The 65636-nt window shown below is 40.0% G+C and overlaps 2 protein-coding genes and 2 pseudogenes across 3 annotated transcripts; 2 read left to right on the plus strand and 2 right to left on the minus strand.

The window, feature by feature from the left end:
- Window positions 1-13136: 13136 nt before the first annotated feature.
- ZW10 (zw10 kinetochore protein) lies at window positions 13137-53443 on the minus strand. Of its 2 annotated transcripts, XM_021671147.2 has the most exons (16): window positions 53297-53443; window positions 48332-48466; window positions 41986-42087; window positions 41654-41731; window positions 41349-41508; window positions 39696-39848; window positions 38804-38995; window positions 29969-30132; window positions 29180-29362; window positions 24956-25194; window positions 22555-22626; window positions 20068-20237; window positions 19085-19215; window positions 18396-18527; window positions 17450-17652; window positions 13137-13481 (listed from the first exon to the last, which is right to left on the minus strand). In XM_021671147.2, exons 1-16 carry the CDS (start codon window positions 53399-53401, stop codon window positions 13361-13363), a joined length of 2340 nt encoding a protein of 779 aa, XP_021526822.1. In that variant the 5' UTR covers window positions 53402-53443; the 3' UTR covers window positions 13137-13360. The 2 variants fall into 2 exon arrangements, with proteins under 2 accessions (XP_021526822.1, XP_021526823.1); XM_021671148.2 differs by lacking the exon at window positions 13137-13481 and having other exon boundaries at window positions 17518-17603.
- LOC110568341 (small ribosomal subunit protein uS14-like) lies at window positions 32623-34057 on the minus strand (annotated as a pseudogene).
- Window positions 49155-49383, plus strand: LOC135274614 (cytochrome c oxidase subunit 7A-related protein, mitochondrial-like; annotated as a pseudogene).
- A 3894-nt stretch (window positions 53444-57337) lies between the features above and the next one.
- On the plus strand, window positions 57338-58026 carry CLDN25 (claudin 25). Its single transcript, XM_012470662.2, is given in 2 exon segments — window positions 57338-57698; window positions 57701-58026. Coding segments are annotated over 2 exon segments (687 nt in total).
- Window positions 58027-65636: the final 7610 nt, after the last annotated feature.

The following is a 65636-nucleotide window of genomic DNA, read 5'->3' on the forward strand; positions in this document are numbered from 1 at the left end:
TGGGTGGAACAACTAGATAGAAAGTCAATAAGGAAATAAAAGACTTGAAGGATGCTATAAACCAACTAGACCTAATAGACATCTATAATAAAATACTCCATGCAACAACACTAGAATATACTTTCTTCTTGAGCACATATAAAATATTCTTCATTAATGACCATATTGTATGACATAAAACAAGTATAAATAAAATAATTAAAATTATGCAAAGTATGTTCTCTGACCACAAGTCTTGCTACTTGCTATTGGTCTGTTCAGAGTTTCTATTTCTTCCTAATTTAATCTAGGAAGGTTGTATATTTCCAGGAATTTATCCACCTCTTCTAGATTTTCTGGTTTGCGTGTGTAAAGGTGTTCATAGTAGCCTTGAACAATCTTTTGTATTTCCGTGGTATCAGTTGTAATATCTCCTATTTTGTTTCTGATTGACCTTATTTAGATCTTCTCTCTTCTTTTCTTGGTTAATCTCACTAATGGTCTATCAATTCTGTTTATCTTTTCAAAGAACCAGGTTTTTGTTTCATTTATCTATCTTTTGTATTTTTTTATTTCAATTTTATTTAGTTCTGCACTGATCTTTATCCAATTAAATCAAGATGGAAATTAAAAAATTCTTTGAACTGAACAATAATCATGACACAACCTATCAAAACCTCTCAAATACAGCAAAAACAGTGCTAAGAAGAAAGTCCATAGCATTAAATGCCTACATCAAAAAGTTTGAAAGAGTACAAATAGACAATCTAAGGTCACACCTCAAGGTACTAGAGAAACAAGAACAAATCAAACTCAAACCCAGCAGAAGAAAATAAATAACAAAGATCAGTGCAGAACTAAATAAAATTGAAATAAAAAAATACAAAAGATAGATAAATGAAACAAAAACCTGGTTCTTTGAAAAGATAAACGGTTATTTTACTCCAGCAGTCGGTCAATATATATTTATTGAGAACATACTATGTGCCAGGCACTGTGCAACACTGAAGTCACATTGGTGAGCAGAGACATTCATGAAACAAAGGACCATATAAATGCAAATTTGTGACTTTGATAGAGTGCTATGGAAGACAGATACAAAGGCAAATTTTCTGTGTCAGGAGAGGGTGGTGCTTCCAAGGGACTGGAAGAAGCAGAGCAGGACAGCAAAGAGGAGATGGTGGAGCAGAGCCTGGGGCAATGAATTGGTCAGAATAACCAGGGCCTTTAGTCCCAAAGTAAAGATCAGTCTTTGTCCCCAGAGCAATGGCAACCATTTTTAATAAGCAACCTAAAGACATAATCAGCTCACCACCATCCTGTAAGACCCAGGTTAAATGTCCCTCTACCTTCCCCAGTGCCTGAGGTGACCCACGCACTGTATAGCCCCCTCTGAAAGCATGCACCATGTCATGAGATGTGGTGAGTGTTAACTGTGTTTGGCTCAGTCAGTGGCAAGTTCTCAAGAATAGACATCCTGTCCTCTTCATCTTTGTAACCTCAACTGCACACAGTGCCTGCCATGTGGCAAGTGTTCTGTAAAGTTTTGTTGAATCAATCAACATGTGCAGATGCCAATTGGTTTTAAATTTCCTCCCCTCTCCCTTCCTGCGCTTTCAAGAAAGTTCCATCACCAACCCCGTACCCCATTGCCAACAATCTCCCTGTCTCCCTTCTCTCCCCAACACCCACCCATCCCCCCATGTAGCTACCAAGTTTTCTTCCTAAACAGGTCAGAGCAGGCCACTCTACTCCTTACATAAGCCTTCACTGATTTCCCCATTGCTGGCAAGATCAAATTCAACTTCTTCAGGCTAATTATCCAGTGCATTCATGACCCAGTCCCAAACTTATCTTCTTGGCCTCATGTTTCATTGCATTCTTTCTTCCCTGTACTCAATGTTCCAAACTACAAAAAAGCTCCAGAAAATTCCTCAAGTCGAACACCCACTCCCACCTCCATGCCTTTGCTTAGGCTGTGCTCTCAGTCTAGAATGGCCTTCCCTCATGTTTCCCTAATTAGAAAATTACTGGTACTTCAAGATACAGCTCAAACACCAACCCATCCCAAAACCTCTCCTCTTATGCCCCAAATCCAGAATTAGTGGCTTCTGTTTGTATAGGTATCTTTATTCCTAGCACTTTCCTAGGTGTGTAAATGGTACATCATAGTTCTCAAATTAAAAAACAAACAAAAAAAAGCCCCATTCTGTCCCTGCACTGCAGTCTCTGCACCAGCCACCATGGCAGCAACAAAGAGTGGGAGAAATGGGAAAGCAGCTTTCTCCTCCCACGTGGGAGCGTGCATTCCCAGGAGAAAAGGGATCACAAGGCTTCCCTTGTTACAATATTCAGACAAAAAATGACCCAAGTTGTATTCTAGGAAATTATTTCTAAGCCTACAAAGAACCATCCATTGTTTCTAGACCATTTTTCTAGCTCAGAGATAAAATATGAAGTTTATAATTTACATACTATAAATTAAAATGCCCCACCACCACCATTGCTCATTTTGTAAAGCAGTTTTTTACTTTGTTTAAAAACCATTTACTCTGGGAGCCTTTCATGTTTATATTTAAAGACTTAAGCTTATAAAATACTCAGCTGAAAATGGACTATGAGAACAAATCCCCACAGTCAATGGTGTCAATATCAAACACACAAGACATTTTTCATCTGCTTTAATTAAGACAAAAAGGAGTAGCAAAAAAAATATTAATCATGCGGTTGATTAAAAAAAAATTCCTAAACATCTGCTCTTGGTAAATAATAGCTATCTAATACTTTAAATCAATGTCTAATGACTAGCGTAAGTGTAAACCCTTTGTGATTCACATAAAATAAGTCACTCCATGCGTAATCTTCTTTGATACCCCCCTTTTCACCCACTGGTCTTTTCTTTATTCTCCAAGACTGGCTTTCATCAATCATCCCAAGTCTTCTATGCCTGTTTGCATACCGTGCAGGCTGGACCTTGTAAAAAGTGCTTTGCGCTCCTGGAATTCAGTCTGACTCAGACACATACATGCAGAACAGACAACAAAATGATCACAGTCCTATGGTAAATATAATACAAGCAAAATCAGTTTTCTTTGGTTTTTCATCAGCTTGTGTTAGGGACAGCTCCATTGAGGTTTACTCTGTCTTCACGACCTTCCTGAGAGGTAAGTAAGTCAGGGATGTCTATGTCCATTTGATTAGTGACCACACTGAGGGCAGAGAGGCTAAATGGTTTATCCAAGTTGCCACTGGTCAGTAGGTGACAGCCAAAAATGAAATCTAGTTCTTCTGAATGCACACCTAGAGCTCTCTCCCCTCCTATCGGAAGAACAGTGAAAGATTGATAAAGTCAATGCTCCTGGGACTGAGAGGTGAGTTTAGGACTGGGTTTTAGAAGCAGGAGGCAGGGAGAGGTTGAAGGAACCCTGACAGCTTGGATGGGTGAGATGGAAGCAGCTGACAAATCTAGTGTACAGGCCATGGTTTGTAGTGAAGGAAATTTTCAGGACTCTTTTAAATTATGAGAGAGCTGAGTTGATACATGGCAAGATGAGGAAAGGGGATTGAAGCTGCAGGGCCTTGACTTTTATTCTATTTTTCACTTAAATTTCAAAAGACACATCCAGGACAGAAAATCCTAAATGCCCCTTCGGCTTCCCTGTTTTCCTGCCAGAACAGGAGCAAAGTTCCTAGGGCCTGGAGCTGCATCAGCAATGCCTGGAATCAACAATGAATTCTGCCAGTCCCGTCTCTGTTCTCTGCCCGTCTGTGAATCACAGTTACAAGGCAGCTGCCACAGTAACTTGGCTAATTAAATTAGAGCCCACTGAACGCTTTATTGACCTGACGCTCATTCCAGTGAGCAGGCCCACTTTGAAGGTGACTATATTCAAGGCTGTTAGTTCACAGATTAAACAACATGGACAAAAACAATAAGGGGCCATGGGAAAAGTCTTTTCAATGTAAACACAGTGTCTAAAGCACAGCAGCCGGGGTGTGTGACCTATAGGAGATTTATTTGGTATTATGGGTTGAATTGTGCCCCCTCAAAATTCATATGTCAACGTTCTCAATCCACTATTTCAGAATGTGACCTTATTTGGAGGTAGGGACTTTACAGAGGTAACCAAGTTTTAAAAAAAGTCGGGCCGGGCACGGTGGCTCACACCTGTAATCCCAGCACTTTGGGAGGCCAAGGCGGGTGGATCACGAGGTCAAGAGATCGAGATCATCCTGGTCAACATGGTGAAACCCCGTCTCTACTAAAAATACAAAAAATTAGCTGGGCACGGTGGCACGTGCCTGTAATCCCAGCTACTCAGGAGGCTGAGATAGGAGAATTGCCTGAACCCAGGAGGCAGAGGTTGCGGTGAGCCGAGATTGAGCCATTGTACTCCAGCCTGGGTAACAAGAGTGAAACTCCATCTCAAAAAAAAAAAAAAAAGTCATGGGGATGGGCCCAAATCCAATGTGACTGGTATTCTCATAACAAGGGGAAATCTGGACACAGAAACACAGGGGGAAGGCCACATGAACAGACACACAGAGAAGAGGAACACTGGCAGAGGGAGTATAGCTCAGTGGTAGAGCATTTGACTGCAGAGAAGCAGAGCCTTCCCTTTGAGCCCTCACAAGGAACCCACCCTTCAGAGACCTTGTTTTCAACTTGTAGCCTCCAGAACTGTAAGACAATACATTTCTGCTGTTTATGCCACCCACATTATGGTATTTTGTTATAGCAGCCTAGCGAACCAACATCTGGAGATATACAAGAGGCAGAAAAAGCCTTGGATAAGGAGGACTTTTTGTGAGAACGATGAAAACAGCATTAGTTCTAGAAGCAAATAAACCAGGGTTGAGACCCTGACCTTGCTATTATCCACAATGTGTCCTCAGTCAAGAAACCTAACCTTTCTGTGCCTTGATTTCTCATCTGTAAAATAGGATAACATTTTCCTCAAAGGTTTGTTCTGTTCTTAGAATTAAATGTGAAAACCTACAGTCTTTGGCTTATGTAGATCCAGGTCCCACACGGCCCCTCACAACCAGGCACGGTCACCATTGTAAATTCTGACCACCTACCGAATACTGACAATAATGAGTATGAGTCACATTCGTAAAATAACTACAAACGCACACTGGCCTGAGGCTGCCATGCCCTCTAGCGGATCTGCACATGTTATGATGAATGCTTCCATTCTCCGTTCTTTCTGCTCCACTTAATGTATCACTTGCTGTCTCTCTGACTGGAGACTTCAGTTTTATGCTCAGAAGTCCCTCTTCTCCATTCTCCTGCCAAACTTGGGCCAGGAGGGGATGGTCCACTCAGCAGCCCTCAGGGACTGCCTCTCACCACCTCATTCTCATGCTCACTCTTGTAAACAGCCATATAGACTTTGAGACAAAAACTGCACTTCTGTCTTTTTGCACTGCCTGGTTTTAAAAAAAATGTTACTTAAACCCTCCTATCTGCACTAAAAAAATAATAATCCTAATAAAACCAAATGGAAATACCTCCAGTGACAATAAAGCCCTATTTATCCAGAATTGTGGGAAATTGACTACTTTGGTTAACTGCCCACTCCACTTAAAATTTTGTTACCCTATCGAAACTGAAGCCTAACTTTTAAAGAATTAGAATGTAAATCAAATACACTGAATGCCAAGAGTGCCAGGATGGCTGGAGCTTTCCTTGGTTCTTTAACAGTCTTGCAGAATTTGACAGTGTTTGGGGGATACTGTCAGGGCCTCAATTATTGCTGAAGTGTTCTAATAAGAACTGGAGGTGATTTGTACCTACTGGTGGTATGAATTCTTTTTTTTTTTTTTAAAGCAGGTTTTTAAATAGATATGTAAATACAAATATCCATACAGCCAAGGGAAGTTCTCCTGGGACCCAAAATCAAATCATTAGGTTGGAGCACTCATGGGTTACTTTCAAGGATACCCCAGCTCACACCAGAGAACCTCATACTTTTCTCTTTATTCAGGCTGCATGGCCACACATTGTATGGAGCTGACCTCAAATCAGTCCATATTTATTAAGTTTCTTTGCCCAGCTCTACAAAAAGAGAAGCATTACATGCTATTCCTGTCTTCCGAGGAGCTCCAATTTAGCTGGAGAACTGCCTATGTTATTAAATTCTACATTGTGTGCGCTGAGCTTGAAGTGCTGAACAGAGTTGACTTTTATGATCCCTACCCTGTGCTGCATGTTTTACATAGATTACCACACTTAATCAGCTCATATTCTGAGTCATATTATTATCCTCACTTTACAAATGAAGATTCTCAGTCTTGACGGAGAATATGTAACTGGCCAAAGGTCACAGAGCTAAGTAAATGTCAACTTAGGTATGAAAACCCAGTCAGCACAACCCTACAGCCCACTTCACCCCCTTAACACTGCCTCTTTCACCTGTCTTCTTATCTAAGTCCTGTAGAGCAGGTGGCCACAGCAATAATCCTACAAAGGATCAGAACAAGCTCCTTTGTGCCTTTTTTCCCCTTCCTTTTTTGATCCCCACATATTCCGCCCACAGCTCCTACCAGTCTCTCCCAAGATTAGATTTTTTAAAAACAGAGAACTAAGAATAAGGGCTTCTCAGGAGCCCTTTTCTTATATTCTGAAGCAAACTTCACTGTAAATTTAAAAAGAAGGTGATTGCTATCTTTGCTACATTGGAAGAATAACATTGTCTCTCAATGATACCATAACTTTGTCTTTATTTTAAAAAAGAAAAAAAATGCTGTTATATAGGTCTGCTTCTCCTCCTAAATGAACTATTCTTTCCTTCTTACTGCTTTGCTGGCAGAAATTAGTAAAAAGCCAAATAAAAAACAAAAAATTAAGAATCTATTGAGTTCTCAGGAATCCCAAGTTAATTTCTCACAAGTTGACAAAGTGAACATTAAACAACCAGGCACTTGGGGTGATTAGAAACAAAACAAAACAAAAAGAATCAGAACTAATACTGCCATATGCAGGTACAGCAGCACCACCCAGCCAGCTAGAAGAGGTGGCTGATATTTTTCTAAAATGAACAAAAAATTGACATGAAGACATAGAGGGTTTCAATTCTCCACAAGTCAGCTAGAGGCCCCACTCTGCTAAAAATCAGAATGTCCAATGTGATTTTTAATTGCTTTGCTAATAACCACCTTTCAGAAAATCAAAGAAGGAATTTTTTATACAAACTATCAGTTAGCAAACAATCGCATATTTCACAATAGGTGAATAAGAAATGTGGCTCAGGCATAGGTCCTGGCTTTAGAAAACCGTATTTCAAGGAGCACAGAAAAATCCCAAGAATAAGCTCATGGTCATAGACTTTAAAAGAAAGATATCATACTATGGATGAAGAGGGGAGTGAGGAGGGAGGTTTTCAAATGGAAAATATGACCATAAAATAAAATACGATGATACAATAAAAAGCAGGAGTATAGCTGCAGATGGAAACTAGAAATGAATTCTATAACATTCCATGACAATATAAACAAGCAACAAACAGTCCCTTCATAAGCAAAACCACTAAGAATAGCCTGAACATGGAAAAATAATGACAAGAAAATCAAAGGCCAGAAAAGCATTATTTCAAGGAATTTGGGGAGAAGGGGGTATAGTCAGTGAAAAAAAAAGAAACAAGAAAGAGATTATGCCTGAAGTTGATGACTTGATGTTAAAAAAAAAAAAAAAAGTATGACAGAGGGTACAGTGGCTCCCTGGCTCACTGCCTGTTATCCCAGCACTTTGAGAGGCTGAGGTGGGAAGATTGCTTGAAGCTAGGACTTCAAGACAAGCTGGGCAACAAAGTAAGACCACAGCTCTACAAAAAAAAAAGTGTTAAATTAAATAAAAATTTTTTAATGACAGAAAGCTGAGGGCTGAAACAGTATTTTGCTTTTACATTCTCTACTGAGAATTACCTTCAACTTGAAAAGGATAGAACAAATGTAGTTGAAGTCTAAAATAAGGGAAAAGATAGGAAAAGAAAACATAGGTTTTCAGTGAGTCTGTAATACCAGACCCAGAGGAATTATATCCCATGGGACTTACAAATAAAAGAAACTGCAAATGCAATAACAAAACGTAGTCCTTGAGATGAGCAAATTCTCTAATTTTCAAAAAGGTGGCAAAAGATCTACTGTTAATTTTACAAATGATCCTAGAGCAGATTACTACATAAATAGTTGGTGAGCAAAAGTTCTAATTTTTTTAGTTGTAAGCAATAATGTAGATACAGATATGGCAAACTAGACTGTGTTTAGGAACATAACTTAGTATTGAAATTAAATGAAATTTATAACAGTAAATGACACACTTAATGTTATATACAATTTTATCATACTGCATAGTAATCAAGCATAAATGGAACCCTTCGTGCAAACAGAAATGATTAATATTCTTTTAAAGCATCATTTCTAAAGCAGGGAATGGGAAATGAGAAAACAGAAGCCAGCCAGTGGCTGCTCCACTACCCACCATTCCACTCAGATCTTAAGGAAGAGGTAGCTCTACCTTAAACCAAGCCAGTCCCAGAATCCAGCCGCCATCAAGTCTTAGGACTCAGTAGATGAAGCTGGGTAATGATGGCTTCTGGGATTCTCTTTGAAAGTAACCCCAGATAAGGTGGTTCTAAGAGTTTAAGGGATACACTCTGATGAAACAAATCAGTAAGAGGAAAGCCACCCGTGCAGATTTTGAACACCCAGAAGCTATGGGATTGGGTTAGCTGGAGCAAGTGGCTGAGACAGAGGAAAGAAGCAGACAAAGGGAAGTGGAGACATGAGTCAGCTGTCAGCTGCTTGGGGGTGTCTGTTATTTAATACTGAATGCTCAGGTAATGGGAGTGGAGTGGAGATACTAGGATGAGTCTGAGTGGAGAAGTGAGGTTGGGAGCAAGAGGAGGGAGGAGACAGCTCCTGGAGCAAAGGCAAGGGGAAATAACAAGAGCTGAAAGAAGGATGTCACAAGAGAAAACTTCAAAAGAAACAAAATTCAGACTATGGAATGAGTCCTGAGTTTCAAATGCACTGCTTGACCTTTGCTTCAACAATGCACTGTGCTTGTGGGTTCAGGGGAAGGAAGGGAGGACGGGCATGACAAAGCATGACTGGTCACATGATAACTGTTGAAGCTGAGTAATGGGTACACGAGTTGACCATACTATTTTACTTTTATGTTTCCATATTTTAGTTTTTTGTTTTGTTTTGTTTTGTTTTTCTAAGCTACTAACGGTTTACCATTTAACTCGGAGGAAAAAAAGAAACATTCTTATACTGGTCTGTAAAACCCAACACAATCTCGGCTTCTCTTCCCTTTACTTCTCTAGCATCCTCGCCACCTACCTGCTCCCTCACTCTCTGCTATCCCTTCAGCTCACCAGACATGCTCCTCTCACCCCAGCCTTTGCAAGAGTTGGTCTCTCTCCCTAGCATTGTCTCCCCCCAGACATCCACACAGCTTACTCACCTTCTTAAGGAGATGCACTCTGCCCTGCCTACAGAGAACTGCAGCTCGCCCCTCTACCCCACCTTCTCTGGAACTCCTAACCCTCATCACCCTATGTTTATTTTCTTCAAACATATATCTAACTTACTTCATATTTATTATCTTTCTTTCATCACTGGAATTTAAATTACCAGGGGGACAGGAAATTTTTGTTTTGGGTTTTTTTTTTTTTGGTTGTAGTTCAGTGACTAGAATGATGCCTGGCACCCAATAAATGTAAGTAGAATGAATGTAGAAAGTTTAAGAACTACTTAGAAGCCTGTGGCAAGGGAGAGTGTAGGTGCCTTTGGCCTTGTCTTCTCAATAGCTGGAGAAGCTAAGACCCAACATTCCCGCCCTATTCTCCTGAGCTATACAAAAAAACTAGGGCACCCAATTTCTGAAGAGGAGTGAAAAACTTATACATAGCTCATCAGAATTATTGCCCTCCCCAGCTCCTAGGCAGAGATTTCATAACTTGGTTTTGAGACATCTAAGGCTATTTCCAGCTTTAGCTTGTGATGTCACAAAATTCTTAACCAAGCTCTTCATGACAAAGTAAGGAATTTCTGTATAAGCTACACAATAATTGGAAAACTTCTCAAAACCAGGGCTTTGTAGTTTATAGGAAATTTTAGGCTTTGGCAAAATGCATATTTTTAAAAGACAGTTATCACATAACAAATGTTCAAAATCAGTTTTATGATTAGGAAGAACGTGGACATCAAAAGCCAATTTAGGACTACCTGGTGCCACGGCTTTTGTACATGAGACAATTTCCAATAGGTTTATCCCTCCCTGCATTGACAGCTATGTCCCACGGCTAAGAAGTTACTCCTACACATCTCTACCAACTAGCTATGGAGCTGAACAAATTACTTCCTTGAGCTGGTTTTCTTACGATCACGAAAATATCCTGGTCTGTGTGTGTGTGCACGCATATGTCCTCACATATTTGTGTGTACCACTCTATTTCAGAAGACAGACAAAATCTTGGGAAATCAGATAAACAATAAAATAAAACCCACCCCAAAAAAGCTGGGAATCACTGCCTTAAGTGACAGCATAAGTATTTGCAAGCATGAGAAAGGGATTATCCAAAACTCCTTTAACAGTGTTATTAATGAAAGAAAATACTATTTGATCCACTCACAAGTGATTGCTGAGCAATGTGCTGCAGCATATAGTACAGATGCTGTTCAGAGTATGGATGACCTTTCCAGAGCTGACCAAGGTCATAATACAAGCTCAGGGTAAAAATGGTCAGCTTCACTGGCTTGCATTTCTACAGATAAGGTCTAGAGGCCTCGTGAGGCTCCCAGGCGAGGAAAGAGTGCCATCTGGAGGATCTCCATTTCAGAGAGAAATGCATTTGCAAAACTGACCATAAAACAGGTCAGGATCCACATAGAAATAGGAACCATTATCAAATAATTGCATGGATTTAGGCTGTTTGCAGACTTGCCTTTTTAATAAAAACTTTCCTTTGGGAAACCTTTCCTGAATTTCATCACTCAGTCATTTGTATAGTTCTAGCTGCTCTTTAGGAAAGGGGTTTCTTCTACTTGGCCAATAGATCTACTGAGTGAATCCTCGTACAGCTCCCCTCCTCCCACAATCTACACGCTTTTCCTAAACAAAGAAGGTTCGATTCCCAGGTGGGACAGGTACCCTCAAGATCCCAAGGAACTCTCAGGTTCCCCATCAGAACAGTTGCCATGCCAACCTTCACATGCTCCACCAGATGATTTTTCCCTAACCAGAATGAACATGCACTTAATCATCAGTTATCAATTGCCTTGACCAGGGAAGAGGATAGAGTCTGCCTACTCTATGTGCCATATTACTTTTAATGGCAAAAATTGCAATTACTTTGGCACCAACCTAATATATTCATTAGGTGAAACCGTCCCAAGGGACTGAATCTACATAGGCTAAGAAGAGCTGCAATGCAGTTTTGTGTTACTATGAAAAAAGGAGTGAAAATCATGCTTCTCAGTTACAAGAGATCCTACCTTCAAATTGCTGTACCTGTCAAGCAACAGGAATAGCGTCTATGAAGAAAAGAAATCGGCTGTTCTGTGTAATAGCCCTGTGATGCATTTATTTCAGTTCTACCCTTAGTTCCCCATTCTCTCAATTGCTGAGAAAAGTAATGCTACCTGAAATTACATGAATTTTCAAAACGGTTATTTTCTTCACCTGTGAAAACGGGCCCTTCCTCCTCTTAGAAAGCCAACTTCTTTGTTCTCCAAAAAAAACAAAGCTGATTCAGGCAATTCTTTTCTGCGTTCTCATAGTAGGACACGCGGAATGTAGATAAATAGCTTGTTGTTAACCACAGCTGAATTCTTTTACAAAAAGAAAACCAGTCTTCTTTCTTAATAGTTCTTGTATGACCCTTAAATAGGAAAAAGAAAGACTAGGCAACCAGAATGACATGATTAAAGGGGCCAAGCCAGAACTAAGAAAAAGGGTAAGGGCAGGAGGAAAAACAGTTTGTTCCACGTCTGCAAGGAATTGGAGGACCATCTTATCTGCAAGGCTGAAGACTAAGGAAGCACACCCACTGGACTAGCTATTTATTTATTTGTTTGTTTGGGTTGGGGGAGAGAGAGTCTCACTCTGTTGCCCAGGCCGGAGTACAGTGGTGCAGTCTCGGCTCACTGCAACCTCCACCTCTCGGGTTCAAGCAATTCTCCTGCCTGAGCCTCCCGAGTGGCTGGGACTACAAGTATCCACCACCATGCCCGCTAATTTTTATATTTTTAGTAGAGATGGGATTTCACTATGCTGGCCAGGTTTGTATTAGCAACTTTCTTCAGACAGTACCTGCCTCAAAAGAACCTAAAGGTCATGCTTCTTACCCTCTTTTCAGGACAGGAGACTATATTTTAGTATGAAGAGATAAAATTCAAAGTCCTAGACAGGTCCAGGATAATCTTAACATAACACATTCCTCCAATGGCTGCAAGGAGTTAAAAACACAAAAAGCTGAGTTGAAGGATTACCTATGTCCACCAAATAAAGGATTAGGATATAGAGACCAGAGTTAGCATGTCATGGCACATACATTCCAAAGAAACATTGGCAATTTAAAACCTCTGCCAATTGACAAGATAAACAGTGTCGAGAAGGCAGGAAAGTCCAAGAACATAAAATTTAGTTGAAATAGCAAAAAGTGCCAAAAATATATGCTTAAAAAAAGTCCTAGGATCCTAAGAATTCTGAGAAATTATCAGGTAGTGTTATGATGAAGATGACCAGTCAGTAAAGTCTTGTGTGACGTCAGGTCATATACTTCAATAAAAAGAATGGCATAGAACGTAAGACATCTTGGTCTCTTTTGTCAAAGCTCCCATGTTATTAAAGACACCCTTAACTGTAAAAAGCATTCACTATTGGAAAGAAATATTACAGGAAGTCTCCTTAATTCCTGCAAGGACAAATATGGTGCCCCACTCCTCCCTTCCCCTCCACTCACACCCTCAAAATAGCTCCCATTTGCTCAGAAATTCTCTACCCTGACTCCTGGAATCCCCTGATTTCCTTGCTCCAAAGCCTGGGCCTACATTTACAATGTATATAGTTCCCAGAGGGCTCTGGAAGCAACATGAAATAATGCTGCCTGACAGTTTGTTAGGTAATCAAAGGAAGATGGCTAGAATGTCAATGAATTGAGGTGCTTTACTTGACGATTTATCTTAATATACAGTTTTTAAACAAAGCCTTGTACAGGCCAGGTGGTAAGACATTCTTCTGTAAAGTCAAACTTCTGTGATATACTGGTTCACCAAAACCAATGGGCAATTCAAAGAAGTCTTTAAGGGAGTAATTATGCCAAGGGAAGAATCCACATATTCAAGACACAGCTTTCTTGAGAAGATGGAGCTATTTAATTTTAGCAAGGGCAGCTGCTCTTCTTTCTGTGTTCTGAAACAAGGCACGAATTAAACCTTTTACTTCGCTGGAAGAGAACACAGCTGCCAGGGGTCCTTTTCCATCTGCCCACCTGCAAAACAAAAGATAGAGTTCCATCTCCTATTAGGTCTCTGAAGTATAAGCAAGACTTAAAAATTGCCTATTTGATCCACATGCTTATTTGCTTGACATGGAAATAAAACAAATCCTGGGCATCCTTCCTTGTCTTCATAGAACTACTTCTCAATGTCTTTGACCTCTTTGCTCACTCACTACAACTGGTATCAGCACAACCAGATAAAGAGACCAAGTGAGGAATATGAGACTGTTCTCCCTTATTCTATACCAAGCCCTCTTTGAACTAATAATTATGACCATACTCTCATGCCTTAGGCTCTATAACTGTATTACAAAGTAAGCCACAGGCAACAAATTTTAACTGATGAAGGGCTAGTATAAAAATATATAAAGAAATCCCATGAATCAATAGTGAAACCACAAACAACTTATTAAAATAAAGGGCAAAAAAATAGGAACAGGCATTTCATAATAGAAGAAACATGAATAACCAGTGAAAAGACGCTCAACATCATTAGAATTTAGGGAAATACAAATTAAAATGACAATGACCTATCATTGCATGCCAATTAGATAAGCAGAAATTTTCAACTCTGAAATACTGGTGAAAATGAGACTTATGGGGATCACTCCGCCAGTGTAGAGACCCCTCCGTGTCTCCGCCATTACGGAGTTAGAGCCTGGACATATTCTCCCCCCACTGAGGGCAGTCGAGCTGAGGAAAAGAAGGAAGTGAAAGAGGCCTGAGTTTGCAGAAGCCTATTCTTGATCCACTGAGCTAATGGCATGTCTGGGTGAGGCCTGCGTGACCATTTACGAGACTATTGTCTCCCTTGAAGTTCCCATTCTGGGCTGGTTTTATGACTCTGTTTACCTGCATTAACTAAATCCTGTGATCGCTGACATGTTACTAGAAAATTGCTACCCCTCAAATTATCGCTTGCCTTGACGTCACTTACTGTAACTGTAGTTATTGATAAGAGGATAAGAATCTTTATAAGAATCTTTTGTTTGTTTTGTGTTCAGTGACCTTTAGATAAACCTGTATGCTACCCCCTCCCCTGCTTACTTTGTAATTTTCTGTTCCCTCCTGATAATACTTTTGTAATGGGACCTACGTCAGTCACTGTATGCAAAAACATATATAAGCTCCCGTGCACCAGAAATAAACTGCTGTCTGGGGTATGGCCTGATTCAGCCCTCCAGACCTCATTCTTTCTGTCATTCTTTTCTTCCGCACACTCTCTCTTCCAGGTATTGGGACCCTCTTGCTGGTCAAGAGACCCCCGGCAGATGTGCCGATCTCACAGACCACAACAGAGACTAAACAGGACAAATAAACTAGAAATATTTGTACAATGGAATGACACAGTGGTGAAAATAAACAGCAGCTACACATACCATCAAGAATGCATTTCAGGCCAGTCACGGTGGCTCATGCCTGTAATCCCAGGATTTTGGGAGGCCAAGGCAGGCAGATCACATGAGGTCAGGAGTTCAAGACCAGTCTAGCAAACATGTTGAAACCCTGTCTCTACTGAAAATACAAAAAATAGCCGGGTGTGGTGACAGGCACCTTTAATCCCAGCTACTCGGGAAGCTGAGGCAGGAGAATTGCTGGAGCCTGAGAGGCAGAGGTTGCAGTAAGCCAATATCACACCACTGTACTCCAGCCTGGCTGTCCCAAAAAAAAAAAAAAAAAGAATAGAATAGATTCCCAAAACAATATTGAAGAAAAGAAGCAAGTTACAGATGATTCCACTTACGTCAAGTTCAAAAAAAGGCAAGTCTAAACTTTACATTATTTAGGAATACATGTAAATGTGGTAAAACTATAAAGAAAAGCAAGGAAATAAATAACATAAAAGTCAAGATAGTGGTTACCCCTCATGGACAGCATTTGGAGAAGGGTATACATGGGTCTTCAAAATACTGGTATTATTTTTCTTAAGTTAGGTAATAGGTATATGAAGTTTATTCTTTTTTCTTTACATTGAAAATATAGAGTATATCTACTGTACTCCTTCATATGTATATTTTACAACTTTAGCCTTATATTTACTGAAATCTCTGGGGGGAAAATTTTCCTAGGCAGTAAAAAGAAGTTAAGTTATACTAGTATTATAATTTTTCTTATAACAAGGAATTAATGATCATTCTTAGACTGCAAGAAGGCCCTTTAACAACAGAAAGAAAAATTCTTATCTGCTGCCCTCTGGAGCCTATTAAAGACATCTTTCTTACCCACTAAGACTTGTAAATAATAAATGAATAAATTTAAACTTTGTATTAAATGTGATTATAGGTATTCTGATGTGATTTTTTTTTCAAGTGGAGATCTTGTTTACATTGTATAAATGACTAGTATTTGCAGCAAACAACTCAGACACATGTAGGATGACTGGTCTAATATAACCAGACATCTGTAGCAAACCAAGCTAAAGCAGATAGACAAGTACCTATAGGGATGGAGATGACCTTAAGGCCTCTATAGAGAGTCCTCTAGGCAAGGTATACATACTGACCAATAATCTACCAAGACAATATAAAAGCATCCATGGATATGTAACTGACCCGTATCTATTCTGCTTTGTGCAATGGCCTCCACACACTATGATATGATACAGCATACGCTTACTGGCCACAGCAACATTAACTGATGGTGTTGAGAGTAAACATCATCCACCATATTTAAGAAAAGATGAATCTCTTCTAGGTCTATGGTGCTTAATCTCTAAAACTACTGCACTCACTGAAGAAAGACTGCTGGTCAATCAAACAGTAGTTTCATGCTGAATATTTAAGATAGATAAAAGTCACTTCTCCAGAGTTTTTTTTCTTTTTCTTTTTTGAGACAGAGTCTTGCTCTGTCGCCAGACTAGAGTGCAGTGGCGCAATTTTGGCTTACTGCAACCTCTGCCTCCTGGCTTCAAGCGATTCTCCTTTCTCAGCCTCCAGAATAGCTGGGACTACAGGCATGTACCACCACACCTGGCTAGCTTTTGTATTTTTAGTAGAGACGGGGTTTCACCATATTGGCCAGGATGATCTCAATCTCCTGATCTCGTGATCCACCCGCCTAGGCCTCCCAAAGTGCTGGGATTATAGGTGTGAGCCACTACACCCAAAATGCATCCAGGCTAGGTGCAGGGGATCATGCCTATAATCCCAGCACTCTGGGAGGCCAAGGCGGGTAGATCACTTGAGGTCAGGACTTCAAGACCAGCCTGGCCAACATGGTGAAAACTATTTCTACTAAAAATACAAAAATCAGCTGATGTGGTGGCATGCGCCTGTAATCCCAGCTACTCAGGAGGCTGAGGCACGAGAATCACTTGAACCCAGGAGGCCTAGGTTATAGTGAGCTGAGATGGCGCCACTGCACTCCAGTCTAGGTGACAAAGCGGGACTCCATCTCTAAAATAAAATAAAATAGCCAGGTGTGGTGGTAGGCACCTAAAATCCCACATATGCAGGAGGCTGAGGTAGGAGGATCCCTTGAGCTCACGAGTTTGAGGCTGGAATGAGCAATGATTGAGCCACCGCACTCCAATCTGGGTGACAGAGTGAGACCATGTCTCAAAAAAAAAAAAAAAGAAAAGAAATGTACACTTAGACTTGTACATCTAAGTGGATGTACAAAAAAAGCATCCACTGTTGCTTAAAGTGAGCAACAATTTTCCATCAGATGTCAGAAGGTTGTAATTCTTACAGTTGCCAGATCATTCACACAGCATGCCAAAACCACATATTCAAGACCAAAATAATATGGATGAGAAGTCTTTATGTTATAAAATATGGGAAAGTGGTAATGAGATCTGCACTATGATAGATCATGAAAAGGCCCCAGCTACTGCTACTCACTATGAAAGTTTTTCATGAGTAACATGAGGAAACAGGGAAAAGCTGTGTTACCAAGGGCACTATTACTCTTTTGTAGCTATCGAGAGTTACACGCCCCTATAGAAGGGTTACACATACCGATCCCCAATTTCTTGCAAGCTGGCTTGTAGCATCATCATCAATTCCTTGAATGGCATCCATTTTGGCACATAGACTGGAACCTCTTCTTGATATTTCTTGTTCTTGCTTTCTTCAGATAAAGGTGCAAAAACTTGAGGTCCTTCATCCATCACTGTTTTGCATAAGGAATACAATCTATCACCATCTTCAGTAGATATGTCCTGGTTTTGCACAAAGGAAACACAATAGAATAGAATTAGGCCAGCTCGGAAGCAGGGAAAGGGCAGCAGATCTTTGATGCATGCTGTCCAGGTGGGTCAGCTACAACAATATATTGTCCAAGCAATTTAGCACAACTTACTAGACACTACATTTTATCAGCTGTCTGACAATACTTCTATATAAGAATGACACAAAACATGTTTCAACAGATTGTCAGTAATTTAGTTTGCCTGTGTGAAAGAGCCCGTTTCTCCAATAGAATGTCACACAGCTTATTGCAAAGCAGGGGATGTTATTACAAATAAGGACTTAGTCAATCTATGATTTAGAGGCATGAGCTGGCCACGTCTAGACAATTTTCCTGAAGAATCACATGTAAAATTTAAACTACAACAGTGTGTTGGAAAAATGGAAACCGCATAAGACTGTATTAACTTTACTAAATCAAATGATTGATTTAGTCATTTCCATATTAAATGACTTCACATTATACAATGCATCTTAGGACCACTACCCAGTTTCTAACTTCCTTATTCATAATCTAGATGGTAGGTTGAGAAATAGTACTATTCCCCTTTCATATAAAAGAGATTAACTAGTTTCTAGCAAAATAAAAAAACAAAAAACAGCATGAGTTAGACATGAAACATGAATAATTTCTTCAACATCACTTTCTTAGCAAAGGCATAATCTGGGACATGAATTGCATCTCAAGGCTGATGTAGCATCTAATGGCCCTTACCTCTAGGGCAGTAATTTTGCCAATGATCTCAGAAATTGCTGTATTGAGTAAAGTCCCCATAGCCTTGCAATATATATTCACTGGCAGGACATCCTGCCACACAGTTCCAAGTCTCTTTAGTTGGTGCAGTACCTGTAGAAGAATACAGCTATTTACATGGAAGAAAGATTATTGTAACTCCTGTTTTCCAGATTTACATTTATCATTTGTGAGTTTATGGGGAAAGTGGCATTATGCCAAAATAAGGTAAAGTAACTAAGGATATATGCTTCTTGAACATTTAACCATAGTGATATCCCTGGTAGATGAAAAGCAGACTCATCAATCTGAGGATAGGAAAACTGCAGCAAAAAAATAAATCACTTAAGAAAGCAGAACATTAAGATAAAAGTCAGTATTTCAAATTCTCAAATCTAAGTTTAGGAATCAACTACTTGCTACAACAGACTTTCTAGGTAACTAGTTGCAATTACTGAGTCAGTGAAAAGACAGTTTCCTGTTGTCTTGGTGGAAGAGGGGAAAAACAAGTTCTTAAACATGACAGTAAAAGATATCTAGAGTTTCCAAAGGTGGAGATGCAGGGAATCAACTGAGTACTTGTTACATATTGTCTTCCGCTTAAAAAAAAAAAAAAAAAAAAAGCATCTAAGGATAGAACAGAAATTTTAGTGCTAGCAAGAGCCTCCTACCTGCCGGACTGCTTTACTTGCTGCAGAGTAATTCTCTTCATCGTCCATATTTGAAAAGTTCCTAGCACTTGATAATCTTTCCAGAAGTTCACCTTTCTGTGCCCGCATTTGGGCCAAAAAACATTCTGTCCCTATCATGGAAAAACAGAATAAAATTTTTTTAAAGCTGTTCAATTACACACTGCAAAACCAGGATAGAAGAGAGATGCATAAACCATGTATCTGTTCTGCCTATATAAAAACAGTTTCTAGATAATATCAGAAAGCTGTCCTGAAGCTACTAGAAACAATCACCTTGAATGTATTAGCCCATCCCTCACATCCCAGCCTCCAGATAATAAATAAGTCTTTTCTAGTAGTTTGCCTACAGCCAGAATTAGCTAAGAAAAATTACTATAGAAAATGGAACTACTTATTATTCTGATATATCTACACCACCTAAGGGAAAATTTGTAAGCAATTGAAAAGCTAAGTAAACCATACAGATTCTCTGCCATGATCAACATATTGATTTACTCCACATTTCATTTCTTTTGACTTTTAGTAATCCCAAGTAAAACTAAGGGAGGTATAAGATGGGATAGCTATCTTGGGGTTTTGCAAAAGAACTGGCACTGACATCAGTGAGCTCTTACCAACGATATTATTACCAACAACAGAATTGCCACAATACAAATCCTATTATGTGTCATTCTAATGACATAATCCTGATCTGGCAAATTCAATGCACACTAGCAATGCAGTTTGGAACTCTAACATACCATGAAATCTTACAAAAAAGTTAAAAAAGTCTCCCACAAAGACAACACTCACCTTATAAAATTAAATAACTGGAAACACTTGCAAATTAAGTGCCCTCCCACTTTCCAATACAGCTCAGGACCACTACCTAATTTCTAATTATCTCATTCAAAAATTATAAAGATACTATGTTGACAAGCTCCACAATCCATATGCTTTCCTACACTTAAAGTATCAGTTACCAAGTCTCCTGAAGCCAGGTACAAGATCCACAAAAGTAGCAGTGCCATCACAAAGAATGGGGGCAAGACGTAATCTGAACTGATGTCCGAGGGTCAGCAAGTGGTGAGCAATATACATACAGTTGTTGTGATGAATAGCAGCCAACTGGGGAAGTTTTTGAAGGTTCTCCCTAGGCCAGAAGGAGGGGTAGAAAAAGAAAGAAACCATCTGTTACTGAAGCTGGGGTTGATGAAAGTCACGATGTCTCGAATGTATTTCTAGGCTTTAATAACTATTCTAGTTTCTAAACACTATACATAACAAGATACAATCTCACCACTCCCACTCCCAGAGTGAGGCTGTTCTGCCTGAATGAGATCTTATCCTATAAAACTATCCTGGTGATTAAAAAAAAAGATAGATTAAGGGAATCAAGATGTTTGCCTGAGTCAACTTTTTGTACTGAAAACCCAGCAGAGCTATGCATAATAATGTCCTTGAAATTTTACACAGATACATCTATGGAAATACAAGTATACTTCCCCTTTCTCCAAATTCTTACTTCATTTATATAATGAAGTGTTCAGTTATTTTCTAATTCACTGGTTTTCAAAAACTGACTACAGATTAGAGTCATCTGGGAAATTTAAAAATACACAGATGTTTAGACTTTACACCAAACAAATAAAACCGCAAGCTCTAAGTGTGAAATCACAGCATTTATACGTTTTAAAACCTTCCCAGGTGACTTTAATTTTCATCCAGGATTGAAAAATCACTGGTTTAATTCTTTTACACATATTAGTCTTATCTACCCAGCTTGGGAAGAAATCTTGTCTTGTATTTCTGCTATCTACCCACTAACAGTCATTCAATTAACACTTTCTAGTTAGCTAACTCAATATAAAACTAGGATATACAGGTCAGAAACAAACAATCAAAGATAGTTCTCATTCCAGGCTACACATCAGAATTATCTGTGGGGTTTAAAAAAAAAAAAACATGCCTGGGTCTTACATCAGACATAAATCAAAAGCTCTTGGAACAGGGTAAATATGTACGCTTTTAAATATCCGTAAGTTATTCTAAAATACTGCCAAAGCTTGGCCGGTGCAGTGGCTCACAAATGTAATACCAGCATTTTGGGAGACCAGGGCAAGAGGATCACTTGAGCCAAAGGAGTTCAAGACCAGCCTGGGCAAAATATAGAGACGCCATCTTTACAAAAATAATAAACAATATTAGACAGGTATAATGCTGCATGCCTGTGGTCCCAACTACTTGGGAGGCTAAGGTGGGAAGATTGCCTGAGCCCAGGAGATAGAGGCTACAGTGCGCCATAACTGCATCACTGCACTCCAGCCTGGGCAACAGAGCTAAACTCTGTCTCAAAATATGAAATCGAATGAATGGAATGAAATTGAAATGAAATGAAATAAAATAAAATGCTAACAAAGCTGAGAACCATTATCTAAGGACAGTGGTTCTCAAAATGTGGTCCCCTGACAGGCAACATCAGCATCATCTGGAAATTTGCTAAAAATCCAAGCCCCACTCGAGACCTACTGAATCAGAAACCTTGGACACAGATCAAGCAATCTGTGTTTTAACAAGACTTCCAAGTGATTCCGATGCACACTAAAGTTCTGAGTTATACAAAGGAGAAAGAAAGGCAAATCTAACTCCACAACAGTGTGAAAAATGTTTCCAAGCCACGAAATGTCTAAGACAACTGTCTTTGAATCCCCAAAGACAAGGCTGTCAGCTAACCCAAATATGTTTTCTCTTTTCCTTTGCTTGACTAAGTAAAAAATGAAATAAGAATTTTAAACCACAGTAAAGAGGATACAAATAAAACTAATAAGGTTCACAATAAGCTTCTTATAATAAAAACAACAGGTGAGCCTAGTATAAAACATCCCAATTATTAAAAAATACTTCAAATAATAAATGGCTTTTGTCTTTTTTTTTTTTTTTAATTAGAGACAAGGCTATGTCTTGTCTCTAAGCAACTATGTTGCTCAGGCTAGTCTCGAACTTCTTGCCTCAAACAATCCTTCCACCTCTGCCTTCCAAAGAGCTGGGATTACAAGTGTGAGCTACCGTGCCTGGCTGATTTTTGTCTTTGAAATTCAGAATTCTTGGTTAAAGAATAGCTTTGTTGACATATTATCAAAGATATTAATGAAAGCATCTAAACACTTTAATTCAAATAACAAAAAGAACTGAACTAGAGGTTTAGAGTTAAGCAGTTCTGAAAATGCTTAGCATCAAAACAAGACAGTTCTTTTGAGTTTTAAAATGTGCATCATGAACTACACTGTAAAATTATAGTATCCTTATTAATTTAGTAAGAAATGACCAAATCCTTTAAACATATGTTTTAAAATGATTTACTGCATTTTAGTAATCAAAATATCTTTAGTAGGAATATAAAATTACTTGTTTTAACTTACACATTTTAGACATACAATTATTATACAGAAATAAGACACAGTGGTACTTACTTGTGATATGTTGGTACAACATCATGGAACAAATGGAAGATATTCCTCACTGAGTAGAAAAGTTGAACAGCACTAAAAAGAAAACATAGGCTTAACAGAAATGCCTAAGAGTACACTAAAAATAAGAAAAAAATTTAAGCCAAGTACATCTTCAGTGAGAATCATGAGCTAAAACTACAGTTGCAGAGAACACCTGCCTTGGTTGCTGGAAAACACCATTAATCTAGATGGAAATATATTCTCAACCAGTATTTACTAACTAGACTACAATTCTAAACACTTGGATCCATTAATAATTTTAAGAACATCAGCATTCAACCCAAAGCCTCTTTTCTATTTATCAATTTGTGTTCTGCCAGTACCCAGAGTATCCCTTCAGTAACAAATGGAGCTAAGCCTCAAGCAAATGTTATCTACTCACTGATGCACTCTACAAAGGGCAAGGTATCAATAAAAGCTCTCACTTGGTTCTTTTAGAATCAGTCTGACTTTCAGCTTTCACCTTTTCTCCTTCTTACCTCAATGCAAGGAGATGAGTCAACATTTCTAGGATAGAATCTAGCCCTCAAAATTTTTTGCCCTTTATATCTAGCCTTAAAACACCTACAGATTATTAAAATGCACTTTCAAAAGGCAAACATAAGGTCTGTGTAGCTTACCTCTACATAAGAATATCTTAAACTATGTACCTAAAAAGCTTACACGGATGCCATAAATATCTAGGAAAATAAGTCACATCCAAAAACAGTTATTACTTGATTATTATAATACCTGAATAAATTATTTCATTTTTGCTGCATAAGCTGCTGGAGTTTGATCATGAAAAACAGGGTTGTTGTATTGTAGCTATGGATTTGTTTGTCCTGTTAAAAACTATTACTTTTAGTGGAAAGAATGTCCATAGTCAGTATACAAATACTGTTTGATGTTTTTTGTTCTCAAAAAATTTAAGAACTATTGCCCTGCATCTCTAACTTCTGCTCTGATATATTTCAGGAGAGTGCCACGTGAAGAAACAGTCCTATATTCATTTTGCCAACAGTCACTCCTATATTCATTTTCTTCCTTCTTATAATTAATTTTGAATGGGCATGTGAATATAATGATTCATTAAAGCCAGGGGAAGTTTCTTGGGAGACATGTTCTTTCTAGAGCAGAATAAAATAAAGGGGTTGCAGCCGGGCACAGTGGCTCACGCACTTTGAGAGGCCAAGGTGGGCGAATCAGGAGGTCAGGAGTTCGAGACCAGTCTGGCCAACATAGTGAAACCCCATCTCTACTAAAAATACAAAACTTAGCCAGGCATGGTGACGCGTGCCTGTAGTCCCAACTACTCAGGAGGCTGAGGCAGGAGAATCGCTTGAACCCAGGAGGCAGAGGTTGCGGTGAGCCGAGATTGCACCACTGCACTCCAGCTTGGGCGACAGAACGAAACTCCATCTCAAAAAAAGAAAAAAGAAAGACAGAAGAAAAGAAGGGGAGGTTGCTTGCATGTGAGATAAAAACTGAAACTCTAGAAGTCCATCTAAAGATGCAATTTGATAGGGCCAAACCCTAACTGAAACTGTTTTCCCTATGAGAACAGAGGAATGAAATTGCTAAATACAGATTCAAACTAAAGAAGTTTTGTAAACCTGCTCTGCAATCAACTTGGTCCACGCTCTGCCATTTTCTTCTCAATTTAGTCTAGGAGTAGGGAAGAAGCTTATTAAATAAAAACATATTCAGAATGAGATACAGAATAGAATTTAAGGCAACCTGAATGCAATACAGACTAGAAGTCACCTTGAAAGAGTGAAGTCAAATCTTTGGCATGTTCCATTCTTTTCCTTCTGCCTTTGACTGCCTAACAAATTGTTATTGCTTTAAATATAAACATTTAAAATGTAACTGAATTAGGGACTGGGTTTCAAAAGGTAAAAAGAATATTAAGCTAAAGAGCCACAGTAAGCTGGAATAGTGACTATCACCCACTGCCACCACAATAACAAACATTTGAGTATTAATCATTTTCCAGGTAGGATTCTAAGTTCTTTGCATGTGCTTTCTCATATACTATCAATCTATTCAAATAAAAAGTAAAAGTAAAAATTCAACAACAATTAAAGAGCTTTTTTGTTAAAAAATGATTAACAATTTTTAATGTCAAAAAAATCCATTTGTTCATCCCTACAAGTGCACCTACTTCTTATATCTTGCTCAAACATCTATGCTGTTGTAAATAAAAGTTAGAGATAGACACAAATCCATGTGATGTACTAGGTTTTTTTTTTTTCCAGAAAAAGCATTAACTTCTAGGATAAGAAAACCCAAAGAATTCCAGCTATTTTCCTGATAAACATCTAATTAGATATGCATTTAACGAAGTCATTGCCATTTCCAAACAACCCAGAATTCGTACCACTGATCACTACTGGTTGTTGCCTCTAGTAAAGTCTGATAGGCAAGTTCCATTAATTTCTTCACAGATTCACTGATACGGCATGTAGGCAAGGAAAAGGAATGTTGGTCCAATGTATTTTCAGGCTCTAAATCCACCACTTCGTTGTACTGAGTTTTGGACACTTTCTGTATTTCCAGTTTGTTATCCTCATCAGGAGTGGGTAACTCTGGCACATTTATCTTAGAATCAGGAATAATCTAAGATTCAAACAAAGAAATATAGAAAATATATTGTTTTCAGAATAATTCAAAAATAAGCATACAGTGAAGAATAAGATACTGCTTGCTTTCATGATGAAGCTACGGCTTTACAGAGTAATTTAAAAATTTGAGTAAATATGACAATATTTTAATGACTGCTGAATCCTGGATGAAAGCATGTCATAAGTGATAAGCTATCTCCTTTATCCCCTTTATTGTGACATTCTTCTAATCACTCTTTGTGAGACAGGGTCTTGCTCTTTCACCCAGGCTGGAGTGCAGTGGCACAATCATGGCTCACTGCAGCCTCAACCTCTAGGCTGGGACAACAGGCACCACCACACCCAGCTAATTTACTTTTATTTTTAGTAAAGAAAATATCTTACTATATGGCCCAGGCTGGTCTCCAACTCCAGGGATCAAGTAATTCTCCCTTCTCAGCTTCCCAAAGTACTGGGATTACAGGCATGAGCCAAGGCACCCAGCCCCAAGCATTCTTAATCTTTGCTGAAATAACAAAGCTATGCAACTGACCTAAGATTTCAGCTAAATAAAAAGACCTTTGGCTGGGCGCGGTGGCTCACTCATGTAATCCCAGCACTTTGGGAGGCCAACGCAGGTGGATCACGCAGTCAGGAGTTCAAGATCAGCCTGGCCAAGATGGTGAAACCCTGTCTCTACTAAAAATACAAAAATTAGCTAGGCACAGTGGCAGGCGCCTGTAATCCCAGCTACTCAGGAGGCTGAGGAAGGAGAATCGCTTGAAACCAGGAGGCAGAGGTTACAGTGAGCCGACATCATACCACTGCACTCTAGCATGGGCGACAGAGCAAGACTCCAAGAAGACCTTCAAAACCATCTGTCTCATACTAGACTATTAGATTATTACAGAGCAGCATAATTTTGGGTTCCATTGTCTAGATTCTTGAACAAATTATTTTGTACCAGGCACATGTGTTGGCTTAGTCTAAGAAATAACTCATTTAAACTAGCATATCCTCCCCTTAAAAAAAAAAAAACAAAAAGCTTCAAATCAAAAATTCCCTTGGTTGGGACTAAATGAAAGAACAGTGGGCTGTGAACGTGAAAACAGTAATATTTTTTACCCTAACTTTTAACAAAGGCATTTAACCACTCTGGATCTCAATTTTCTCATTGTAAAATAAATAACACTACTACTCATGGCTTTTGAACCTTGTTTCTCAAAGATGCCTCAGGGGTTTAAAAAAAAAGATTAAGCACGTAGAGGCAGCAGGTTCCCTACTCTCATTGCAATAACAGCTTTGCACATACTGGACTTCGACAGAGATTTTCTGGCAGAACAGGTTCAAAGCCTAATAAAACTATTTAAGTCAGTGGGCTTGGCTTTCTAATCTGTAAAACGGTATAATAATATCTACTTCAGAGAGCTGTTATGAAGTTTAAAGGAGAATACAAATGTCAGGGACTGGGTAGTCAAAAATTATGGCTAAGATTAGAATGATGATGAAAAAATTTACTTACAGAGATGGTTAAGAATGCTAATCTTTGTCTGAAAAACAGTGGGCCTAAAATACATAAGATTCAAAAAAGTGACTTCATGAGGAGGGGCAAAGGAAACTAAGATGGAAGAATGTTAGACCTAATAAGATGTCTCTTAAGTCAAAATGTAAAAACCAAACAACAAAAAACACAACTACAGATTTTTTGGGAAAACAGTGAGTACACATGGGAATAAAGAGAATTGAGATAAACAATATGAAAGGCAAGTAAGTTGAAAATGGTTTCTAGAAAATGGAGGAGGAGGTTTTTCAAGTTGGGAAATTTAGAAAATCTAATTTCAGGACCCGAATGCCAAGAGAATGAACCAGGATGTGATCTAAAGCAGTGGTTCTCAATCAAGGACAAATCTGCCTTCTAAGGGGCATTCAGCAATGTCTGGAGATATTTTTGCTTGTCATAACTGGAAGAGGTGCTACTGGAATCTAGTCAATAGAGGTCAGGGATGCTGCTAAATATCCCACAGGACAGTCCCCCACAGCAAAGAATTATCTGGTCCCAAATGTTAACACTGCCACTGCTGAGACATCCTGTCCTAGAAGAAGATACATTAGGATTTGAGTACTCAGGAAAAATGCAATTTTACAAACTGTCAAAACCATCTGAGTAGGAAACTCAGAGATTATCTCAATTCTCTCACAGTACAGAAGAGGAAAATGAGGTTCAACAAGGTGAAAAGATTAAGCCCAGACTCACAGAGCAATTCAGAAGTAATACTGTTTACATCAAGGAGTTGTGAGATATGTATGAATTCATTTACCAAAGGTATTCAGTAAGCACCTGAGCACTGAGTACATAGCAGTAGTATATACCAGGTATTTTCTTAGTGCTGACAATATAACAGTAAACAAAACAGTCAAAAAAAAAAAAAAAACACCCTAGCCTCATGGAGCTTACTTTCTAGAGGGAGAAACAATAAACAATTCATTTAAAATGTTGGTTGATAAACAATAAAAAGAAAAATACAGCAAGGAAGGGGTACAGGAAATAGGGGAGGCTATAAGTTTTTTAAGTCATCAGAAAGCACTTTTTTTTTTTTTTTTTTTTTTTTTGAGACGGAGTTTCGCTCTTGTTACCCAGGCTGGAGTGCAATGGCACAATCTCGGCTCTCTGCAACCTCCGCCTCCTGGGTTCAGGCAATTCTCCTGCCTCAGCCTCCTGAGTAGCTGGGATTACAGGCACGCGCCACCATGCCCAGCTAAGTTTTTTTTTTTTATTTTTAGTAGAGACAGGGTTTCACCATGTTGACCAGGATGATCTCGATCTCTTGACCTCATGATCCACCCGCCTCGGCCTCCCAAAGTGCTGGGATTACAGGCGTGAGTCACCGCGCCCGGCCCCAGAAAGCACTTTTTAAAAAGCAAATCATGTGAGTATCTACGGTAAGAATGTTCCATGCAGAGGTAACAAGTGGTTCAGAGATTCTGAAACCATGTGGGCCTAGAACATTCAAGGAACAGAAATAAGTCCAGGGTGCCTGCAGCACAGTGATGGATGAATGCAGTAGGAAATAGAGACAGAGAGGCAATAGGAGGTAGATCAGATAAGGCCTTGTAGACCACTGTAAGGCTATTGGGTCTTCTTTAAATAAGATGGAAAGCCACTGGACTTTCTGCAGAACAGTGACATAATCAATTGATATTTATGTTAAAAGAAACTACAGCACAGTTCTGGTATTGAGTAGATTTCGACTCCTTTAACAATCCACAATTACCTCAAATAGTGTGAATATCTGTGCATTTCAGATGGCTAATTAAATATTTTGTTGAAGTGGACATGATAACAGGGTACCCCAAGGAAAATGGGAGACAGCAAAAGAGGAAAAGCCCAGTCCCCTCAATGATAGCAGAAAAATGGCTAAGGAACTGTCTGTTAAGGGATTGCCTTAATTTGTTTTGCTTTATACCCAATTCAAGGTATATATATTATTTCATATATGTAAGATATGAAAAAAAGGTCAAAGGTCTACTGCCTTTACAGGTAATTATTTATATCCTATATTTTCATTCACCTGTTTTATTATTTTAGCTTTAAGACTAGTCCCTCTACTAGATGAAGTCAACATTTCCATAATAGGATATAATTTCTAGACATAATATAGCCCAAGTATACCTGTCACAAAGTGGTGCCCTAAAACCTTCAGAAATGAAGATGAGAATAATCTAGTCTCACTTCAACAATAATAATCCATTACATTTATGTAGACTTTATCAATTTATACAAGGCTTTTATGTGCATTATCTTATCTGGACTTCACAATACCCAATGGAAGAGGAAGAGATTAGGACCACTTTAAAAGGGACAAAACCAATGTAAAAAAGATTAATAACTTGACTCAGCTCAACAACTGTCATGCTCTCTTCCACTTTACTATATGCATCTCAAAAATGAGTTGCTTTCTCATATACAATGCTTCATATACAATGCACTATAACCGTGGTACCTTCACAGTGTTATGAATTTCAGAGGTCATCAGATTTCTGGCTGCCACAATCACATCCTGGCACTTCTTATTTGCAAAATGAGAATTGACGTTACGAGCATATTTCAGCAAATCTGTAATATCTCCTTTTAAAAATCTCATTTCCTTTAGGGCCTTTTCAAATTCTTCAGTGGATTGTATGATCTGAGATACGCAAGAAAAAAAAAGAAAAGAATCATATACATATATTCCATTTCAATATTAGAATTTCAAATCCAATGTATAAAAAAATAAAGACCAAGCTGGTCATTTAAGTTTTAGAATGGACCATCAATTACTAGGTATAAAAATATACATATTTCCAGCCTTAAATTCATTAGAAAGAATATCTTCAACAGAAATTTCTGACTCTACTTAGTAAAAGTACAAAGATCTTTAAAATAAGTATACTTATTTTAGCACTCCAGGAAACACTAAAAAGAAGCAAAAAAGTAAAATGTCTGAAATGATTACTGTCAGGTGTTAATTGTAAAAAAAAAAGAAAAAAAAGTAAAATGTCACACAATAGCTATTATAGCTGATGTAAGTATAAATCAACAGTAAAGAAAATACATTTAATAAGAAAACAAACTTCCACAGTTAAAGAGGTAGGAAGCCCAGAGAAAAATGAAGTTTCATGGAATTTGTCTCTATTCTTTATTAATAATTTTCTTAAAAGTATAACTAAGAACAAACTATCTCCAAGGAGAAACAAAAGACAGCAATAAGAGTCAACAGTGTCTTAAAACCTGTGACATCTCAGCTCTTTACCTCTTCATATTGCTGTAATTTGCTGCTATTTGTTGGAATAGAATAAACCAAACAGTTTTTGATAAGGCACTCAGACAAGTCCTCCCAGATCATGTCTCCAAGCATCTCAGCCAATGGGACAGCAGATGGTTTTTCATTTTCCAGGTCAGTGTCAAGTGGCAAATCTAAATTTTTTTTTTTAAAAAAAAAGAAGTTTTAAACAAGAAACCATTCACAGTCGCCATATATTCTTAAGTTCCCTAGTTTTCTAGAATTCTTTAATTTTAAGATGATGGGGAAGAAAACAGCACAGATAATTCTACAGCCTTCTCAACTGACTGCGTGGGACAAATCATGACACACAATTATTATTATTTTACTTTTACTGCTCAAATGAATTGTCTGCACTATATTACTGCCTGTACTCTGTAACAATAAGGCAATAAGCCAACTACATTATAATCATCTAGTGCTAAGCTGCTGATCTGATTATATGACAAGCACTCAGAAGTTCTGCATTCTAACTTCAAACTAGTTTAGAATAAAATCTCACTTCTTTAACAATGAATAAACATACTTTTTTCATCTCTGCATAGACTCTGAGTGTTTGTACTTTACAGTAAAACATAAGTAGTCTATAAAACAAAATAGTTCAATACCTCCTCTATGGTATATGTTATAGGGGTTTTTTCCAACAAATATTTAGAATGTTGTTAAGAATATCCTATTAATCAATTAAATAATAGTTAAGAACCAGTGGTCAATGTAGAAGGAAGAGGACTCATCAAAGAGTCATCTTTTATGAAAGAGGTTATGAACCTAGTTCTGTTCATGAACCTAGTTGTGAACCTAGCTGTTATGAACCTAGTTCTGATTCACCAAGGAAGATTTAGAGGATTCAGAGCCTTAGAAGAGCAGGGCACAGTGGCAAAGCCACTCAGAAGGCTGAGGTAGGAGGATCACTTGAGCCTAGGAGTTCAAATCCAGCCTGGGCAACATAGCAAGACTATGTCTCTTTACACACAGACACATACACACACATACACCCCTTAGAAGGGAACATATTATCACTCACACTCACACACTCACACACACACACACACACACACACCCCTTAGAAGAAAGTGAATATATTATCTCAGAGCCTTTAAGATACCTCAAAACGTCTAAAGTCTAGTCTGAATATGATACCCACCAACCACATTTTGCTACTAAGCACTTAAAATGTGGCTAGTGTGACTGAGAAATTCAATTTCTTAAAGTTTTTATTAATTTAAATTTAAGTTTAAAAATGGAAGCAGGGGTGTGTGCTTATAAAGGGGAAGCACAAGGGAGCCTTGTGATTTTGGAACATTTCTGTATCTTGATTGTAGTGGTGGTTACATGAATTTACACATATGATGAAACTGCACAGAACTACACACACACACACACAAACATGTAAAACTGGTGAAATCTAAATAAACTCTATGAATTGTGTCCATGTCAACTTCCTAGTTTTGATATTGCACTATACTGCACTATATATTACTATATAATATTTAAGATGTTAACACTGAAGCAAATTGAATGAAGGAGACCGAGAGCTCTCTGTAATTTCTGAATAGAAAAATTTTTTTAAAGAAGCAGTGTAAAATACTTTTCCATTAAACACAATTCCATTGTTTTGACAGAACTACATTTCACTGCAACCAATGCATCACATATAATATTACTGTCGCTTTGTCAAGCACCCAACAGGCACAAATGTCATTTCTGGTATTTCATATAACATTGCCAAACCAGTCAGTGTAAACAGACTGACCCCATCATGATTTTTTTCTCCAGACTGATCCTATCATAGTTTTTTCCTCCATGCACTAATATGACACTGTACTGTGTCTATTTGGATATTTTATGCATAGGTCACAAGTTATGGTGATATCTACATAAACTGTAATAGGTAGTTAAATTGAAATAGTTATTATTCTTTTCCAGATTAAGAAAGTAACTATGTACACATTTTTAAATTTAAAACAAAGCCTACTATTGACACAGAGTCAAATTAAAGATGAAGAAGCTAGTAGTACCACTGAAAGAGCAAAGGAAAAAAAAGAGAATAAAGTATGTCACAAATTTCACAATCAATGGCAACTGTAATTTGCTACAACAGAGCAAAACAAAAAAAGCTGCCTGCTTGTATACAAAACATTTTTTAAGATAATAAAGTGAACAATATTAAGGGACATTTTCAGTAAATACATTAGGAATTTGATGTTTCCTGTGAAAAAACTGACAAAATCAATCACTTGAAATCACAATTAAACATCTAATAAAAAGTGTGATTTTAACAGGACCTGAACTTCTTTCACCAGCTATAAAATAACTTGGATTCTTGTACAAAAAAGAAAATCCTTTTTAAATGAAGAGATGGCAAAATAAATCATTTTAATTTTCTTTAAAAATTGTAAGAAGAAGACATTTTTTTTAAATATGAAAGATCTTCAATGAAGCCACCACAGAATACTGTCCATAAAATATAGTATCTTCCTAACAGTATCAAAGATCAATTGGTTCAATTTCTGGAAAATTGTAAATACTTTTCTTTCTTTTTCTTTTTTTAATTTTATGTACAAAGAGTCAACATAGTTTTTCATTGGGTAGATGCCTTGGATAATCCTTTCAAGGAAGATCACTTAGTCCAACTTAATGAAACCAATATCCTTTGCATCCTGACTGAAACACTGGCGGCACATATTGAGGCCATATTTCCGTATTAGACTATGCTGGTTGGAGTAGACAGGACAGAGAATCCTGGCCAAATTTTCACCAGTGGCTCCAGTATAGCTGCTGGTGATCTATCTTGCTCTCAGGAGTTCAATGAGGTAAAAAAGTCAAATACATTTCTTTAGCTTTAAATCATACTTTAGCTTTAAATCATACTTTGTCTAAAGGAACTTGCAAATTTGCAAAGAAACATTATCAATTCACAGCCTAAAACAAATCAAGCTCACTGCACAGATTTTGTTTTGTCCGTTTTACACAGATATTTTTAATCTTTCACATTTGTCAAAGAATTTTGGCAAGATGAAAAAATAAATCTTCATTATAATAAATAGTGTTCTAGTTCTATGTTAGGGGGAAAAAATCCAGATTTATTGGGATTTTAAAACAAAAGACTAATGATTCCCTTATGGCTTCACTCTCTCACGTGACAGATAACTTGTGTTGTTTTTTTATCTGAAATATACTCTATAAAAATAGTTTAACGAACACTGTTGAAATCCAGTTTACATACATGCAAATACTATAAATTATTACTGGTTAATGGAACTGTTGAAAGAAACAGAGGACAATAAATATGATGATCTTATGTTCTTTGCCAATGCTCATTAGTTGAATCTGAGGGTTTTAGAAAGATTTACTACAGGTCAGGTGTGGTGGCTCATGCCTGTAATCCCAGCACTTAGGGAGGCCAAGGCAGGTGGATCACGAGGTCAGCAGATCAAGACCAACCAGGCCAACATGGTGAAATCCCGTCTCTACTAAAATAAAAAAAAAATTAGCAGGGCGTGGTGGGGCACACCTGTAGTCCCAGCTATTCAGGAGGCTGAGGCAGGGGAATCACTTGAACCCAGGAGGCAGAGGTTACAGTGAGCCGAAATAGTGTCACTGCACTCCAGTCTAGGAGACAGAGCAAGACTCTGTCTCAAAAAAAAAAGAAAGAAATATTTACTACATTGTTACATTGTTACATTGTTATCTTTAAGGCTTTCTTAAAGGAAATGCTTGCCAAATATTCAAATAATCAAAAAATGGCAAAAAACTTTTCTTACTTATGTCTCACTGCACATGAACAAGGGGTGTGTGTGTGTGTGTGTGTGTGTGTGTGTGTTTGCCAAATAGATACACACACAATTGTTATGGACTGAATTGTGTCCCTGCCCAAATTCACATATTGAAGCCCTAGCCCCCCACGTGACTAGATTTGGATATACAGGCATATTTCATTTTATTGTGTTTTGCTTAATGTGCTTCGCAGATGCTGGTTTTTGGGGGTTTTTTCAAATTGAAGGTTTGCAGCAACCCTGCATTAAGCAAGTCTATGCGTACCATTTTGTCCAAAGGCATGCGCTCACTTCATATATCTGTGTCACATTCTGGCAATTCTCACAGTATTTCAAACTTTTTCATTATTATTATATCTGTTATGGTGATCTGCAATCAGTGATCTTTGACGTTACCATTGTAATTGTTTTGAGAGGCCATGAACCACACCCACATAAGACAGTGACCTTAACAAATGTTCTGTGGGTTCTGACTACTCCACTAACCAGCCACCCCTTTCCCTCATCCCCCCACCCTTTCCACTCATGTCTCTATCTCCTAGGGTTTCCCTATTCCCTGAGACACAACACTGAGATTAGACCAACCAATAGCCCTACACTGGCTTATATGTGTTCAAGCGAAAGAGTCACACATCTCTCACTTTATATCAAAAGCTAGAAATAATAAAACTTAGTGATGAATGCATGGCAAAGACTCAGATAAGTCAAAAACTAGGCCTCCTGCCCCAGTTAGCCAAGTTTTTAATGCAAAGGAAAAGATTGGGTTTTTTTAATGTAAACATTACTTTTATTTACTTATTTATTTTTACTTTTTTTAACTTTTATATTAAGTTCAGGAGTACATGTGCAGGTTTGTTACACAGGTAAACTTGTGTCATGGGGGTTTGTTGCATATATTATTGCATCACCCAGATACTAGACCTAGTACCCATTAGTTATTTTTCCTGATCCTTGCCCTCCTCCTCCTCTCCACCCTCCAACAGGCCCCAGTGTGTGTTGTTCCCCTCTACATGTCCATGTGTGCTCACTTAGCTCCCACTTACATAAGTGATGACATGTGGTATTTGGTTTTCTGTTCCTGAGTTAGTTGGAAAAGTTCTTGAAGGAAATAAAAAGTGTATTAAAAGTGTATCAGTGAACACATGGATGATAAAGTAAAACAACCTTATTTATGGAGAAAGTTTTGTTTTTTTGTTTTGTTTTGAGACAAAGTCTTACTCTGTCACCCAGGCTGGAGTTCAATGGCATGATCTCAGCTCACTGCAACCTCTGCCTCCTGGGTCCAAGCAATTCTCTCACCTCAGCCTCCTGAGTAACTGGGATTCCAGGCACGTGCCACCATGCTCAGCTAATTTTTGTATTTTTAGTAGAGACGGGGTTTCACCATGTTGGCCAGGCTGGTCTTAAACTCCTGACCTCAAGTGATTAGCACACCCCAGCCTCCCAAAGTGCTGGGAATACAGGTGTGAGCCACTGCACCTGGCCATTTATGGAGAATGTTTGAGTGGTCTATGTAGAAGCTCAAACCCACCACATTTTCTTAAAGCCAAAGCCTAATCCAGAGCAAGGCCTTAACTCTCTTCAATTCTATAAAGGCTCAGAGAGGTTAGGAAGCTGCAGAAGAAAAGGATGAAGTTAGCAGAGGTTGGTTCATGAGTTTGAAGGCCGAGGTGGGTGGATCACCTGAGGTCAGGAGTTCGAAACCAGCCTGACCAACATGGAAAAACCCCATCTCTAATAAAAATGCAAAATTAGCCAGGCGTGGTGATGCATGCCTGTAATCCCAGCTACTCGGGAGGTTGAGGCAGAAGAATCGCTTGAACCTGGGAGGCAGAGGCTGCAGTGAGCCAAGATCGCGCCATTGCACGCCAGCCTGGGCAACAAGAGTGAAACTCCATCTCAAAAACAAAAAAAAGAAGAAGAACTAAAACTATAGCTGCCACAGTGATTCCTCTGATGGATCAAAGTAAACTGAAAATCTTCTAGAAAAGATTCACCATTCTACATGTCATTAAAAGCATTCATGATTCACAGGAGGAGGTCTAAATAGCAAAATTAACAGTTTGGAAGAAGTTGATTCCAACCCTCATGACTTTGAGGGGTTTAAGACTTAGTTGAAGAAGTAACTGCCGATGTACTAGAAATGGCAAGAGAGCTAGAATCAGAAATAGAGCATGAAAATATAAATAAATTGTTGCAATCTCATGATAAAACCAAATGGATGAGGAGTTGCTTCTAGTGGATGAACAAAGAAAGCGGTTTCTTGAGACAGAATCTACTACTGGTGAAGATGCTGTGAACATTGTTGAAATGACAATAAAGGATTTAGAATAGTCCATAAATTTAGTTGACAAAGCAGTGGCAGGATGAGAAGATTGACTCCAATTTTGAAAAAAGTTCTACTATGGGTAAAATGCTATCAAACAGCACTGCATATTACTGAGAAATCTTTCAAGAAGGGAAGCCAATTGATGAGGTAAGCTTCATTGTTTACTTATTCTAAGAACTTGCCACAGCCATCCAACCTTCAGCAACCACCATCTGATCAGTCAACAGCCATCAACATTGAGGCAAGACCCTTCACCAGCAAAAAGATTATGACTCACTGAAGGCTCAGATGATCGTTAGCATATTTTAATAATAATATATTTTTTAATTAAGGTATGTACACTTTTTAGACATATTGCTATAGTATACTTAAAAGGCTATGTGTAACTAACTTTTATATGCACTGGGAAACCAAAAAATTTGTGTGACTTGCTTTATTGCCATACTTACTTTATTGCAGTGGTCTAAAACCAAACCCTCAGTATCTCTGAGGTATGCTAGTAGCACCTTTAGGGAGGTAATTAAAGTTACATGAGGTCATAAGGGTAGAGCCCTGATCCAATACAACTGTTGTCTTTATAGAAGAGGAAGAGACACGATACCAGGATGCAAATGCACAGAGAAAAAGCCATACAAAGACACAGCAAGAAGGCCATCTGCAAGATAAGAAGAGAGGCTTCAGGAAAAACCAAACCTGCCAACACCAGAAGAGCAATGAAGATCAGGAGCACTTAAAACTATGTCATTCAAAAAATAAAAATGTTGGGCCGGGCGCGGTGGCTCAAGCCTGTAATCCCAGCACTTTGGGAGGCCGAGGCGGGTGGATCACGAGGTCAAGAGATCGAGACCATCCCGGTCAACATGGTGAAACCCCGTCTCTACTAATACAAAAAATTAGCTGGGCATGGTGGCGCATGCCTGTAATCCCAGCTACTCAGGAGGCTGAGGCAGGAGAATTGCCTGAACCCAGGAGGCGGAGGTTGCGGTGAGCCGAGATCACGCCATTGCACTCCAGCCTGGGTAACAAGAGCGAAATTCCGTCTCAATAAATAAATAAATAAATAAATAATTAAAATGTTTATATTGGTGATAAATACAGGGAAAACAACAGCAACTATAAAGAATTTGAAAATCTATCATATGTAATAGGAAGTAGACTCATTCTGTACAACTCCACACAGTAGAAGCAGCATCGATAAAGCAGTCATTAGAGAGTAGTATATTTTGACAAACTTTTAAAACAACTACCCCAAAGATTTAATTTGCAAAAGTGGCATTTTCGTAGTAATATTTAAGAGTACAGGTAAGAAATGTGAGTTTTAAAAACAAAACAAAACAAAAACCTGCCTGGTACTCGGAACTGCCCAGAGGCAGGATGAAATACCTCAAGTTCCCGCTCACTAAAGGTGTTCAGATTTGGCTATCTGACAAACTGATGGAATATTATAGAGGAGACTCAGGCATCTGAGATATTTGGACCAAATCATCTCTCCATTTCCTTCTAATCTTTGGATGCTTTGTTTACAACTTAATTTCTATCCAATGAAAATTAAGTTGTATTTTCCCTAAGGGAAGGATCTGGGAACAAGAAAAACCACCTCAGATTTCTGAAGTTTATGCGAGCCTTATGATTTTTCCTTCTCCACTCTCATCAAAACTATAGATAAGTCCTTGCTTGGCCGGGCGCAGTGGCTCACGCCTATAATCCCAGCACTTTGGGAGGCCGAGGCGGGTGGATCACAAGGTCAAGCGATCGAGACCATCCTGGTCAACAAGATGAAACCCCGTCTCTACTAAAAATACAAAAATTAGCTGAGCATGGTGGCGCATGCCTGTAGTCCCAGCTACTCAGGAAGCTGAGGCAGGAGAATTGCTTGAACCCAGGAGGTGGAGGTTGCGGTGAGCCGAGATCGCGCCATTGCACTCCAGCCTGGGTAACAAGAGTGAAACTCCGTCTCAAAAAAAAAAGTCATTGCTTTACATATAAATTATTTATACAAAAATATACTGTATATGACTGCCAGAAAGGCCAACAGACAATAGGAGCATTTCTTTTTTACTTTAGCCACACCAAGAATGGTCAGCCAGGCTATTCAATATGACAACTGAGAAAAGCACAAAGAAGGTAAATCAAATAGACTTTAAAAAAAGAAAAGCAGTATTAAAACACAAGAGACTTCACTTTTAATGGTATAACAACCAAAAAAAGTGATTTAAGGAATACAGAAACTGGCTGTTTCTAGTGTGAATACATAAAGATCAATAAGATGAAATAGAAGATAGAATTTATTTCCTATGTTAAGTCAAGTTTGTTTTTATCAGATTATTAGGGATTTTCATGGAAATATGTAAAACAACACTTGGTTCATTTCTACTTTTCTATAATTAAAGCACGAGTTCCAGTCTGTGATGGTACTGGGAGTTTAGTGATAGAAGCGCATCCTAGAATTCAACTAAAATAATATTACAAATCCAGAATCTGGGGTACCACTGATGACCCTACTTGTCAATACAGTACAGAGAAGGAATGCAAAACAGGCAAAAAACCAGAAGGCAACTACTTTGTCCTATGGCACAATTTATCCGCTTCTGACCCTCCTTTCTCACACACAACAGCCATTTCTACTTTAAAATCATATTTACTTTGAAAAACAATATTTACTTTTCCAAAATATAAAAGCACTGCCTTGGAGATACATACCTAGAAGCTGTTTCTGGAGCACTTCTAGTACCAGTCTGATCTTTGTAAAAACTTCAGATGGTGATGGATATTCCAAGTTAGTCATTATAGATTCAAAACGAATAATAACTATGTCAGGCTGGTTTTCTATCACAGCATGAAGGGATGGGCAAGAAGCCAGAGGCCTAAGGATATACTTCAGCAGCATCTGACCTGAAAAATCATATGAACATTCATCAAAAAATCACTATAAGAAACTTCTAGGCCAAGCACAGTGGCTCATGTCTGTAATCCCAGCACTTTGAGAGGCCAAGGAGAGTGGATCATCTGAGGCCAGGAGTTCAAAATTAGCCTAGCCAACATGATGAGACCCTGTCTCTACTAAAAATACAAAAATTAGCTGGGCGTAGTAGCGGGCGCCTGTAATCCCATCGACTCGGGAGGCTAAGGCAGGAGCACTGCTTGAACCTGGGAGGTAGAGGTTACAGTAAGCTGAGATCATGCCATTGCACTCCAGCCTGGGTGACAAAAGCAAAACTCCATTTCAAAAAAAAAAAAAAGGAATTTCTAAAAAGCATGTCAAAAATATATATAAATCTTTGAGCCTAACAACCAAAATACATATACCATGACATTACACAACAACCATTATGCAGTGCAGGTTTTACCACTAAAGTTTCCCAGATTATCTACATATTTTTATTTAAATTATTCAAAAACCAGATAAAAAGAAAATAGTTTAAAAAAAAAAATCTCTTAATAAAAAAGATTTTATGACAATTCCCTTTGATGAATCAAGAGGCCAGACTCTATATTCATACTCTCCAGAGAATATTTTATCATCTTTTCAGTCTTCCATTTAACATTGAGTCTTAGGAGATTCTGTGTAAATGACACAAAGTAGCATGCTTACCAAATGATTTAAGCTTGCTGCGCAGTTCTCCAAGAACAGAAAATGCCAAGAGGACAGAACTGATGGGTGGCATAGGGGCCTTCTCCTCTTTTTGCGATTGTTCAGTGTATAAATGAAGTTCGGTTTGTAGGTAAGATTCCAAACTGCTGGTATCTAAGAAAAAAGGGGGAAAAAATATCAGCTGTCTCACCAATACAAGATGTTCCCACTTCTATTCCTCAGAACTCATTCTCTGATATTTCTAAATGCAGTGCTATTAGAATATACTCCTAATGCAACCAAATATGAATTATGACACACATGTCCTTGGCATCACTTTAAAAAAGGAAATGACTTTTTGAGGTCAGGTGCAGTGGCTCATGTCTATAATCCCAGCACTTTGAGAGACCGAAGCAGGAAGACTGCTTGAGCCCAGGAGTTCAAGACCAGTCTGGGCAGTGTAGTGAGACCCTGTCTCTAAAAAAACATTTTTAAACTGGTCAGGTGTGATAGCATGCACCTGTGGTCCCAGCTACCGAGGGTGGGGTGGGGAAGTAATGGGGGCTAATGCAGCAGGATCACTTCAGCCCAGGAGTTTGAGACTGTAGTAAGCTATCGAGCCACGGCACTTCAGCCTGGGTGACAGAGCGAGCCTCTGTTAAAAAAAAAAAAAAAAATGATGAGGTCCTAGTTTGGCAGACCTTCCTTTCTATGTTCTTTCTGCCAATCAAGTTTAATAAGTAGGATATGTTATAACAAATAATTCAACACATCTGCCCTCTTTTCTTAATTAATATTCTACTTGATAACAGAATCTAGAATTTCAGGATAACTTCCTTCAAATACCTGATACACATACACATATGCACAGGTGTCTATGTACGCACATATGTATATAATGAATTTGCAGGCCAAGGTGGCTACAGGAAAGGGAACAGGCGGAGGCAGTTTCTCTTGAAATACACTAAATTTCAAGATCCAACGTTGGAAAATACAACAGGTACAATAGCAGGTCCTTGAAATACAGCCTCTGAAGTTTTACTCTTAGGGCAAACAACACACCGAAGAGGGCTCATACCCAGAGGTAGGCAGAAAGGCTGAGAGCCAAGTAGCATAAATCAAAGCCAGGGCAGAAGTAATCCTATTTCTTCACCTTGCAAAGCATTCCCTATCTCATGATTTTCCCCAAGGACTAGAAAAAAATTGAGCAAAACCCCTCCTCTACCCACAAGCCTACTGATCCATCTTCTTTCCTAAGCAAGAGAGAGAATGGCTAGATAGCTTCTTTACACTTTCTAGCCAAGACAAACTGCTGGGATTAGGGCTGTTAGGAACAGACATGTCCTACAAGGCCATGGAAACTTAATGTGGTCACAAATTGCTACCACCTCCTCGAGCACACTCTCACCACACGGACCCCAACTACCCTATCATTTTTCTCACATTCCTAGGGAACAGGACAGAAAAGAGGGATGTAAGGGAAGTAAGGTGAGGGCACTTTAGGGACCCAGATGACTTGGTCCTAAGAAAGCATCTTGCTAACAGGAGCACTCAATACAGACTTGGAAGATTATGAATGAAACCTCATCTACCAAAACAAAATATTTAGAGTATATTCAGACACCACTGGTTCAGGCAGATGAAGCAAAGCAGTCCACCTGAGGTCAGCAGCACCTTTTGATGGTGGGAACTTCCACACAATCAGCTTCTGCCACTCTTCTCCAAGGTGATAAAGTATGTTCTGTTTCTGTATTGTGAGCTCCATGCTGAGAGATTTCAATATTTTTAAATCAAAGCATTTCCTGGATTTTAATAGCTTCAAGCATTTCTGTGCCTGGGTAATGAAATGGAATCACTGTTAAACATTCCATCTGGATTCAGGGCAATTAGAATATATTTGCATAATGATAAAGAATACAAAATTTACTGAAAACAAGAAGAACACTTATTGCTCATGCTTTGGGGAAAGCATTTAGTACCTCTTCCAGACGCTGAGCACCAGTGACATACTTCTTCTCTGTTAGTGCACAATTATATTCTTCAATAGCAGTGGAAAACTGAAAAATTAAGTATAATATTTTATACATCCTATTATTTCAAGTCTTATTGCTTTTAAAATATTAAGAAATGCTCCCACTTTCCCTCCCCCTCCCCCTCTATATTAAAAAAAAAAAGAAAAGAAAAGAAGAAGAAAAAAATACAATATAGTCAGGAGATAGCCACTGAATAATGAGACCAAGTGAAAAAAAAAAAAAAAAACAAACAAGCTTCTCACCACCAAAACACTAGGGTTCAAGTTGAGTTTACTGACCTCCTGCAGCTGTTTAAGCAAACTTAGGACAACTGAGTCTCTTTCCAACTGTTGCTTTAAGTCTGTAAATTCACCAGTTGATACGTGAAGATCCCGGCGGACCTAATTCACACATCAAAGACAAGTAGTTTTAAGCTATACCACACCTAATAAATAAAACATTTACAGCAAATCAATAAGTTTTATTAAGTCAACGTAATTCATGTTGAAATTTAAATGCTAGTTAAGACTGTAATAAAAATCACAATGCAGTAGGAAGATACCTTAGAGGTCCAACTAGTCCGAACCCTTATTCTATTCCAAGAATACCCATTCCTCTCAACATAATATCTTCATGTCACCATCTATTCTTAATTTCAGCAGGTATCTTTCATCAGAGAGCTCATCCACCTACTAGAAAGGTATCCCCACTGCCAAGTGATAACTCATTCTACAGTCAGACAGCTCTATTAGAATTTTTTTTTTTTTTAATTGAAACAGGGTCTCACTCTGTTGCCCAGGCTGAAACGCAGTGGTGCGATCTCAGCTCACTGCAGCCTCAACTTCCCTGGGCTCAAGCAATCCTTCCACCTCAGCTCTGCCAAGTAGCCAGGAAAACAGGCACGTACCACCATGCCTGGCTAATTTTTGTGTTTTTTTGTAAAGATGGAGTTTCACCATGTTGTCCAGGCTGGTCTTGAACTCCTGGACTCAAGCGATCTGCCCTCCCGGCCTCCCAAAGTTCTGAGATTGCAGGCGTGAGCCACCGCACCTTGTCAGAAAGATTTAATATTGAGGCAGAATCTACCCCGAATTCTGTCCCACCTTATTAATGACTTTACATGGATCAATTATTCCCTCTCTCCTACAATCTCCAATTAACCTCATTTATCTTCACTCATTCGTGAAATATATATTGACTGAACACCTATGAGTGCATGACTTATCCTATCAAATTTAATATGTTAAAATTTCTCCCGTCTTCCAGAAAAAATTCCCTCCACCTCACCAACCACCCTATTTCTCAGTAACTGCCTCATTTTTCTCCTCCCTCTCACAAACAGCTTCCTGAAACAGTGATCAATATTCACTGTCTTTACATTCTGACCTCTCATTCACTCTATACCTCACTGTGATCTGGTTCCTAGCCCCACCATTCCACCAAAACTGTTCTTGCCAAAAAAAAAAAAAAAAAAAAAAAAAAAACACTGAACTCCTTATTGCTAAATCCAAAGCATACATTACTAGTACAGTCATGCGTCACTTAACAATGGGGACACATTCTGAGAAATGCATTGTTAGGTGATTTTGTTATCATGCAAACATCATAGAGTATACTTACCCAAACCTAGATGGTATGTTCTACTATGCACCTAGGCTAAATAAAACTATTGTTCCTGGGCTATTAACCCATACAGCATGTTACTGTACCATTTACACAATGATAAATATTTGTATATGTAAACACAGAAAACGTACAGTAAAAATAAAGCATAAAAATAGTACACCTGTATAGGGCACTTACTACAAATGGAGGTTGCAGGACTAGAGTTGCTCTGGGTGAGTCAGTGGGTGAGTGGTGAGTGAATGTGAAGACCTAGGACATTAGTGTACTCTACTGAAGACTTTATAAACACTATATATTAGGTTACACTAAATTTATTTCTAAAATTTTTCTTTCTTCAATAATAAATTAACATTAGCTTGCCGTAACATTTTTACTTTATAAACTTTTTAACTTTTTTTTTTTGAGGAGTCTCACTCTGTGACCCAGGCTGAAGTGCAGTGGCACGATATCCGTTAACTGCAACCTCCACCTCTCAGGTTCAAGCAATTCTCCTGCCTCAGCCACCGAAGTAGCTGGGATTACAGGCGCCCACCACCACCCCAGCTAATTTTTGTATTTTCAGTAAAGATGGAATTTCACCATGTTGGCCAGGCTGGTCTCGAACTCCTGACCTCAAGTGATCTGCCCACCTCTGCCTCCTAAAGTGCTGGGATTAAAGGCATGAGCTACTGTGCCCAGCTAATCTTTTTAACTTTTTGATGTTCGTAAAAACACATCTTAAAACACAAACACACTATATAGCTGTACAAAAATATTTTTTGTGTGTCTTTATTTCCTCTAAAAAAAAAGGGGGTATGTGAGGAACATGCAAGTTTGTTACAAAGGTATACATGTGCCATGGTGGTTTGCTGCACCTACTAACCCATCCTCTAAGTTCCCTCCCTTCGCCCCTCATCCCCTAACAGGCCCGGGTGTGTGTTGTTCCCCTTTTTGTGTCCATGTGCCCTCATTGCTCAACCCCTGCTTATAAGTGAGAACATGCGGTGTTTGGTTTTCTGCTCCTGTGTTAGTTTACTGCGGATAATGATTTCAACTTCATCCATGTCCCTGCAAAGCACATGATCTCATTCCTTTTTATGGCTGCACAGAATTCCATGGTGTATATGTACCACATTTTCTTTACCTAGTCTATTACTGCTGGGCATTTGGGTTGGTTCCATATCTTTGCTATTGCAAATAGTGCTACAATAAACATTTGTGTGCATGTGTCTTTATAGGAGAATGATTTATATTCCTTTGGGCATATAGCCAGTTTTGGTGAGCCGAGATTGCGCCACTGCACTCCAGCCTGGGCAACAGAAGTGAAACTCCGTCTCAAAAAACAAATTTCTTGTTTGAGCAATTGCATTTCAAGGTATCTCTTTTTATTTATTGTTTTTTTTTTTTTTTACAACAGTCTAGCCTTCACCTTAATATAATTCAACTGCCTGTGAAAGACCATTGGATATCTCATAGGCACCTTAAATTTAAATTCCTCAAATCTCTCACAAAAACCTGCTCTTTCTCTTAATTCTCTCAGTGAATGGAATGAAACCATGATCTAGTTTCCCCGTTATCCTTGATTCCTACATCTTTCACTTCCCACGTCAACAATTCCCAAACATTCTCTCCAAAATGTCACTAGAATCCATCAATTTTTCTCCATCCCCACTGCCACTGACTTCAGGGCAAGTCACCACCCTTTTTTTTCTCGATTATTTTAACTGCTTCTGAACATCTTAACTGCCTTCTCTTATCCTGGATTCATTTCTCTCAAGTCCTTTCTTCAAACTGCAAGCAGAATAGGATTCCTAAAATTCAAATCTGATCTCAATCTCTTAAAATCCTCTGTGGCTTCCACAGTGCCATCAAGACAACATCCACACTAACTTTATCATATTACTACTAACCTAATATGCAAGGTCCTTGCTTACCTTTCTAATTGCATCTTATGTTCCTTCTCACCACAATCCCTAAACATTCATCTTATAGAATATTTGTAGCCCCCCAAAAATGACATCTCTCCATTTCCTCCATCCCTATGCCTACCTAAAACTTATGGCTACTTACAACACTCTTCCTTCCCCTTTTGCCTATCACTCCCATCTTGGTTTGGATACTGTTTCCTGTAGGAAGCCATCCTTAGCTTTATCTCCTCTCTCTAACTGTATTACTCCTATTTATTGTCACACTATTATCAGGCATGAGAATCATACCTTGGAATAAAAAACATTCTTATTCAGCAACTATCACAGTATCTGGCACCTTTTAAGTGCACAATAAATATACCAAATACCTGAATAAACTTGTAACATACACCTACTGAAAAAATTCTCCATTATGAACCATAAATTTGAGTATTTCTCCTGTATGACAGAACTTCAAATATTGAAAGTGTTTCTTCCCAAGGCTAAACATCCTCAGTTTATTTCACAGCTCTTCAAATAGTACAGTGTTCAGAGCTAAACCAAATACAACAACCACAACTAAATGAATTTCAACAGCCAGGATGTGGCCAGTAAAAGGTAGAGAGCCAATTACTGTCTTGTTCCAGATACGTCATTTCTAATAGCACAGTCTAATACTGCACTATTGATACTGACTCCCAAATCAATCCACTAATTGCAAATACACTCTGGGGATATTTTTTGAACTGTGCCAGAGGTGCAGAGCAACAGATTGATTTTTATTAAAACCTTTAATCAGAATGATTGGTGAATAGGATACTAAGTAGATATTCTAGGTAACCGGTGTTTTTCTCACTTGTGATTCAGGTTTTCTAAACAACTTTTGAAAAGCACATTTGTTCACTTTCTTTTTTTAATAACTATGACATAGGGAACAGATTTGATTCTTTCTTGGTATTAAGAACCTACAGAATACCTCAAGATCATGATTTTGAATATCAATGAGCCCTGTGCAATAATTTAGAAATAGATATAGAAACACCTACGATTGTACTTTGTTTAAACCTCTTATGTCAGTATGCTTGCTCTCAACTGCCAATTTGTGCTAAAAGAAAACTTCAGGGAAAAATTCCTGGCGAGATACATGAGCAAATGTTTTTAAAATTATAAAGCAGTTGTTTCCAAACTGAGTTACTTCTTTTTGTAATGACAACACTCCAACAAACATGGTAAATATTTCTCAAACCCACCAGACTTCCCCTAAGACGTCTACAAAGCATTAACCCACAAAGTGACACTGTACAAGAAAGGCAAAGATCCTATGTATGCCCAAGGAAAGTGGCTTTATGACAGAAAGTAGAGTGGTTATGACGGATAAACCAAGCCAATTTTCCAGAAGAAGGCCAAAAGACAAAGAAGATTATGTTTGTTTATTCGTTCTGCTTGAGTCAGGGTTTTACAGTCACCCATGCAATCACGGTTGGGCGACAGGCGATCCTCCCATCTCAGCCTCCCAAGAAGCTGGGACTACTGGCACAAGCCACCACACCCAGCTAAATTGTTTACTTTTTGTAGAGACGAGGTCTCACTATGTTGCACAGGCTGGTCTCAAACTCTTGGGCTCAAGCCATCCTCCTACTTCTGCCTCCCAAAGTGTTAGGATTACAGGTGTGAGCCACCACACCTGACAGAAGATTATGTTGATGCTTGAATTTGTTAAGGCCAGCTGCAAATCTAAGAGAATGTTGGCCATTAAGAGACTTAAGCATTTAAGCCAGGTGCAGTGGCTCCTGCCCTATAAATCTAGCACTCTGGGAGGCCAAAGCAGGGGATTGCTTGAGTCCAGGAGTTTGAGACCAGCCTCGGCAACATGCAAAAATCCCGTCTCTACAAAAAATGCAAAAATTAGCCAAGTGTAGTGGCGCACACCTATAGTCCCAGCTACTTGGGAGGTTGAGGTGGGAGGATTGCTTGAGTCTGGCAGGCTGAAGCTGCAGTGAGCTGTTCATGTCACTGCACTCCAGCCTGGGTGACAGAGTGAGACCCTATCTCAAAAAAAAAAGAGAGAGAGACAGATGTAAGCAATTAAATTAGATGAGAAAGGGTGAAATGATCCACTTCTAAGCTTCATATGTTTGTATTTTATTATGAAGATAATAAAATCCGGAAGTTTTTTTTTAATGTATGAAGTGCTATTCTGGCTGGGGTGGTGGCTCACACTTGTAATCTCAGTACTTTGGGAGGCCGAGGCGGGCGGATCACCTAAGGTCAGGAGTTCAAGATCAGCCTGACCAACATGGCAAAACCCCATCTCTACTAAAAATGCAAAAATTAGCTGGGTGTGGTGGCACATGCCTGTAATCCCAGCTAGTTGGGAGGCTGAGGCAGGCAGGTCACTTGAACCCAGGAGGTGGAGGTTGCAGTGAGCCAAGATTGCGCCACTGCTCTACAGCCTGGGCAACAAGAGCGAGACTCCACCTCAAAAAAAAAAAAAAGAAAGAAAGAAAGAAAGAAGGAAAGAAGGAAGGGGAAGGAAGGGAATGGAAGAAGGAAAGAAAGGAAAGAAAGAGTGCTATTCAAATGCAAGACATTATTATTATGGCTGAATAATTTTTTTTTTTTTAGACAGGGTCTCACTCTGTCACCCAGGCTGGAGTACAGTGGTATGATCAGAACTCACTGCAGCCTCAACCTCCAAGGCTCAAATGCTCAAAAGATCCTCCCACATCTCAGCCTCTTGAGTGGCTAAGACTACAGGTGCCCACCATAACATCCGGTTAATGTTTGTTGTTTCCTTGTAGAGACCAGGTTTCACCATGTTGCCCACGCTGGTCTCCAACTCCTACGCTTAAGCAATCCACTGGCTTCAGCCCCACAGCATGCTGGTATTACAGGTGTGATCCACCAGGCCTGATCAAATTTTCTTCCATAAAAAATAAGTTATTTAAATTACATTTTTGGACGATACTTCTATTTCAGAATTGAAGTCACCCTACAATCATTTAGTTCAATCTCCATTTACCAATCAGAAAAGTGAGGGTTTGAAAAGTTGTACACAATTAAGCTGTCTCAGGAATCAGAAAGCCGAACCACCTCCCTAACAAACCCACCCAATATAACAGATTATCCTTACCTCACTCTCTATCCTAGATTTCAGCAGGTCAATGTCTTCAGATAGCTTATCCACCTGAGTAATCAGGTCCTGTGCACTCTGCATGCTAGGCAGGAATTCACTGTACTTCTTACTAATCATGCTGCACACCTCACCCTATAATATAAAACAGAATTATAATAAAAGACAGTGAGATGAGTAGAGAACTCTGATAAAAAATATATTTGTCTTCCACAAGGCATTTTCCATGTTAGAATCTTCTTGCAAATTGCCCACACTCATTCACTTTCCCTCCAAGCCAATGAGTTTCTTTCAAAAACACATTTCTCCCCCCGTGAAGGGTCTCATAACATTATTAGGATAAAAGAAGACAACAATATGAAACATCACTATGTACTCCAAGAGTATGTACAATTATTACTGGTTGATTAAAAAATTAAATAAAACAAAAGAAAACAATGATCAACAAACCCCGTTGGGTGCCCAAGTTGTACAAATGCTGGAAAAGAGAAAGGTGGGGCCAGAAGTTCTCATACTGAATGGTATCAGGCTGTGGTCACCAATTTTAATCATAAATCTAACAGAAAAGAAAATAAATGGATAAATTAAAGCCATAATCTATATATCTCAATTTCTATTTTCTTACCTATAACATTTTATGGCCCAATCTTAAAACCCTACATTGATTTGAGTTTCATCATCTCCTTTAATGCAAACTAACTGAAAGTACTGAATACTGTATATTGAATTACTTAATACCTTGAAAGATACAAGAAATTATGGATCTTTCTCTGGGGTGGTTGTGCAGGCAGCGGATGTGGGAAGCTGGACTCCAGGCAACATCATGTACTACAAATTTAGCGGCTTCACGTTCAGGTTGGCGGGAGCATGAACTTCAGAGTCCTATATCCCATAGGGATTAAAGCCTGTGGTTTCCACAGAAGCACCACCTATCATATTTGCCATACCGACTAACTGACCTCTGATTCCACTGCATAATTTTGCTGGGAAAAACAAAGTTCCACAGCTGCAGAAGTTTCTCCAGAAAGCTGATGATGTGCCCATCTACCTGAAATGAGGCTTGACTGATCAAATGCTGTTATCAGACCACCATGGGACTGACTGTGGGCAGGAGCATCTACCACTGCCTGATGGCCCTCTACATGGCTTCACATCCCCAAAACAAATGAGTTAGCACCAAAACAAATGAAGACTGGTTTGCTTTTTGGCATAAACCCTTCGAATTTTCTTTTTCATTGTTTATGTTAATTTTTTTTTTCTTTTTTTGAGATGAAGTCTCACTCTGTCACCCAGGCTGGAGTGCAGTGGTGCATTCTTGGCTCACTGCAGCCTCTACCTCCCAGGTACAAGCGATTCTCCTGCCTCAGCCTCCCAAGAAGCTGGGACGACAGGCATGTGCCACCACACCCGGCTAATTTTTGTATTTTTAGTAGAGACGGGGTTTCAACATATCGGCCAGGCTGGTCTTGAACTCCTGACCTCAGGTGATCCAGCCGTGTAGCCCTCCCAAAGTGCTGGGATTAAGGCATGAGCCACCGAGCCTGGCCTAAATTTTTTTTTTAACTTGGATGATACATGTTTGCAAGAAAAACAGATACGAAGACAGTATTTTGGCTTGCTTATGAAATGCATATGGCTTATCAGAGCTCATTCAACAGTTAAAGCCAATGTTTAAGGAAATGATGCAGCCGGGCATTGTGACTCATGCCTGTAATCCCAGCACTTTGGGAAGCTGAAGCAGGTGGATCACTTGAGGTCAGGAGTTCGAGACCAGCCTGGCCAACATGGTGAAAGCCCATCTCTACTAAAATATAAAAAAATTAGCCGGGCATGGTGGTGGGCACCTGTAGTCCCAGTTACTTGGGAGGCTGAAGCAGGACAATCACTTGAACCCAGAAGGCAGAGGTTGCAGTGAGCCAAGATAACGCCATTGCACTCCAGCCTGGGCGACAGAGTGAGCAAGACTCTACCTCAAAAAGAAAAAAGAAAAAAAAGAAATGATGCTGTGCTGTGTTTGTGCTCCTGATTTCCCTGGAGGTTCTGGATGAAGGTTGCACACAGGCTCATTAACCGCAGTTTATACTAAGAACCTCAGAGACTTGAGGTTGTTTTCTTAAAAACAAAAACAAAAACAAAAAAACAGAGTTTCACTGTTGCCCAGGCTGGAGTGCAGTGGAACAATCTCACCTCACTGCAACCTCCACCTCCCGGATTCAAGCAATTCTCCTGCTTCTGCCTCCAGAGTAGCTGGGATTACAGGCGCCCGCACCACATTGAGCTAATTTTTGTATTTTCAGTAGAGACGAAGTTTCACCATGTTTGCCAGGCTGATCTGGAACTCCTGACCTCAGTCGATTTGCCTGCCTTGGCCTCCCAAATTGCTGGGATTACAGGCATAAGCCACCGCACCTGGCTGAGGTCGCATTTTTGAGCATAGGATACAGAAGCCTTTCTGGATTTGGATGTGCCTGAGGAAAGAAGACGGACGCCAAGGCATGCGCATAAAATGAGGGGCTTGAGTTAGTAGTCACCTGTGGGGGGAGGGGGTTCCATCTTGCAGTAAAATTTTGAAAGAAATTATTTTTAGTCTGCCTCTATTCATTGGGCAGTTCATTTCAAAGGGTTATCTGCCTCATCTCATATCTTCAGTGAAATTTTATGTGTAATTGTGTGTATTTCTTCCACTATGGGAAGAGAGAACACCTGTTTAGTGTTGCACTTTAGACTGGTGTCTGTTTTGTTAATTCAGCTGTGCCACAAATTCTCCTTTATCTTTTAGAAATGTTATGACTTGGGCCGGGCGCGGTGGCTCAAGCCTGTAATCCCAGCACTTTGGGAGGCCGAGGCGGGTGGATCACGAGGTCAAGAGATCGAGACCATCCTGGTCAACAAGGTGAAACCCCGTCTCTACTAAAAAATACAAAAATTAGCTGGGCATGGTGGCACACGCCTGTAGTCCCAGCTACTCAGGAGGCTGAGGCAGGAGAATTGCTTGAACCCAGGAGGCGGAGGTTGCGGTGAGCCGAGATCGCGCCATTGCACTCCAGCCTGTAAAATGATTTTTTTTTTTTTTTAGACAGACTCTCTGGCCCTCAGGCTGGAATGCAATGGTGTGATCTCAGCTCACTGCAACCTCCGCTTCCCAGGTTCAAGCGATCCTCCTGCCTCAGCCTCCAGAGTAGCTAGGATTACAGGCACACCTGGCTAATTTTGTTAAATTATTTATTTTGACGGTGGAATAAATACATGAATGAAAAAAAAAGAACAAATTATGCTTGCCCTCAAACAAACTCCTTTTAGGTAGGAAAGATACTATATACTTGAGCAACAAGAATGCAGGACTGAAATTGAATAAAGCAACAAAGTTACAAAGCCTTCCAGGAGCACAAATGAGAAAGAGATCCCCTGTCCCTGAGGGAAAATAAAGATTTTTTTTTTCAATGCAGTAGACGTTTGAAATGGAACTTTAAAAATGGGTAGAAATACTACAGGAAAAGATGGAAAGATGGGAACATAAGCAAAATATGGGATTGAAGAAAAGAGGGGAGAGTGGTGCTTGGAGCAGAGAAAGTAATTCTCAATTGGCTGAAGATTCAAATTGGTAAAGGAACTAGTGAAAGGAAGCAAAGGCACATTGTGTCCAGACCACATAGGAGCTAGGGTAGCTTGCCATGCTAAAGTAACTTAAAAACCTGTCCTCTTTCCATCACATTAAGTAGTGGTAAAAAATCCGAAAGCCATATTAAAGAAGAGATGTCAGGGATATGACTCCTTAAAATTCAGGAAACCACTTTTGTAAAATCAAGAGCTGTTAGAAGAGTTATACCTGTGCCTTTATGGTGTGTGCCAAACTTGCTCCCTCGAATCCCTACTTGACTCCAGATACACAGAATTTTCAATGAAAGCAACTGAAGATGTGGGCAAATACTGGCAAGGGAACAATATGAGTACAAAGTGAACCTGTGTGTGCCTATGTGCTTCCAGTTTTTGTATCAACCTCAAGGCAGCAAGGTCTCCGTAGGTGCCACTGATACTAACACTCAGCACACCTTCAAGTGCTTGTAGATGAAGAAGTTTTAAAAACACATTGAGGGGCCGGGAGCGGTGGCTCAGATCTGTAATCCCACCACTTTGGGAGGCTGAGGCAGTTGGATCACCTGAGATCAGGAGTTCTGGTCCAGCCTAACCAACATGGTGAAACCCCATCTCTACTAACAATACAAAAATAAAAAATAGCCAGGCGCGGTGGCGCGCACCTGTAGTCCCAACTACTTGGGAGGCTAAGTCAGGAGAATCGCTTGAACCCGAGAGGCGGAGGTTACAGTGAGCCGAGACCACGCCACTGCATTCCAGTCTGGGCAACAGAGCAAGACTCCCTCTCAAAAATAAACAAACAAATAAATAAATATAAAGACATATTGAGGGTTTGGGTTTTGGTTTTTTTTTAAATGTCGTGGAGGAGAAAGGTGCAATCCCCCAAGCTATTTTATTCATCAACAAATCAAGGAGTGGGTGGAGGAAATACACACTTACCGGTGGGGGAAAGGGTGGGGGAGGATCCTGTCTTTTTTCTATTCCTCTCCTGCGCTCGCTCCCTATCTTCCTCGGAACTTCCAGTTGCTCCTTCCGCTCTGCTGATTTCTTCAGTCTCCCTCTTCCCCCGGCACACCCCTCCCCAACGTAACCCTCCTCTCCCGTGCCCCCCAGCCACCGCCTCGTCGTCCTCACAGTCCCAGGCCTCCTCAGTTCCCAACCCCTGTCTGGGCTCCCCTCCAAGCTCCCTCCTCAATCCGCAACTCTAGGCCCTCCCACCCTCATTCAGCCCCAACACCTAGATCTCCCCAACAGGCCCCACTCTGCTAGTCCCCACTCTGTTTGCCCTTAGCCCCCAACTCCTCTCGCCAGTCCCTTCACACTTGGACCTGGCGTCCCCTTCCAGTCAGCTGACAGCTGCCCCGCTCTCACCTTGATCTCCTCCACCCGCCGCGTCAGGCGGCTGATCCGGGTCCCCAAATCCTCCTTTTCCAGCCTCCCAGAGTGTGCCAAAACTTCTGTCACAAACGAGGCCATGGCCAAGACGGGAACCAACGCTGACTCGGTCACTCTCGTAGCCAGCGCGGCAGCTCCCGTCCCGCCGGCGGTCTTGACGCGCGGCCTGCCGGGAAACGGAGTCTCGAAGGCGTCAGACCGCCGCCCGGAAAACGAGGGGCGCACTACAACTCCCAGCAGGCACCGCGCCAATCCTGGGATGGGAATTCCACGGTGTCCCGTAGTTGGCAAACTGTAGGCAGACGCGTTTTCCTTCTTAGCTGTTTTCAAACAGTTTGTCTCTTCCCGCCCGTTTTTCACTGGAGGAAATTAAACATTTTAAATAACCAGCACTAACTGAACCTTTCTAAACTTCAAAAGGCGTACCTGTAAAATTATCTAGCTGATAGAGCCAACGAGCCCATCTCGATCTTTTTTCCTTAACTTTTATAGGGCCGCTGTGGCATCAGAATCTATGAATGGCGCCCTCTGGAGTTGTGTAACGAAGTGGCATCACCACCTTATAAATAAAAGGTTGCCTATAATTACACTTATGTACATATATTACATCTACGTGATACATTACACATTTATGTTACCTACATTACATATTTATATTACTTAGATATACATATTAGTCCTGTGTGAACTAGAACAAGATACTTAGTACTTTCTAAAAGATTATAAATATGTAAATGTTTCAAAAGCTTTTTAAAATCGTTTATTTTAATGCATTGCATACAGAAGGATGTTCACAATATTCTATGTGTAGTATGATTCCTTTTTAAAAACGTTAAGTCTAGCTGGGCGTGGTAGTTCACGCCTGTTTCTCAGTCCCCACCTTACAAGGAAATTAACTTTGAAACAACCGATCTGCTTTTCATTCTTTGTTTCTCCTTTCTTCAGCCTTTTTCTTTCTATAAAACCAAGCTCCTCTGTTCAGCTCATGGAGACACCGATTCTACTTTATGGAATGAAGTGTTGCCTGATTCTAGAATCACAAATAAAGTGAATTAAGAACTTTAAACTAAATTTGTTGTAATTTTGTCTTTTGACAACAGTAATGAGAAATCTGAACTGAGAATCAAAGGAAGTGCTACTTTGAGATTGACGTTCTGGGATCTCCCTCCAGAAAACCTATCTATACATACCCACAAAACACAACTGCCTAAGCTCTTGCTTCTTCCCGAGCAGAGAGACTACTGGGTAAGGTGAAGACTGCTCCTCAAGGTCCAAGGAAAAGTCAGGGAAGAGCCAGAGTTAGACTGAGAAAGGATAAGAAAGACCGTGCAGTATGGACTGCGATGGCTACACACAGTCAGTGCATGTAGCAATGAATGAATACTTGAATTTAAAAAACGAAATTAATAAATGAATGTGTTCTGTATTCCCTCATTAACCTCACCTTCTTCATAGTTCACATTTATCATGGCTTATATGTCTCCCAATTCACAAATTTTCACAAATCATCAGGAAAAGGCAAGGAAATCAAGAGCGAAGTCGGGAAAGATTCCTCCTGGCCTAACATAGCTCACATACACGCGACATACCTGTATTCAGGAAGCAAATTAGCAAACGCATAATTCTGGCAAAGGACAGTACAAGCAGACAGCGTTTCCAAGTTTGCACAGTATTTGCCACGATGTTGCTTTAAAAGCAGCACAAGGTGCCTACAATTTGAGAAAGCAACCCGTTTGCTTCAAAATAGCACGCAAGGGAAGGGGTGGGTGCAGGTAGAAATGAAGCAAGATTGGGATGAGTGGATAATTTTTGAAGCGGAATGATGCAATATGGGATTTCTTTATACCATTCACTCTACTTTTGTATATGTTTGAAATTTTCTGTAATAAAACATAAAAGAAAAATGAGCACGTCAGATGATTCTTTGTGCCTCCCCACAAACCCTTGCACCATTGATAATCACTGGTATACCAGATGACTTAGGGTGTGGAGCCATCATTCAGACAAAGTTAAGATCCTCCTTTCTCAGGAGATGTCTCTTCATTTCAGGAGCACCTTTACTTTCACTTCATATCTACCCGACAGGGTGCAGTAGGTTAATATGTGAATAGGGAAACAGGGAAACAAATGAGTCAGACATTCATGACTCCAACAGAATATATCTGCTTTCTTCCCTGTTTTGCCATAAAGACTAGAGCCTCACCCACATGCTGTGTCACCAGTGTGCAGGGGCAGCTGCTGCCACCTGGGGACAAGAACATGAAATGTCCTCCTCTGAGCTGCCTGGCTCATGTTGGATCTGCTGTTTACCAGCTGGGGGACCTTGGCAAGTTACCTAACGTGTATCACACAGTGGCAGTGTGAAAATTAAATAAGGATAAAATGTCTAGCCAAAAGTCTGGCATTTAGCCGTACTCAGTAAATGTAAATTATTTCCTGTCCTGTCAGAACCTGCTACTTGGCAGCAGCAACATATAGGAATGGAAGCTGGTATGATTATCATCTATTTATAGCTGCTGTCCCAGCAGCAAGGGGAGTCTAGGGAGGGAGCACCTCCCTCTGGGAATGTTCTGGGTCTGGGTAGATTCCTTGGATTGGGGAATTTTTAATTATTTTGTAAAATTAACATTTGTCGGCTTTTTGTAATAAAAATATTAAGCGGGGCCGGGTGCGGTGATTCACACCTGTAATCCTAGCACTTTGGGAGGCCAAGGCAGGTGGATCACGAGGTCAGGAGTTTGAGACCAGCCTGACCAACATGGTGAAAACCCGTCTCTACTAAAAACACAAAAGTTAGCCAGGCATGGTGGTGCACATCTGCGATCCCAGCTACTCAGGAGGCTGAGGCAGGAGAATCGCTTGAACCCAGGAGGTAGAGGTTCCAGTGAGCCTAGATTGCACCACTGCACTCCAGCCTGGGTGACAGAGACTCTGTCTCAAAAATAAAAATAAATAAAAAAATTAAGTGATAAATTTATAAAATGTGTAAAATGCATGGGTAAGCACAAATAAGGAAACAAAAACTACGCATAATCCTATCACCAAACATACACACAATTCTATATTTTTATTTATTTATTGTTTTTTTGAGATGGGGATCTCACTCTGTCACCCAGGCTGGAGTGTACTGGCACCATCTCGGCTTACTGCAACCTCCACCTCCCAGGTTCAAGAGATTCTCCTACCTCAGCCTCCTAAGCAGCTTGTACGACAGGCATGTGTCACCATGCCTGGCTAATTTTTTTTATTTTGTTTTTAGTAGAGATGAGTTTTCGCCATGTTTCCCAGGTTGATCTTCAACTCCTGGCTTCAAGTGATCCACCCTCCTCAGCCTCCCAAAGTGCTGGGATTAGCATAAGTTACTGTGCCCGGCCGTATTCTATATATTCTACGTACTGTTTGGTTACTTCCTTTCCTCACTAACAAGATATCAAAAATATTTTTCATATCATTAAAATTCTTTCTACAAAATCACTTTAAAATGGCTGCCTCATATTAACAAAACCTGACAATTCTTAACAATATTTCAATGGACATTTTCATAAATCTTTGTATATATTCATGATACATTAGATAGATTCCTGGAGGCAAGGTGCTGAGTCAAAGTATGCATATGTTTAAAAGTATGAAACATAAAGTCATGTTGCCCTTCAAAAAGATCGTATCAACGTATATTCCAAGAACATCAATCATTCTTGTGATCTCAGAGCTAAAGAGTGATTTTAGTTTATGAATTTATTCATCAAATATGTATTGATGGCTCCCTGTATGGCTTTTTTGCCTGTCATGAGACCCTCCCCCAAACTCCACACCCACATCCGATATTGGACACAGCCCCTAAACTCAAACATTGCCAATTCCTGGCACCTGCCTCAGCTGCTACTCAAAAAACTGAAACAAGAACCCTCTCCCAATGTGAAAGATCTTCCACTAAAGCCTCCCAAAAAGCAATCTCTGCTAACCTGTCACTGACTCACTTGCGCTCCTTTTCTTTCTGCATCTGTGGTGGGAGTGACTATGGCCTGGAGCTTTCGTGGGAAAGCCCAGCTCGTGAGGCTACTTCTCTCCCTCCTTGGCTGGGTCTGCTCCTGTGTTACCACCGTCCTGCCCCAGTGGAAGACTCTTAATCTGGAACTGAACGAGATGGAGACCTGGATCATGGGGATTTGGGAGGTCTGCGTGGATCGAGAAGAAGTTGTCACTGTGTGCAAGGCCTTTGAATTCTTCTTGTCTCTGCCCCAGGAGCTCCAGGTAGCACGCGTCCTCATGGTAATCTCCCATGGGCTGGGCCTTTTGGGGCATTTGCTCTCCGGCTTTGAGTCTGAATGTTTCCAGTTTCACAGGATCAGATGGGTATTCAAGAGGCGGCTTGGCCTCCTAGCAGGGACTTGGAGGTATCAGCTTCAGCCAGTACCCTCCTTCCAGTCTCCTGGGTGGCCCATGCCACAGTCCAAGACTTCTGGGATGACAGTATCCCTGACATCATACCTTGCTGGGAGTTTGGAGGTGCCCTCTACTTGGGCTGGGCTGCTGGTATTTTCCTGGCTCTTGGCGGGCTACTCCTCGTCTTCTCAGCCTGTCTGGGAAAAGAAGATGTCCCTTCTCCCTTGGTGGTTGATCCCACAGTTCCCCCATCCTGGGCTCCAGTGGAGGAGTCAGATGGCTCCTTCCACCCCCTGCTAAGACCTAGGAACCTGGTCATCTAGGACTGGCTTCCGCCAAGGATCTCTGGAATAAAGGAAGGTCAGTAGAATCCTTTCTCAGTCTAGATTTGTTTGCTTCATTTTGGGGGTGGTGGTCACTGTCCCACTTATCAAGGATGTGATTGTCTTGATGATATGGTGATCCTCATTTCAGAATGAAAAATCAGGGCACAGTGTCTAACAAACATATGTTTCTGATTTGAGATTTATATAAACAATGCTTTAAAATTCATAACCTTAATTACATATTTGATTCTTTTATGACTAAGGAAAAATATATTATAAAATTGCAACCATCAGAGAAAATCTAGTGTGAAGAGGCACTTAGCATTCTGTAAAGGTTTAAAAAAAAAAATTGAAGAAGGTGCCGTGGCAAAGGAAAATGAATTGTTGGTCCAGAACAGCACCTTAGGATAGAAATCCTCTTTGCGTCCATTTTCAGCCTCAGGTGTGCAATTTGACAGACAGCTTCACAATACACCTTTGCTGTGTTATAGATTCTTAATATCCCAAAGGAGAGACATAGTCTTGTTTCTGCTACATCGTGAGGCTATGAGCAGTCTACTCTGTCTTCCCCACCTGAAGGCTAACCAACAGTCTGAGTGAGTGGTAGGGTGATCAACCCTCCTGGTTTGCCCAGGACAAGATACTTTCATGCTAAAACTAGGAAAGTCTCAAGCAAACTGGGACACAGTGATTACCTTAGAATGACTGTGCCTAAACACTGTCCAATGTGGGCATGTATGTGAAAGAAGTAGCTTCTCAGAAATTTCTTTAGCCATGTGCAAAATCACAGTATAAACCCCTTGAATTTTTGTTTCGTTGTGCTGTTTTTGTTTTTGTTTTTGAGACAGGGTCTCACTCTGTTGCCCAGACTGGAATGTAGTGGCATGATCATAGCTCACTGCAGCCTCAAACTCTTAGGTTCAAGGGATCCTCCTGCCTCAGCCTCCAGAGTAGTTGGGACTAGAAGCATAGCCACCAAGCTCAGCTAATTTTTACAATTTTTGGTAGAAGTGGGATCTCACTATATTACTGCCCAGGCTGGTATCAAACTTGTGGCCTCCCCTTAAATTTTAACCCAAGTGTCAGCAGACCTACCCAGGTTGTGGCTGCAAATCAAGTCCCTTCCATATCAATAACCTAAGTTCCTTTGCTTGCTCTGCCTGCAATGGCAGGCTCTCTCCTGACTACCCCACCTCAGGTCTTCCTCCAGCATTTCTGCAGGTCCTCAAGGAGGAGCCTCCTGTTGCTCATAAACCTGTTTGTCAGCTGCAATCATCCTGCAGCATCCACCTTGTTCCTCTCCCTGCCACCTCTCCTCCACTCCTGTAATCAGTTCAAGAGTCACTATTGGCCCTGCCAACAATTCCCTCAGGAGAGCAGCTAACGGGGATGGTTCCTAATGCCCCAAGTAGGTCACTTCTCCAGGTTCAGAGGCATGCTGGATTCCTTGCAGTACTGGGGACACTCCTCCCTCCCCAAGCTGGTACTGTGCTTTGTCAGCTCAGCTCTCACGACGCCTCTCACCTCCTGATAAAATAGCCCCAATATCACAAGATAGCCATTGCTCAAGCAAGAATACACGCATTCTGACACAAGAGTAAACAAATTTGTCACAGTAGCCCAGGACAGTTCCCTCCTTAGAAAATGACTATTTAATTTTTTTCTGAGTAAATGGAGTCTGCACAGGTACAACTCATCTTCTGCAACTCTTACCTTCTTACCCAGAGCAGATTTCTCTGGGAGTCAATTTCTTCAGAAAGCTCCTTTTCCTTTTATGCTTGTCCTTTTGTGTATGTCTTCTTGGCATGCACAAATCAAAATGATCCCTAGGCAAATACAGCATTGAGTACAAAGTGCCAGTTTGCATCAGAGGTGTATTCTGGCTTTCTGTATCTGGTAAGTCAGAAAACGGTTTCCAATGCCTGTTACATTAGCTACTCCTTCTCTATAAAGTTTCAAAACTCTTTGGACCAAGTTTCAATCAGGGTGAGGCTCAATTATCTAAGTTTCTTAACCTTCCAGTGTCTACATGAAAGAATTATTTCATTATTCATCCATCTGATCATTTATTCACTCCCTTAACAAATATTTATTGAGCACTGACCATGTGCTAGGGATGAGGATAAAATGATAAGACAAAATATAGCCCTGTCCCTCATTCAGGTAAATGAGGGAACTGCTGGGATTACAGGTGTGAGCCGCCGAGCCTGGCCAGGAAACAAATATTAATGTAAAATCACTCAAATAAATGTAAATAGTAACTTTGATAGCCTTTAAAAATTTGGAAAGGTGCATGGTTCTATAAGATCATGCAATAGTTTAATCAACCTTTATGAATGTAAAAAAGAGAAAATATATATATATACACATTAAAAAGATCATGCAGTAGGAGGGATTTCACCTAGTCAGTGATTCTTGGATCAGTACTCAAAAGGAATAGATAACTGGCGAAATGGTAAAGGGTGGGGAGCAGTTCCAGGTGAAGGGGGAGAGGAAGATGCATAAAGTGAAGCTGGCAAAGTAGGAAGCAGCCAGACCTTGTAGGGCCTTGTAGGCCTCAGTAAGGAACCTAGTCTCTATTCTCAGGACCATGGGAAGCCAAGCACGTGGTCCAGGAACAGGAGCTTGGTTTCCAGTTGACTGCAGCAGTAACCTGCTCTCCTTTTTCTGATGACTTGTCTCTGTGAAATTTCCCTATCACATGGTTGTATTGGGCTTAAGCATTTACAAAGCACTCCTACATATTTTGGTAGTTTTATTGAACATATCTTGAAAATTAGTTTGGAAGAACAGATATTATTTGTTTTGCTACTGAGGAAAATGAGATTCTGAGAATTTAGGTGGCATGCCCATGGTGAGTAATTAACTGAGTCAAGACTTGAAGCCAGGGTATGGCACCATGGCAGTCTTTCTCCACCTTATCCTATGGCCTCATGGGATGGGTTGCCTAGACAATCGACCAGACCAAAGGAAAAACTCTCACTGAAGGCCAGGCGTGGTGACTCATGCCTGTAATCCCAGCACTTTGGGAGGCCAAGGCAGGCGGATCATGTGAGGTCAGGAGTTCAAGACCAGCCTGGCCAACATGGTGAAACCCCATCTCCACAAAAATACAAAAATTAGCAGGGCCTGATGGTGGGTACCTGTAATCCCAGCTACTTGGGCAGCTGAGGCAGGAGAATTGCTTGAACCCAGGAGGCAGAGGTTGCAGTGAGCTGAGATCATGCCATTGCACTCGAGCCTGGGCAACAAGAGCAAAACTTTGTCTCAGAAAAAAACACCTCTCACTGAAGTTGATGGAAAAACCAAAGACCTTCAAAGAAAACCCTCCTTTGTGCTTATGTTGAAGTTTAAACAGGGTCTTTGTTGCCAGGTGGCTCACTTGCTCTTGCCGGTGGCTTGCAGCCCTCACTCGAATCCCACATTTGCAGGTGCTGATGATATTTTTTCATCAGCAAGTGATTATGGCTTCCTCTGCAGAGAAATGGACACTAAAGATTTGTTAAGAAAATATTTTGTCTTCCCAACTTTTTTAATAAAGGATACAAAGGCATCTTTTTAAATGGGTGTGGGCAGAAACTCTTGATGACATACTGGCCATGTGGCCAACAGCATGTCCTTCCCTGAAAGGGCAGGTGATCTGCATTCTGGTGGGAATCCACATTTAGAGAAAGAGTCTGAGGAAGGAGATGCTGCTCACCTAAACTGCCACTGTTTTTAGTCACTTGCTTTGAAGGGGGAAATAATGAGAAATAAAAATAGAACTAATTAAATCATAGCTTCAACACAGCTTTTTCTCATAGGGTTCTGTGGCAGATTAGTCTCACATCAAAAACATTCCTTTATTGTGGTTACACATGGAGAGGTGTGTAGTTATATGCATCAGAAACAGAAACACTAATCAATCAATATTTCAAGTCAGAAGTGTTTATTATAAAGTAGTAGAGGAAAATAACTCAGGAACTCACCAAATTTGATGCAGTTAGAGTTTTGGAACTTGGTGCCCTCTTCTCCATCAAACTCTCTTTGGGTTTGAAAACTTCAATATTGTCAGTGAAGGCATTCTGGAAGGTCTGTATTAAAATACACATGGGTAATCCTTCTGAGCTTCTGAATTAGCTCTAGGGAAAAGTCCTAAGGGCACCTGATTTGGGGATGCGAAAGAAGTCAGAGTGTTTTCATGGGCTTCTGGCCAGGAGATGCGTCCTCGCAGCCAGGATTAGGACAAGAAGAAACTCCGTCAGGAAAATGTTTGTTTGTAGTCACTGGTCTCACAGGGAACTAAAAGAAGCTGTAGTTTCCTTTCTACTCCATCAATCAATTGATTTATTTTCTTTAATCCAGTTGCTTTCCTCATGACCACATCTACATTTATAGGATGTGGAATGAACTTTTCTGTCGCCCAGAATTTTGAATAAAGCCTCAAAGCCCTATCCCATAGGTGATAGTGCTTTATATTCTAAAGAGAGGGGCTGCTAAGAAGTGTCCAAACAGGTTCACCTTCACTCTCAATAGCCTACAGGAGAGAAGCATCCAGACTCATTAGGGGAGGATTCCTGGAAGGGAATTCATAACAGACTAGAGTATTATTATGTTCTCTATCCTTCCTAGTGAGGAATGGGATGGAGGTGGACTGCAAGAGAACCACTTGCAGATCCAAGTTGTTCCCAGGAGGGAAGACTGGCATCTGAGGCACCCCCTACCCAATCCTGCTAAGCCACAGAAACTCTGTGGGCCCGCTCCTGCTGCAAACAGAATGGAGCCCAAAAAAACTCTTGGGAAAATCTAGGCAGAGGCCTAGAGGCGGGTGTGTGACCTCTACTGAAGCAGCCTGAAGGCAGGAGGCTTGTTGGATGGGGACAGCGGCAGAACCTGCACTTCTGCCTTTTACTAGGACAAGGTGGTAAACATCCTATACCCAAATGGGTGCTGGAGAAGGCAATCGTGCTGATGTTCCAAAGCACCATTGGAAAGTATGAATGACTAGAGCAGAACCCAAGAGGAATGGTAAGATGTCAGAAAAAGAACCCAAAGCCATCAAGGAAGGAATGGAGTATGAAGGTTTTCTACAGGGCTCTCTGAAGAGCCCATTAAATGCCCCATACAAGAGTTGGTAATTGGGTTCCGGTCATAATAAAGGACACTGAATCAAGAGAGTATCATAAATGCCAGTTTTTTTTATTTTTAATTTTATTTTTTAATAGAGGCAGGGTCTCACTATGTTGCCCAGGTTGGTCCTGAACTCCTGGGCTCAAGTGATCTCCCACCTCAGCCTCCCAAAGTGCTGGGATTTGGGGATGAACCACTGCACCTAGACAATGAGAGCTTTTTTAAGAAGTCAAAAATGCCCTTTGCTTTTTTCTCCTATAAACTCTCCTCCCCTAGGCTCTGGAGGAACCAAATTGGGGGTGAGCTGAAGGAATCAGGGAGGGAGAGTGAAAGAAATCCTACGGAGACTTCCTTACTGTTGGCCTTGGAACCTCAGGTTGAGGCCTGAACTAAGGACAGGGGAGAAGCACTGAAACCAATGAATGAGAGTGAGTTTGGACTGAGACTAGTCTGGGCTCTTTCATACAGGAAAATAATTGTTTTCCTACTCATACAGGACAATAAAGCTTTGAGATCTTTTTTAGATGCTATCAAGGGCCAAGGAAGGGAAAGATCATTTTGAAAGTAATAGTGAAAACCAAAATAAAGCTGTTGATTCATTAAGCCCTATCAAGTTCAGGCCATTCAATAAGATGACTAAAGAAAATATATCTAAAACAGGGTAAGAGTTAGATCTGGAATATTTTATTTTTTTAAGAGACAGGGTCTCACTCTGTAGTCTAGGCTGGAATGCAGTTGTGTGATCATAGCTCACTGCAACCTTGAACCCCTGGGCTCAAGCGATCCTCCTGCCTCATCCTCTGGAGTAGCTCAAGCTACAAGCATGCACCATCCCGCTCAGCAGAATCAAATCTGAACTACTGCAATTTTTATATCAAGCATAAGCCCCAATCCCTTCAGTAACACTGCCTTCCAGTCACACTTGCTAATATGAACACATCCACTTGGCAGAGGCCCATAGCTCTCTGGATACCTTGATAATATACCCCAATTATTCAAAACCTACCTGTGGGCCCTATGCAGGTCAGGATAACCCTTAAAATTCTTACCCGGATGACTAATCCCTGTGAGAACTGCAACTGCGTCTTTACACTGAGTCATTGCTACGTCTATTCTCTCCTTTAACCCTTAAAACAGTCCCCAAGGAAATATTTTCATTTTATAGACCAGAAAAAAAGGTTCAGCCAGTATTTGAACTCAGATCTGTCAGATTCCAATGTCAATATTCTTCCCATGGAACCACATCTTATAAGACATACAGATTCAGTAATGACTTCTAAATCAGGAAATTTGTGGAACTGCTTAAGCTACGAATGAGCTCTGGCTGTTCCATAAGTAGAGACAGTCAAGATGACTTTGCGGGGATTCTACCCTGGCTGTTAAAATCTAAGTGCTAACTTGGGAAGATCATCTTCAGCATGCAGTGAAACATCTAGCCCATCATCAGAACTCTAGATAGAAAACCAACCATCCCTCCATGAATACTACTCATACCAGGACCAGCAAATATTTAATTTTGAGAGCTCCCCATTGGCATTCCTGGGTACCACTTCTGTGCCAGCTTATCAATTCCAAGTCATCTAAATTCTTCAGATGGTTTCTACCCTCTACTTGTACTCAAAGTTAATATTCCTGCTTATTAATTATCACAGTTTCTTGTCCTGCTAGCATAGCAAGGACAACCCAGGCTTATCTTCTTTTGAAAAGGAAAGAGAACCAGGTTTGTGCCTTGTTGGACCCATTCCTTGAACAGATTCTATTCTCCTGCCTATAAATGGTCAATCAGATAAGACAACAAGGAGACTGAGGGTCATCATAACTCACCAACAACTTAATGGGCAATGCAGCAATCAAGGGTGTTGTTTTAGAGAGTCTCACCCTGTCCTGGCTGGATTGCAGTGGTACAATCTCAGCTCACTGCAACCTCTGCCACCCGGATTCAAGCAATTCTCCTGCCTTAGCCTCCTAAGTACTGGGATTACAGGCGCCCACCATCACACCTGGCTAATTTTTGTATTTTTAGTGGAGACGGGGTTTCACTGTGATAGCCAGGCTGGTCTTGATCTCCTGACCTCAAGTGATCTACCCACCTCAGCCTTCCAGAGTGATGGGATTACAGGCGTGAGCCACCACACTCAGCCAAGGGTGCTAAAAGGAAGACATGGTAACATCCTTAAAATCTCTTCTCACCTATGCTTGTGTCCCTTTACTATATATATACACAGGCGTGCATGTGCACACACACACACACACACACCCCTCTCTTAAGCCAGTTCTACTCAGACTTATAAATTAATATCAGTTAATTGTTCAACAACTTAAAAAGAAGGTAGAGAATTTTTTTAAGGCTCAGGAAAAAGTAATGTAATGATTCACTCAGAAGTTCAACTTATGAGAAAACCTTAAGGAACTGGTGGGTTTATGGTAATTAAAAGAAATGCCAATTATGCAGAAAATGATATAGATATATTTCTCTATCTCCACCAAATTTAACATGA

The sequence above is a fragment of the Aotus nancymaae genome, unplaced genomic scaffold (assembly GCF_030222135.1).
Source record: "Aotus nancymaae isolate 86718 unplaced genomic scaffold, 86718_ANA_hifiasm-v0.15.2.pri h1tg000012l, whole genome shotgun sequence".
Lineage (NCBI taxonomy): Eukaryota > Metazoa > Chordata > Mammalia > Primates > Aotidae > Aotus > Aotus nancymaae.

Bases quoted from the DNA above. Each gene is read 5' to 3' on its own strand.
- ZW10 (XM_021671147.2), bottom strand. From the start codon at position 53,401: ATGGCCTCGTTTGTGACAGAAGTTTTGGCACACTCTGGGAGGCTGGAA. The intron at 18,528-19,084 runs GTAGGAGGCTCT...ATTCTTCTACAG, and splicing joins CAAGTAAAGCAGTCCGGCAG to GTACTGCACCAACTAAAGAG. The intron at 13,482-17,449 runs GTATGTGTAACC...TTTGTTTTGCAG, and splicing joins TTGCAAGAAATTGGGGATCG to GTGGGCAGATGGAAAAGGAC.